Raw genomic sequence first — 72089 nt, forward strand, 5'->3', positions numbered from 1 at the left:
CTGCTCCTCAAAGTGCGTGGACTTTGCTCACATATCCGCCGTTCGCCCGTACACTCCAGCCGTATGCAGACCTATCAGCGTTCTTTGAACCTTCCCCAGCATCGCCTAATCATAGACGTTGCAACAAGGTGGAACTCAACACTGCACATGCTTCAGAGACTGTGTGAACAGAGGCGGGCTGTTATGTTTTTGTGGGAGGATACACATACACGGGCAGGCAGTAGGATGGCAGACATGGAGTTGTCAGGTGTGCAGTGGTCGAAGATTCAAGACATGTGTCAAGTCCTTCAGTGTTTTGAGGAATGTACACGGCTGGTTAGTGCAGACAACGCCATAATAAGCATGAGCATCCCCCTAATGCGTCTGCTGATGCAAAGTTTGACGCACATAAAGGATCAGGCGTCTGCAGCTGAGGAAAAGGAAAGCCTTGATGACAGTCAGCCATTGTCTGGCCAGGGCAGTGTACAGGACGAGGTAGCGGGCGAAGAGGAGGAGGAGGACGAGGAGGATGATGGGGATGATTATATTTTTAATGAGGAAGCTTTTCCGGGGCCACTGGAAATTGGTGGCGCGGCAAGGCCGGGTTCTGGTTTTTTGAGGGACACAAGTGACGTGGATTTGCCTGAAACTGCCCCTCAACCAAGCAGAACCGCAGATTTGAGAACTGGAACTTTGGCCCACATGGCGGATTATGCCTTACGTATCCTCAAAAGGGACACACGCATAACTAAAATGATGAATGATGACGATTACTGGTTGGCCTGCCTCCTTGATCCTCGCTATAAAGGCAAATTGCAAAATATAATGCCACATGAGGACTTGGAACTAATATTAGCAACCAAACAATCAACTCTTGTTGACCGTTTGCTTCTGGCATTCCCTGCACACAGCGCCCGTGATCGTTCTCACACGAGCTGCAGGGGCCAGCAGACCAGAGAAGTTAGAGGGGCAGAAATCAGAAGTGGCGTTGGCCAGAGGGGTTTTCTGACCAGGTTGTGGAGTGATTTTGCTATGACCGCAGACAGGACAGGTACTGCAGCATCAATTCAAAGTGACAGGAGACAACATTTGTCCAGTATGGTTACAAACTATTTTTCATCCCTTATCGATGTTCTCCCTCAACCGTCATTCCCATTTGATTACTGGGCATCAAAATTAGACACCTGGCCAGAATTGGCAGAATATGCATTGCAGGAGCTTGCTTGCCCGGCAGCTAGTGTCCTATCAGAAAGAGTATTCAGTGCTGCAGGTTCAATACTAACAGAAAAAAGGACTCGTCTGGCTACCCAAAATGTAGATGATCTAACCTTCATTAAAATGAACCACAAAACTGGATTTCGAAATCTTTTGCCCCACCTTGCCCGGCTGACACCTAGCTTTCCTATGAAAAGGTCTTGCCTGTGGACTATTCTGAATGCCTTTTCCAATCTCGTAATTTTCTGCACCTGATTGTCCAGCATACGACATGTTTACACCTCACTTAATGGCCAAACTCCCCACACGGGGCCATGGTATCGACACTTGGCGACAGCACCCGTGAGAGTGCACTTTGTCTGAAGAGGTGGGTGAGCCCGCTTTTGGTCGACAGCACTGCCACTGGGTCCCTCCTAGTACAATAAAGTGTCTCTTGTGGTGGTGGTGCGCACCCAACGTCAGACACACCGTTGTAATATGAGGGGCCCTGGGCCTGTACCACCGGCCACAAGACAGTTCCCCCCCCCTCAGCTCAAACAGTGCTCTACCACTTGCAAAATTATCTCACAGCTCCACCAATGTTTAGTCTATGCGCTGACATCCTTCAATGCCTGCCACTGACAATACCATTGTATTGACATTTTTGTTATGTTAGGCCTTCGATGCCTGTCTGCGGTCACTCCTTCCACTAGGCCTCCACTGACCACACCACTGCTGCCCGTGTACCCCTGGAACCAATTTAAAATTGCCTACAGCCATGTGTTATTATTTTAGGCCTTCGATGCCTGTCTGCGGTCACTCCTTCCACTAGGCCTCCACTGACCACACCACTGCTGCCCGTGTACCCCTGGAACCAATTTAAAATTGCCTACAGCCATGTGTTATTATTTTAGGCCTTCGATGCCTGTCTGCGGTCACTCCTTCCACTAGGCCTCCACTGACCACACCACTGCTGCCCGTGTACCCCTGGAACCAATTTAAAATTGCCTACAGCCATGTGTTATTATTTTAGGCCTTCGATGCCTGTCTGCGGTCACTCCTTCCACTAGGCCTCCACTGACCACACCACTGCTGCCCGTGTACCCCTGGAACCAATTTAAAATTGCCTACAGCCATGTGTTATTATTTTAGGCCTTCGATGCCTGTCTGCGGTCACTCCTTCCACTAGGCCTCCACTGACCACACCACTGCTGCCCGTGTACCCCTGGAACCAATTTAAAATTGCCTACAGCCATGTGTTATTATTTTAGGCCTTCGATGCCTGTCTGCGGTCACTCCTTCCACTAGGCCTCCACTGACCACACCACTGCTGCCCGTGTACCCCTGGAACCAATTTAAAATTGCCTACAGCCATGTGTTATTATTTTAGGCCTTCGATGCCTGTCTGCGGTCACTCCTTCCACTAGGCCTCCACTGACCACACCACTGCTGCCCGTGTACCCCTGGAACCAACATCAGAAAATATAAAAATAAGTATTTTGCTTATAAAAAAGAAAATACTGGAGAGATATCAAATGCAGACATTTTAACATTAAAAACAAACACACAACTAAAATCTGGTACAGTACTAAAAATGGCCACCAGCTACAATAACTTTCTCCTGCAAGTAGTTAACTGAAAGGTTTTTTCAATTTTAAACACAGATATGGCATCCGAGTGTTGTCCTGTCGCGTCTTCTTTATATTATTGCCAAGAAGATGCAAAACAATGAAAATAATAAAATCATTATTTACCAAAAAAATAGAGTAAGTCAAAACCACATTGCAAATAAACATTCATTACAAATAAAGAAGCAGGGCGCGTCCGAGGGTGAGTATATACCTAATAAGAATATAATCACCCTCGGACGCGCCCTGCTTCTTTCCGACAGCCTTCCTTCCTAAGAATCAGCCCTTCCGTGGTGTAGAGAGATGGTGTGTTCCACTCCAAGGTGTTCTCCAGGTTGCCTTTCCTGAGCTTCGATCTTCCGGCTCTCGTTTAGTAGTTGTTGGAAACTACGCTGCATTAGGCCTACAAATTGGGTATGGGGTGTAGAGAGATGGTGTGTTCCACTCCAAGGTGTTCTCCAGGTTGCCTTTCCTGAGCTTCGATCTCCCGGCTCTCGTTTAGTAGTTGTTGGAAACTACGCTGCATTAGGCCTACAAATTGGGTATGGGGTGTAGAGAGATGGTGTGTTCCACTCCAAGGTGTTCCCCAGGTTTCCTCGCCAATGCTTCGATCATCATGCTCTCGTTTAGTAGTTGTTGGAAACTACGCTGCATTGGGCCTACAAATTGGGTATGGGGTGTAGAGAGATGGTGTGTTCCACTCCAAGGTGTTCTCCAGGTTGCCTTTCCTGAGCTTCGATCTTCCGGCTCTTGTTTAGTAGTTGTTGGAAATTACGCTGCATTAGGCCTACAAATTGGGTATGGGGTGTAGAGAGATGGTGTGTTCCACTCCAAGGTGTTCTCCAGGTTGCCTTTCCTGAGCTTCGATCTTCCGGCTCTCGTTTAGTAGTTGTTGGAAACTACGCTGCATTAGGCCTACAAATTGGGTATGGGGTGTAGAGAGATGGTGTGTTCCACTGTAGAGAGATGGTGTGTTCCACTCCAAGGTGTTCCCCAGGTTTCCTCGCCAATGCTTCGATCATCATTCTCTCGTTTAGTAGTTGTTGGAAACTCCGCTGCATTGGGCCTACAAATTGGGTATGGGGTGTAGAGAGATGGTGTGTTCCACTCCAAGGTGTTCTCCAGGTTGCCTTTCCTGAGCTTCGATCTTCCGGCTCTCGTTTAGTAGTTGTTGGAAACTACGCTGCATTAGGCCTACAAATTGGGTATGGGGTGTAGAGAGATGGTGTGTTCCACTCCAAGGTGTTCCCCAGGTTTCCTCGCCAATGCTTCGATCATCATGCTCTCGTTTAGTAGTTGTTGGAAACTACGCTGCATTGGGCCTACAAATTGGGTATGGGGTGTAGAGAGATGGTGTGTTCCACTCCAAGGTGTTCTCCAGGTTGCCTTTCCTGAGCTTCGATCTTCCGGCTCTCGTTTAGTAGTTGTTGGAAACTACGCTGCATTAGGCCTACAAATTGGGTATGGGATGTAGAGAGATGGTGTGTTCCACTGTAGAGAGATGGTGTGTTCCACTCCAAGGTGTTCCCCAGGTTTCCTCGCCAATGCTTCGATCATCATGCTCTCGTTTAGTAGTTGTTGGAAACTACGCTGCATTAGGCCTACAAATTGGGTATGGGGTGTAGAGAGATGGTGTGTTCCACTCCAAGGTGTTCCCCAGGTTTCCTCGCCAATGCTTCGATCATCATGCTCTCGTTTAGTAGTTGTTGGAAACTACGCTGCATTGGGCCTACAAATTGGGTATGGGGTGTAGAGAGATGGTGTGTTCGACTCCAAGGTGTTCTCCAGGTTGCCTTTCCTGAGCTTCGATCTTCCGGCTCTCGTTTAGTAGTTGTTGGAAACTACGCTGCATTAGGCCTACAAATTGGGTATGGGATGTAGAGAGATGGTGTGTTCCACTGTAGAGAGATGGTGTGTTCCACTCCAAGGTGTTCCCCAGGTTTCCTCGCCAATGCTTCGATCATCATTCTCTCGTTTAGTAGTTGTTGGAAACTCCGCTGCATTGGGCCTACAAATTGGGTATGGGGTGTAGAGAGATGGTGTGTTCCACTCCAAGGTGTTCTCCAGGTTGCCTTTCCTGAGCTTCGATCTTCCGGCTCTCGTTTAGTAGTTGTTGGAAACTACGCTGCATTGGGCCTACAAATTGGGTATGGGGTGTAGAGAGATGGTGTGTTCCACTCCAAGGTGTTCTCCAGGTTGCCTTTCCTGAGCTTCGATCTTCCGGCTCTCGTTTAGTAGTTGTTGGAAATTACGCTGCATTAGGCCTACAAATTGGGTATGGGGTGTAGAGAGATGGTGTGTTCCACTCCAAGGTGTTCTCCAGGTTGCCTTTCCTGAGCTTCGATCTTCCGGCTCTCGTTTAGTAGTTGTTGGAAACTACGCTGCATTAGGCCTACAAATTGGGTATGGGATGTAGAGAGATGGTGTGTTCCACTGTAGAGAGATGGTGTGTTCCACTCCAAGGTGTTCCCCAGGTTTCCTCGCCAATGCTTCGATCATCATGCTCTCGTTTAGTAGTTGTTGGAAACTACGCTGCATTAGGCCTACAAATTGGGTATGGGGTGTAGAGAGATGGTGTGTTCCACTCCAAGGTGTTCCCCAGGTTTCCTCGCCAATGCTTCGATCATCATGCTCTCGTTTAGTAGTTGTTGGAAACTACGCTGCATTAGACCTACAAATTGGGTATGGGGTGTAGAGAGATGGTGTGTTCCACTCCAAGGTGTTCTCCAGGTTGCCTTTCCTGAACTTCTATCTTCAGGCTCTCATTAAATTGTGGTTAAACGGAACAACTGCATTTGGCGTACTAGTTTGTTTGGGGCCTACTATCGGTGTCTGCCGCTCCTTGCTGTTCTCCTGGTTTCCTGTCCTGAAATTCCGTTTTCAGGCGCTCGTTAAGTAGTTGTTAATGTTAGACTGCATTTGGCCTACTAGTTGGGTTGGGGCCTACTATCGGTGTCTGCCACTCCTTGCTGTTCTCCTCCACTGAACAAAGCTGTGCCGCCTGTTTACTACTGTTGCCAATTTTGAACTGCATTTCGACTACTTACTGATTTGGGCCTACTCTCTGTGTCAGCCTCTCATTCCAGTTGTCCTCCACTGCAATGCCCCCTGGTTATTCCTGTGTTACCAATTTTGAACTGCATTTAGCCCACTTTATTCTTTGGGCCTATATCTGTGTTTCCTCCTCATCCTGCCCATTGCCCAGCCAGTGATAGATGAGTCTGCTGGTACATTGACCCATAACGCAACATTCCCCGTGCACGCTACACAACAACATTGTGACCCTGCTGAAAGTCAGGTTGCTCTTCCCGCATACCATACCACCTTACACGGGGACAAAGAGGAAGGTGCAGATGAAAGTGCAGGTTCCTTCATCAGGTGGGGGGAGGAATACTAGTTGGCGACGTCACTGGCACAGGGCCTCTCATAGTACGCAAAAGTGTTGCTGCTGGTGGGAGGCGCCCCCGCTGTGCAAACACACCGCTGTACTTTGAGGGGCCCTGTGCCAGTGCCAATGCCAACGAGTGGGCCCCCCCTGCTTGCTCAGGATCACAGCACTTGCAAAGTTGAAATACTTACCTCTCCCTGCTCCACTGCCGTGACGTGGTCCAGATTTCCTGGGCCCACTAATTACTTGAACCAGCCCTACCCACCACAACTTTAGCCAAATGACCCCCAATTTCAAATGCCTTCCAATTATTATAAGGTAAATTACGCTTGACAAGCTTCATTAAGAAGAATGGATGGTTTTGACATTAAAATGGGCACTCTAGGTGTTTTCCTGGCCCCCACTCACTGCCGACTATGCTGCCCCATTGACTTGCATTGGGTTTCGTGTTTCGGTCGATCCCGACTTTACGTTATAATCGGCCGATTTCACTCGACCCGACTTTTGAGATAGTCGGGTTTCGCGAAACCCGGCTCGACTCTAAAAAGGTCAAGGTCGCTCAACTCTAGTACTGGCTATTGGGTACGCTACAGTGAGGGCGATATAACTACTCCCACTCAGGCGGGAACAATAATTATCAATGCCGCCGGTCGCTGCAAAGAAGCCCAATCGCACAGGACAAAGTTGCTGCCATCAGTTCCGATTTTCATAAGGATTAACGGGTGCGGAGCCAACCCAAATCAGTAGCATGATTCACTTCAGAGGAAGCAACAATTCGCTCATAGAGCAGGAAAAGACAGCTAGTAAATTATATATTTTACTCCATAAAAAGTTAGGCAATGTTTACAAGGTATAAAAGACATTATAAAGGAGACAATTGGAATGTACATTACAGATTAAAAAATAAAATAGGACTAACATCGATTAGTGGACACTTACGGGTTGTTCGGATCATTTCATATCAGCATGGCGGCCGTGTGCTTAGGAGATACAACATACATAGTAACATAGTTAGTAAGGCCGAAAAAAGACATTTGTCCATCCAGTTCAGCCTATAGCACAGCTTTACCGAGCTGGTGTTGGCTCGCTTCCTGGACCTAGACTAACTCACAACTCAGCAGGCCTAAAGATATGCCCTCTCGTCGTGACATCACTAAGTGGGCTGAGTAATGATATGCACCCTTAGAATTTACGTTTTTGAGTCCATCTAACAAAGGCATTCCTGAGTGAGAAGGGAGGGGGAACGAGTGGCTAGAGGGGATTGGTTGTCTGCATTTTAAAAGCCACAACCTGCTCACACATTAATATCAAGTTGCACAGTGTATCTGCCATAGGGCTTTGTTTGTGGTATTTGCGAGTGCAGAGGGGGAGAGAGAAGGGGGTCGAAGCTGCAGTGTGTGTCTGACATGGTACTCTCTAGAACTATTCTCACAATATGACATTTTACATTATCGTGACAAGAAATATGAGCCTAGAGAAGACAGGAAAGTCTGGAGGAAACATATTAGCCTAGAGAAGACAGGAGAGTCAGGAGGGGACAAAGGATTCTGAAGAAAGGGGTTTGGAGGAGACAGGAGAGTTTGAAAGGGATAAAGGAGTCTGCAGAAGGACAAGGGAATGTGGAGAAGGACTGAGGAGTTTGAAGAGGACAGAAGAGTTCGAAAGGGGGCAAAGAAGTCTGGAAGGGATAGAGGAGTCTGGAGGTGATTAAAGTCTACAGAATGACAAAGGAATCTGGAGGGGACAGAAGAAGTCTTTAGAAGACCATGAAAGTATGGAGGGAACAGAGCATCTGGAGGGATTTGAAGAAGTCTGGAGAGAACATGGGCCTTCCGGGGGAGAAAAGAGGTGTCTTGATAGTACAGATAAGTCTGCAGAAGGACAGAGAAGTCTGGGGAAGACAAAATAAACTAGAGGGGATAGAGGAGTCTGGAGAGGACAGAAGTGTTTGGAGGGGATTGAGGAGTCTGGGGGAGACAGAATAGTCTAGAGGTAACAAGGAAGTCTGAAGGGGAGAGGAGTCTGCAGAAGGACACAAGAGTCTGGTGGAGGGCAAAGAAGTTTGGAGGTGACAGAAGAAGTCTTGAGGGGACAGAGCAGTATGTACAGGACAAAAGAGTTTGGAGGGGACAGAATAGCCTACAAGGGAGAGAGAAGTTTGGATAGGAGAAAGGAGTCTGGACAGGACAGAGGAGCCTGGAGCAGACAGAAGAGTCTGCAGAAGTACAAAGGAGTCTGGAGGGGACAGACAGGCAGGGAGCATGTGTGGCCAGTTCATTGTTGAAGCCTCCTAACCCAAGGGTTCTAGGTCCTGGGCCATTGTTAGCAGTGCTGGCAGGGGACACATCCTGGTTACACAATCAGACATCCTCCATGAGCAGGAAATAATCATAGAGTGAAAACTCTCCTCAGGGAGGGGTAAGAGCAACCTGTAATGCAGCATTAGCTCCGAGCTCTACAACTTCTCAACCGTAAACAGGTCCGTGAGCAGCATCTTCATATGGATCCACATTCAGCAGGTAAGTAGCTATTTCCCTTCACATACCGGGTCACTTGCTACTTACCCAATGAGCATCATTTCCAGCAATGGTCCAGCTAAAATTAGCAGCATGACAATGATGGCTGGAGAATCTGGAAAGAATATGTACCACGCCTTGTTACTAATGATATTAACCCCGTCTACTCCATCACACGGGATCTGCCTTGTATCCCTTAGGGAGTAGACGTGATTTTAACTTTGTAATATAATTTATCAGAATAATCTTCTTTCTCTCCCTGGACTGGTCATTTACACTCTATATAAAATGTGCAGTCATTGCAGACAGATTTTCATCATTAGGGCTCATTCCCACTTGCGATTAAAATTGCATTCGGACCAATGTTATTCTATCATTGTGCGTTCTAATCGAATCATGATTAGACTGGAAAAAACTCCTAGCACGCTGCGATTGTATGTGACAATCGTATCGAAATCAGCAATGGAAGTCAATGGGGGCGAGAAAAAAATCTCACAACAATCGGACCAAGCGAGTGCCATCAGCGATGTCCTTGAAAAACCGTCATTTCATCTGCCGCGTACAGTAGAATCACAGCGATTCCCCCGACAGGATAGATGTATACACATATAATAGATAGATATGAAGATGTCAGTGACACATATAATTAGTGCAGTGTGTGCGCAGCTTACTGTACATGGATTTAATTAATAAATCTGTGAAAAAAAAAATGGCGTGTGATTCCCCCAACATTTTATTAAGCAGCAGAGGGAAAGCCGACAGCTGGGGCAGACGTGTATAGCCTGGGAAGGTGGTAATAGTAATGGGGGTGTCTTATAGACTTGATGTCAGCTGACAATACAAAGGTGACATCAATGCTCCAACCATCACCCCTCTTACCACCTCTACAGGGCAAGTGGGAAGAGTGAGGCTAAGTGACAGATTTGGCGCATCTAATGGATGCGCCATTTCTGGAGCGGCTGAGAGCTGATGTTTTCAGTCTGGAAGGGGGCCAATATCAATGGCCCCTTCATAGCCGATTATCATAAACCCGCTGCTGCCTGCCTAACCTTTGCTGGTTATTAATTATAGGGGGACCCTACGTCAATTTTAACCAGGAAAGGCTAAGTATACATCTGTGAGCTGATCCTAATAACCTGGGAAGCTCCGGGGTATTACCCCCTTCCCAGACATCTGCCCCAAGCTGTCCGCTTTCCCTCTGCTGGTTAAGAAAATTTCTGGGGATCTTATGTATAAATTACTGAGAATAACTATGTAAAAGATCATGTTAAAATCGCATTGCAATCGGATCGCATTTGCATGTAAATCGATGTCAGTCGGGTGTAGGGGGTTAAAAATCGGATTGTACGCGCATGAAAAACACATGACTCTCATCCCACTTTTTCTGGAGCAAAATTGGACTGTATCTAATGAGATAGGACAGTTGGTGCTTTTAAAATTCTATGGCGGAGAAGCTAAAGGCACAGATATTCCACTGTGAGTTCTCATGAAACAGCAGTTACACTTCTCCATAGAACTTTATGAGCACCAACTGCCATCTCCTATCTCAGGAATAGGGAAATCTGTATTCACTGAAGATATGTTTTACCTGAAGAATTTGAGAATGAATGATCAAAGAGGAGTCAAAGAGGAGGACAGATTTCTCTAATAAAATATATTACTTTTTTTTTTTTATTCCAGTGTACTTTTAATTAAAGAAAACAAAAATAGAACGACGGGCGACGGGTCCTCTTTAAAGAGAGTTCTGCTAAAAAAAACACAAAAAAATATGAATAGTAAAGTTATAAATGTTTTTCAAATACTTCATATGTCGTTAGTAAATCTGATGATTTCCCTCAGTCTTACAAGGATGTACATTTTATTGCCACTTTACCAAATGGAGCCCAAAATCTTGTGAGATGCTCATCTCTGGCAAATGCCAGCTGTGAGGGAGGAGAGGATTCACATAATCTGAATGGTAAATGGAGCCTTGAGCCCAGATCATCAGGACTTAGTTGGAGACATTAATTTGCCATTTTGTTAAGTCTCTGGTCCATAGAATATTTCGGAGAATCAACTGACACATCTTTCTCATGAATACAGCCAAAAAAGTAAAAAAATAGTGAATTAGTTCATCTACTGTATGCATCCCAGTGGGCAGCAAATCAGTGCAACACAAACCAGGTGACATTCCCTCATCCCCAGGTGCCTGAACCTTACATCATACAGAAAATAGACATATATAATTTATGTAATAAAATGTCTCTACGTTCTGCATAGAAGGGTGAATCTGAAAGAATAGGACATAGCTGCATAAAAAGGGTGAATCTATAAGAATATGGCATAGCTGCATATAAAGGGTGAATCTATAAGAATAGGGCATAGCTGCATGTAAAGGGTGAATCTATAAGAATAGGACATAGCTGCATATAAAGGGTGAATCTACAGGAATATGACATAGCTGCATATAAAGGGTGAATCTGCAAGAATAGGGCATAGCAGCATAAAAGGGTGAATCTATAAGAATAGGGCATAGCTGCATAAAAAGGTGAATCTATAAGAATAGGGCATAGCTGCATATAAAGGTGAATCTACAGGAATAGAACATAGCTGCATATAAAGGGTGAATCTGCAAGAGTAGGGCATATCTGCATATAAAGGGTGAATCTATAAGAATAGGGCATAGCTGCATATAAAGGGTGAATCTGCAAGAGTAGGGCATATCTGTATATAAAGGGTGACTCTATAAGAATAGAGCATAGCTGCATATAAAGGGTGAATCTACAGTATAAGAATAGGACATAGCTGCATATAAAGGGTGAATCTACAGGAATAGAACATGGCTGCATAAAAAGATGAATTTGTAAGTTTAGAGCATAGCTCCATTTTAAAGAGTTAAGCAGCAAGAGTAGGGGACAGCTGCATGTAAATAGTGAATCTACAGGAATAGGACACAGCAGCATATAAAAGTCTAGAGAAGGAGAAACCGCTGCCTGTACAGAGCTGATATGTGTTTCTCACTACCAGCAGCAGCAAGTACAATGAAGGGAAGGCTGTGACATCATTTGTTAGTCTTTACCAATGTTCAGAAAGCCCTGGCACTCACCAAGACATGTAGGAAATGTCTTTGATTTCATAAACGGCACAAGAACATTTTGCATAAGCGTATGGCTGATTGGCTGCTTTGTGTAATGCAACATCTTAGCAGCGACGGTGCCGTGACATTTTGATCTTTGGTATAGTGTGTGGACTTTACCACCAAGCATTACCATTAAGATGGCAGCAGGTCAAGAAACATGTGAGTGATTTGGGACTTCTAGTTCTTAGAGTGTGTGTGCCAGCCTTCTTTCTTCCGTTCTGTTAGTTATCATCGTCTCTTCTCACCCCCCTCGCCCGTTTCGCCATACTGCCTAGGAATTCATCTTAAATTACATCTTATATAATGCTATCCAGTGTAAATTAAGACCGCAGCTCAGATCTCCTGTGTTTACATGGTTTTACCCCTGTGCACACCTCTGATCAGTGACAACTTATCTACAAACAGCAACTTGAGCTAAGATAGAACTTTTGCCAACAGAGGAGGCATCTCCATCTATTATTTCAATTGTTCAGTAGGTGAATATTGTCCTTAATAGAATAATTTGTCCGGAATGTGGACGTTCTCCTTTACAGAATATTTTGTGTGGGAGGTGGACATTGCCCTTAATAGATTAATTCTTCCTGGATGTGGACATTCCCCTTAACAGAATAATTTGTCCGAGATGTGGACTTTGTTTTCAGTGGATTGTCTTATCAGGTACATCGATGACGTTTTTATGGGCTATACCATTGCTGTCTGATCTGTAGGGGTGGGGGTTCATCCTCATGTCTCCTCTCTTGGGTGGAGGGCATATTTTCAAGGATTATTGTCATATTTTATGGTTATGGGCTTTCTTGCCGGTGACTTGCCCCTGTATTATTACACCACAATGGCAGATCTGTATAAAAGACGGACAAAACCCAAGATAAAATCATAATAAGCAAATACCTTGGAGTAAATAAATAAACTGCAGTAGTGCATGAAAATAATATGGAGTGCTTAGTTAACATGATTTTGATTTAAAAAAATGTAAAAGCCATCCCACCACGTCAAGGTGACCAAATTTGAGATGGTCCTAAACTCTAGTATTAAAATCTTACCATTTGTCAAGTGACAATATATGTGGATAAGGGCTGAGAAGGACTAATGGACGCCCATTCCTGTTTATTTAGTTAGGCTTTTTTTAAATTTCAGTTTCTTTGCAGTCTATGCAAACAAAGGTGTGACCTGCCTTTTCTTTGAGCTGGACATTACATTCATGTTGTTCCCCATGGCTGGTTGTCCATGAGCCAGGTTCAGTCCTTATCCACATGTATGTCACCTGACAAATGGTAAGGTTTTAATACTAGAGGTTAGGACCATCCTGAGTTTGGTCACCTTGACGTGGTGGGATTGCTTTTACATTTTTTTTATCAAAATTATGTTAACTAAATACCGTATGTTATTTTCATGCTCTATTGCTTATTTATTTACTGCAGGGTGTTTGCTTATTATGTTTTTATTTTGGGTTTAGTGGCCAGTGTGAACGTGCGCCTACACATTGCATGCACACCAACTGATAATACACTTAATCTCTTTAGGTTTTCTGTATAAAGGACAGCCGTACAGTTTCCTTATTACCAAATTACTGCTCACATGTGACTCTTGTGCCTCTTTCCATTCTCACACACGTGACATTTCACACAACACAAATGAGGTTTCATAATTAACTGGCATACCACAGCATTTCCGGGGTTAAGCATAGACAAGTGTTGTAATCGTTAAGGTTGTAGAATTTGGTAATAATCATATAATACAGTTGCTTCTCTATTGTTTGAGAATCTGACTATAGGACAATGCATTGTTCTCTGCTTTGAGCATGTTCAGGGCTGGAGGAGCACACTGTAGGCTTGGAGAAGACAGTCTTTTGCTCCTTGGCATCAGCAGTTTTAGGCTGGACAGACGAGGGTTAACTTAAGGACAGATACATTCTATCTATTGTTATCTGTTATCAGCCAGTGTAGGCTGGGGAGAGGCTGATTAGTTGTACTGCTCCTTGGCATCTGCCATTTTAAAACTGTAGAGAAGCTGACAATCGGACAAGTAAATACAATGCATTGTCTTTTGTTGTCGGCCCGACCCAGCCCCTACCGACACATTCCCCAATTACCAACCACCTTTTCCAAAATGACATTAAGTGTGGTGATCAGGGCTGCCACTAGGAATTTCAGGTCCCCATACACCAGTAAGGGTAATGATGCCCTGATGGTGACCTTGGTGGTGATGCCAACAGTCCAAGAGATGGCTGGGGGTCGAGACATCATGCCTTGGCTCTTCCTTCAACTCTATCAGCTCCAGCATTAAAGCTTTCGCTCTCGGGCCTCTCTAGATTGTGTCCAGAGCTTCATATCTTGTGTTTATGACCCGATGTACCTTTCTGTATGTGATGCTTCATGCAGGACAACCTCGGAACAATCACTCTACTCCTGTCCAGACCCAACCTGAATGGCAGGACGCATGCTCCCTCCAGCTGTACAACCCTCGGGCGGTGGTGCCCCCGGGACTCAAGTGTCTTGTAGAGGTAGGAGATCATCCAAATCATTGAAGGCTGTAGGTTAATGGCCTCATATACAATATAATGGTGGAATATGGCCAAGAATATACATTGTCATGTTGGGGTGTGGATTACTTTTCTTCATTAATGGCTTGGCCAATAATTCATCTGTTTCTTTACCTCTAGGTAGAAGAGGTCACCCTGCATAAAAAAGGTGAGAGGTGCAATCATAAGGCCATTATCACTGCCCCTTGAAGGGGTTATCAAGGTATTTTTTTCTTTTTTTGCTATTGGCCACAGAAATTACTGGAAGGTAGTTGGTAACTTCCTGCCTGTCCTGCCCGATGCCCATCTTTTTCCAGCTCAGGCAGTAATTCTCCCGTTTCTGGTGACGTCAATGTTGACAGAGCAGCTCCTTCTTTTCTCGTCTGCTCTGTTGATAGGGCATCACTGCCTAACTGCTGGGAGCTAGCTGTCAAATAGCATGACGTTGGCAGTGATGTCCTCTCAACAGAACGTAAGAGAACAGCATGAGGTCAAAGGAAGCTGGGGAAATCGCCGCCTGAGCCAGAAAAGATCATCGCAGGATAGAACGGGCAGGAACCTGCTGGTAAGTTCTGAGCCCGTAGCAAAAAAATTCCCAAAGTCCCGGAAAAGCTCCTTAAAGTGAATTATTACACATCCTCTACCTAGACACAGCGTCAAGCCCATCACGACCAGAGGTGTTTTCCTTTTTGTTTTTTGCTCCCCTTATTCCCAGAGCTATAACTTTTTTATTTTTTGGTCAATATGGCCATGCGACGGCTTGTTTCTTGTGGGACGAGTTGTACTTTTGAAGAACACCATTCGTTTTAACATATCGTGATCTGGAAAATGGGAAAAAAATTCCTAAATATGCTAAATATGACCTGCCATTATGATTCTCCAGGTCATTACGAGTTCACAGACATCAAACATGTCTAGGTTCTTTTTTAAGTGGTGAAAAAAAAAATCAAAAATTTGTTTAAAAAAAAAAAAAGAAAAAACCTGTAGCGTCTCAATTTTTTGTGATCTGGAGCTGAGTGAGGGCTTTGTTTTTGAGCACTGAACTGATGTTTTTATTGATACAATTTTGGTGCAGATACGATCTTTAAGCCATGTTCACACTTTGCGGTTTTTACCGCGGAACTGCGGCGATTTTGCAGTTGCGGGTCCGCAGCAGTTTCCATAGCGTTTACAGTAACCTGTAAACCCTATGGAAACCGCAAACCGCTGTGCACATGCTGCGGGAAAAACCGTGCGGGAACGCAGCGGTTTACAACCCGCAGCATGTCACTTCTTTGTGCAGGATCGCAGCAATTCTGCACCCATAGGAATACATTGATCTGCTTACTTCCCGCATGGGGCTGTGACACCATGCGGGAAGTAAGCGAATAATGTGCGGGTGGTACCCGGGGTGGAGGAGAGGAGACTCTCCTCCAGGCCCCGGGAACCATATTTGTGGGTAAAAAAAAAGAGAATTAAAATAAAAAATAAGCTATACTCACCTCTCAGCGCTGTACGCGGCCGTCCGGTCTCAGGTTTGCTATGCGACCAGGACCTGTGGTGACATCGCGGTCACATGACCGTGACATCACGAAGGTCCTGGTCGCACAGCATCTTTGGAACCGGACCGCCGCCTGCAGCGCCGAGGAGATCGGGACTTCAGAGGGTGAGTATATCATGATTTTATTATTTTTAACATTACTATTGATGCTGCATATGCAGCATCAATAGTAGGAGTAAAATCCCGCAGTGGAACCCGCAGGACAAAACGTGATAAATCTGCAGGGATAACCGCAGCGGGTTTGCCCTGCAGATTTATCAAATCCGCTGCAGGAAAACCCGCAGGGACCCGACGCTATGTGTGAACATAGCCTTAGAGCGCCCGTTGTTCCATTTTATTGCAATGTAGCAGCGACCAAAAAAACTTAATTTGGGCACTTTGACTTTTTTTCTCGTTACGCCATTTAGTGATTGGGTTAAATTTATTTTTATTGATCGGACAATTCTGAACACTGTGATACCAAATATGTGTATACTTTATTTTTTTATTGGTTTATTTTGAATGGGGCGAAAGGTGGGTGATTTCAACAGTTTTTTAATTTTTTTTAAATATTTTTATAAACTTTTTTTCACTTTTTGCATGCTTCAATAGTGTCCATAGGAGGCTAGAAGCTGCAGCTGTCAGATCACCTCCGTGTAGCAGAAATGCCACGGGTGGCGCTTTTAGCAGTCTGGCAATGACAACCATAGAGGTCTGCTGGAGACCTCTGGTTGTCTTGCTGACCCATAGGTGACGCACGATCTTGTGACGGGGTCACCGATGGGCGGGATTTACAACGCGCTTCTGGTAAGCGGGAGTTTAACCCCTTTACCCCCAAGAGTGGTTTGCATGTTACGATTTTGACAATTCTGACCACTGTCCCTTTATGAGGTTATAACTCTGGAACGCTTCAACGGATCCCGATGATTCTGACATTGTTTTCTCGAGAGATATTGTACTTCATGACAGTGGTAAAATTTATTTGATATTACTTGCATATATTTGTGAAAAAAAAGGAAATTTTGCGAAAATTTTGAAAATTGCGCAATTTTCCAAATTTAAATTTTCAAGCCCTTAAATCACAGAGATAAGTCACACAAAATACTTAATAAGTAACATTTCCCACATGTCTACTTTACATCAGCACAATTTTGGTACCAATTTTTTTTTTGTTATGGAGTTATAAGGGTTAAAATTTGACCAGCGATTTCTCATTTTTACAACACCATTTTTTTACCACATCACATTTGAAGTCACTTTGAGGGGTCTAATAGCAAAAAGTGACACCATTCTAAAAACTGCACCCCTCAAGGTGCTCAAAACCACATTTAAGAAGTTTATTAACCCTTCGGGAGCTTCACAAGAATTTTTGGAATGTTTAAAAAAAATGAGCCTTCAACTTTTTTTCACAAAAAAATTACTTCAGATCCAATTTGTTTTATTTTACCAACGGTAGCAGGAGAAATTGGACCCCAAAAGTTATTCCACAATTTGTCCTGAGTACGCTGATACCCCATATGTGGGGGTAAACCACTGTTTGGTCGCATGGCACAGCTCGGAAGGGAAGGAGCACCATTTGACTTTTCAATGCAAAATTGGCTGGAATTGAGATAGGACACCATGTCACGTTTGGAGAGCCCCTGATGTGCCTAAACAGTGGAAACCCTCCACAAGTGACACCATTTTGGAAAGTAGACCACCTAAGGAACTTATCTAGATGTGTGGTCTGCACTTTGAACCCCCATTTGTTTCACTAAAGTATATAATGTAGAGCCGTGAAAATTAAAAAATATTTTTTTTCCACAAAAATGATCTTTTAGCCCTCAATTTTGTATTTTCCCAAGGGTATCTGGAGAAATTGGACCCCAAAAGTTGTTGTGCAATTTGTTCTGAGTGCGCTGATACCCCATATGTGGGAGAAAACTACTGTTTGGGCACATGGCAAAGCTCTGAAGGGAAGAAGTGGCGTTTTGGAATGCAGACTTTAATGGAATGGTCTGCGGGCTTCACATTGTGTTTGCAGAGCCCCTAATGTACCTAAACAGTAGAAACCCCCCACAAGTGACCCCATATTGGAAACTAGACCCCCCCAAGGAACTTATCTAGATGTGTTGTGAGAACTTTGAACCTCCAAGTGTTTCACAAAAGTTTATAACGCAGAGCCGTGAAAATAAAAAATAATTTTTCCCACAAAAATGATTTTTTAGCCCCCAAATTTTTATTTTCCCAAGGGTAACAGGAGAAATTGGACCACAAACGTTGTTGTCCAATTTGTCCTGAGTATGCTGATACCCCATATGTGGGGGTAAACCACTGTTTGGGCGTACAGCAGAGCTCGGAAGGGAAGGAGCACTGTTTGACTTTTTCAATGCAGAATTGGATGGAATTGAGATCAGACGTCATGTTGCGTTTTCAGAGCCCCTGATGTGCCTAAACAGTGGAAACCCCCCAATTCTATCTCCAACCCTAACCGCAACACACCCCTAACCCCAACACACCCCTAACCACAACACACCCCTAATCCCAACCTTAACCACAACCCTAACCCGAGCACACCCCTAACCCCAATCCCAACCCACCCCTAACCCCAATACTCCCCTAACCCTAATCTCAACCCCAACCATAACCCTAACTACACCCCTAACCCAACCATAAATGTAATCCAAACCCTAACTCCAACTCTAGCCCCAACCCTAACTTTAGCCCTAACCCTAACCTTAACCCTAACTTTAGCCCCAACCCTAACCCTAATGGGAAAATGGAAATAAATACATGCTTTTATTTTATTATTTTTCCCTAACTAAGGCGGTGATAAAGGTTTTTTTTTTATTTACTATTTATAGCGGGTTTTTATGTTTGGCAGCTATCACACACTAAAAGACGCTTTTTATTGCAAAAAATATTTTTTGCATTACCACATTTTGAAAGCTAAATTTTTTCCATATTTTGGTCCACATGTGAGGCCTTGTTTTTTGCAGTACGAGTTGATGTTTTTACTGGTACCATTTTCGGGCACATGACATTTTTTGATCGCTTTTATTCCGATTTTTGTTAGGCAGAATGAACAAAAAACAACAATTCATACATTTCTTTCTATTTTTTTTTTTTTTTGGGGGGGGGGGCATTTATACCGTTCCACGTTTGGTAAAATTGATAAAGCAGTTTTATTCTTTGGGTCAGTACGATTACAGTGATACCTCATTTATATAATTTTTTATATTTTTTGGCGCTTTTCTATATATATAATTGTCTAACGGGTACTTCCGTCTGTCTGTATGTCTGTAACGGAAATCCCGCATTGCTGATTGGTCGCGGCCAGCAGGCCGCGACCAATCAGCGACAGTCTTAGTCTGGCCACAAATTGGCCCCTCCCTACTCTCCTCTAGTCAGTGCCCCATCCCGGACCAACTTTTTACTATTGATGCTGGCTATGCAGTATCAATAGTAAAAAGATATAATGTTAAAAATAATAATAATAATAAAAAAAAAAAGTGCTATTCTCACCTTCCGTCGCCTCACGATGCTCTCAGCAGCTTCTGTTCCCAAAGATGCATTGCGAAATTACCCAGATGACTTAGCGGTCTCGCGAGACCAGTGCGTAATCACGGGTTATGGCGCGGGATTTAAACACCGCTTCACTGATTGGTCGCGCCCGGCCGGCTGCGACCAATCAGCGACCATCCCGGACCAACTTGTTACTATTGATGCTGCCTATGCAGCATCAATATAAAAAAAGAAATAATGTTAACAATAATAATAAAAAAACAAAACATTATATTCTCACCTTCCGAAGTCCGCCGCAGCCTTTCCCGCTCCTCGCGCTCCGGTCCCAAGAATGCATTGCGGCAATGCCCCGAGATCACGTGGTGGTCTCGCGAGACCGCTACATGATCACGGGTTATTGCCGCTAGGCATTTTCTGGGAATGGAGCGTCACGAGGAGCATCGGTAAAGGCCGTGGCTGGATCCGTGGGCTATGTTACATATTACGTGTACGTGGCCTGTGTTATATACTACGTGGCCTGTGGTATATACTGCGTGGGCTGTGTTATATACTACGTGGCTGTGCAATATACTATGTGTCTGTGCAATATACTACGTGGCTGTGCAATATACTACGTGGCTATGCTATATACTATGTGGGCTGTGTTATATACTACGTGGCTGTGTTATATACTATGTGGGCTGTATTATATACTATGTGGCTGTGTTATATACTACGTGGGCTGTGTTATATATTACGTGGGCTGTGTTATATACTACATAGGCTGTGCTATATACTGCGTGGGCTGTGTTATATACTACATGACCTGTGTTATATACTGTGTTGCCTGTGTTATATACTGTGTGGGCTGTGTTATATACTACGTGGCTATGCTATATACTACGTGGGCTGTTATATACGACGTGACTGTGCTATATACTATGTGGGCTGTGTTATCTAGTATGTGGGCTGTGTTATATACTACATGGCTGTGCAATATACAGCGTTGCTATGCTATATACTACGTGGCTATGCTATATACTACGTGGGCTGTGTTATATACTACGTGGGCAGGGCTATATACTATGTGGGCTGTGCTATATACTATGTGGGCTGTGCTATATACTATGTGGGCTGTGTTATATACTACGTGGCTGTGCTATATGCTACATGGGCTGTGTTATACACTACGTGGCTGTGCATTCTAGAATACCCAATGCGTTAGAATCGAGCCACCATCTAGTAAACAATAACATCTATTTTATAGAAAAAATTATTATTTTTGCATCGCTTTATTCTGAGGGCTATAACTTTTTTATTTTTTTGCTGATGATGCTGTATGGTGGCTTGTTTTTTGAGGGACAAGATGACATTTTCAGCGGTACCATGGTTATTTATATATGTCTTTTTGATCGTGTGTCATTCCGCTTTTTGTTCAGCGGTATGATGGTAAAGCATTGTTTTTTGCCTCATTTTTTAAATTTTTTTATGGTGTTTACTGAAGGGGTTAACTAGATTGCAGTTTTATAGGTCGGGTCGTTACAGATGCGGCAATTTTAAGTATGTGTACTTTTATTGTTTTTTTATATATATACATAAATAAATATATTTATTGGAATAATATATATATTTTTTTTATTTAGGAATTTTTATTTTTTTACTTTTTTTTACACATGTTAATTTTTTTTTTTTTTACTTTTTTACTTTGTCCCAGGGTGGGACATCACTGTACAGTGTTAGATCGCTGATCTGACACTTTGCACAGCACTGTCAGATCAGCGATCTGACAGGCACTGCAGGAGGCTTGCCGGCGCCTGCTCTCAGCAGGCGCTTGCAAGCTACCTTCCTGCAGGACCCGGAAGGCCCCCCGAGGCCATCTTGGATCCGGGGCCTACAGGGAGGAGGACAGAGGAGACGCTCTGAACAACGCAATCACATCGTGTTGTTCCGAGGGTCTCAGGGAAACCCCCTCCCTGTGCGATGCATTCCTATGCCGCGGGAACGCTGCTATCATGTTTGATCGCAGTGTTCCGGGGGTTAATGTGTCGGGAGCGGTCCGTGACTGCTCCTGGCACATAGTGCCGGATGTCAGCTGTGATAATCGCTTATGACGTACTATCCTGTCGGTGGTCATGCGGGCCCACCCCACCTCGACAGGAGAGTACGTCTGATGTCATAAAGGGGTTAATGCTGCTGCCAGAGATTGACAGCGGCATATAACTAGTTAACAGCCACGGGTTGATTGCGATTCCACCCACAGCTGTTGTGGGCACATGTCCGCTGTATAGATCAGCAGTTATGTGCCTGGAAAGGTGCGGGCTCAGTGCCGGAGCCCGCTCCAAACAGAGGGAGTCTGACATGGGCGTACTATTATGCTCACCGTTGGAAAGGGGTTAGAGTATACCTTTCATTTCAGGTAATCTTTCAATATAAATTGTCATGTATGTGTACATGAGGAATAAAGCTTGTCCGTACTGATCAGTGAGGTGAAATAAAACACTAGAAAGCAGCAGTCCTGTGCCTTTGCCTCGCTGTCTGACTCTGCCGTTCTCACTCTCAATAGACTTCAATAGGCAGCTGTAATCTGATTCCTCAGGGTGGTAACAGTCCAGATTTAGCACTTTTTTAGAGTAAATTCAGGCCTCCGGGAAAGAGAACAATTGGCTCATAAGTGGCTCTGATAATATATATTGCAAAGTTTTTTATATTTATCTGGATTACAGATTTATGCAAAGTTTGATAAAACGAATGTGACCATTAATAATAATAATAATAATAATAATAATAATTTTAATTATTATTATTATCTTTTATAATAATGTGAGCCCTCGCGGGTGGGCTCCTCCCTCCTTATGTACCTGTATGCCTTGTTTTTCTGCTCATGTTTAATTGTATTTGTCTATATTTGCCCCCTTTTCACATGTAAAGTGCCATGGAATAAATGGCGCTATAAAAATGTATAATAATATGTTAAAAAAGTACTTAAAAAAAGTATTAAGTGCATTTTTTAAAAAACATTTTGCATTGAAAATAAAGTTGTTATCCCATTTCAGAAAACATTCTTCTTTAGGCTTGATTCAACTTTGATCTGTCATCTTAGTGTGATCTGATTCTCTTGGATGGAAGAATCTTAGAACAGGTGAGGAGAAGATGGCGAATGGATTTCATCCGAATGCAGTCTGTTGATTTCCATGCACCTATTGATTTGAATGGGTGTGTGCCATTGGATTGGTGTGGCAAAACAATCGGGTGTCAGCATTGCCCTATTGATTAACTTTGGCGTCACAACCCTTTGTGGGGTGTCCCGGGACCAGGGGCTCCTTCCCTGTCCCTAATGCTAGGGGCACCCTAGCTCGCCCTGTTTCCTGGATTACAGCTGATGGTGAAGACACCGGGGCCACGTATCTTGCCTTTGGTCCTGAATTCACCCTCAGTTTGTACCCTTCCCCCATCCACGGAAGCGGGGAGTAGTAGTCTACCATCGTACACCAACCAGACTAACAAGGTAATATACCAAACATACAAATACACAAGCACATATGAGAGAGAAATGCAACAGGGTGTGGAAGATAGGCTTAAACCATAGCAGGAGAAGGAGGGGAACTAGCACACACCCAAAACCTAGCAACTGTCACAGAAAATCCACCAAACGCCTTCTCCAATAATAACCACCTACAAACTCCAACCATGCAGCATAAAGCTAGCTCTGACAATGAGTGAAAGCTAGGGCCCAGATTATATAGGAGATGGGAATGGCTAACAGTGAACAGCTGAGAGCCTTAATGCAGGAAAGCTTCCAGGAGCGCTCAACTGAGCAGATTAACCCCTGCACTGCTAAAATAATCCTGAACTATTTAATATGAAGGTGAAGTGCTAATCAGCGCAGGAGTAGGATAAATCGAATGCTGCGGTCTTCTGCCTCCTGTTGGTTGCGGTAAACCTGTGACATTTGGTCCGAGTAGTATTTGACACTTTAGGAGTATGCTTGTGTGAGCGAGCCCATGAGCTGACTATTATGTAACTCTGACTTTTATGTCAAATCATCAGAGTTGCAGCTAATCATTGAGCGCAACAGCTCTAAACAAGCGATTGTCTGCAGTGTTGTTGATGTGACATCACTGCTATTGTCAGTCACACTTTGCCAGGGTCGGGAAGGTAGTCGGTCATAAACCAGGATGGGTCTAGCAGGCAGCAATGAGCGAATTTGATGAAATTCGATTTTTTAGATCTGCTCCAATTTGGGAAGAAAATTCGATGCACTTTAAATTTATTCACTGCAAATCAAAAAAATCTCATTAATCTCAGGGGTCTCACCAGAACCAAGAGCATAAAAAAGTAAGAAGAAAAAGAATTATACTCCCCTGTCTCTCACCTGTGCAGCTGCTCAGCCCACACGCCTCTCCAGTCTTTGCTCTCACTACGTCCCGACATCTTCAGCCCCTCCACACAAACGTTGTGACGTCACGATGACGCACCTCATGACACTGCTGGGGGATGACATGACTTTTTGGTGCCTTGTACAGGCAGAGGATGTCAGGATGTGGTGATAAAAGATGCCTGGTGACCGGAGCTTATAGAGGAAACGTGACAGGATGGGAAAAGTGATTACAATTTTTGTAAAGAGGATTAGTCAATACTTGGATTTGCCTTAATACACAAATTTTGGGAAATTCTTTTGATTTGTTTAGCATTAATTTGCTCATCTCTACTGGGGTGGACACATTTAAACCGCAAATTATCTCTATCCCAGAATGAAAAAAAAACACGATAAAGTAGTTGGCCTAGAATTCGTTAGCCATGGCAGATGCCTGTTTCAGGGAGTTTACTCTTCATTAGAGTGGAGTAGAGTTTTGTCTCATAAATCCGATGCCCAGAACTCCACTTTCTGGGGATTGTTGTCTCTGATGGAGTGTCAGGGAACAGCCTAGAGATCACGCACATATCCCACCGCTGCCACCAATTTTTCACGAACAAGTACTCCACTGTCCCCAATCATCATGACAATCACACAATTGACTGATGATTGATGGACGAGGTCACAACTGCTTTCTCTACCAGGTTGGTTATTGATGACTTTCCAGTCAATGTATACACTGCTCAAAAAATAAAGGGAACACTTAAACAACAGAATATAACTCCAAGTAAATCAAACTTCTGTGAAAGCAAACTGTCCACTTTGGAAGCAACACTGATTGACAATCAATTTCACATGCTGTTGTGCAAATGGAATAAACAGATGGAAATTATTGGCAATTATCAAGACACTCTCAACAAAGGAGTGGTTCTGCAGGTGGGGACAACAGACCACATCTCAGTACCAATGCTTTCTGGCTGATGTTTTGGTCACTTTTGAATGTTGGTTGTGATTTCACACTCGTAGCATGAGACGGACTCTACAACCCACACAAGTTGCTCAGGTAGTGCAGCTCATCCATGATGGCACATCAGTGAGAGCTGTGGCAAGAAGGTTTGCTATGTCTGTCAGCATAGTGTCCAGAGGCTGGAGGCGCTACCAGGAGACAGGTGTCATGTCGGACCCTGTTCACACTAGGGCGTCCGACAGACAGCGGTAATTCCGCATTTGTCCACTATACGCTCAGTGGCGCCGGCTAGATTTTATCCAGGTTATCCAGGGTTAATCTGGCTGGTAATCTGGTTGGAGGCTGGGTCACGCCCGTGGCCTTTAAATAGTAATTCTGGACTTTGGGCGTCGCCGATTATAGCTTGTGTCCTGTGCCTGGTGATCTCGGTCTGGAGTGGTGGTCTAGGAGTTGAAGTATCGTATCTGGTGGTGTATTATCCGTTGTCATATTTCTCCTTCCTATATTTGTGTTTATTTTTGCCCTGTGCACATTATAGTGTTTTCCTGTGTGTCTGCGGCGAGGTGCGTGTTTAGTCTTCCCTGTCTGTACTTTCTGTGTAGGTTGGTGTGTGGTCTTATCACTGGGTGGCGGGTGGAGGTTTCAGCATAGGGCTGAAACAGGAGTCAGGGTCAGGCCTGGCAGCCCAGACAAGCACACCATCAGTGTAAATTCTGGGAGAGGGACAGACAGGGTTTTCCCTAGTCTGAGGGATATCGCAGGGGCCCGGGTAATCAGCTTTAGTCTACCCAATACCCCCATGACAACAGGCCAGTACACCAGGAGACGTGGAGGGGGCCTTAGGAGGGCAACAACTCAGCAGCAGGACCGCTACCTCCACCCTTGTGCAAGGAGGAACAGGAGGAGCACTGCCAGAGCCCTGCAAAATGACCTCCAGCAGGCCATAAATGTGCATGTGTCTGCACAAACAGTTAGAAACTGACTCCATGAGGATGGTCTGAGTGCCTGACATCCACAGATGGGGGTTGTGCTCACAGCCCAACACCGTGCAGGATGCTTGGCACTTGCCACAGAACACCAGGATTGGCAAATTTGCCACTGGCACCCTGTGCTCTTCACAGATGAAAGCAGGTTCACACTGAGCACATGTGACAGGCGTGACAGAGTCTGGAGATGCCGTGGAGAGCGATCTGATGCCTGCAACATCCTTCAGCATGAGCGGTTTGGCAGTGGGTCTGTAATGTTCTGGGGTGGCATTTCTTTGGAGGGCCGCACAGCCCTCCATGTGCTCGCCAGAGGTAGCCTGACTGCCATTAGGTACTGAGATGAGATCCCCAGGCCCCTTGTGAGACCATATGCTGGTGTGGTTGGCCCTTGTTCCTCCTAATACAGGACCTCATGTGGCTGGATTGTGTCAGCAGTTCCTGCAAGATGAAGGCATTGAAGCTATGGACTGGCCCGCCCGTTCCCAGACCTAAATCCGATTGAGCACATCTGGGACATCATGTCTCACTCCATCCAATAACATCATGTTGCACCACAGACTGTCCAGGAGTTGGCGGATGCTTTAGTCCAGGTCTGGGAGGAGATCCCTCAGGAGATCCGCCGCCTCATCAGGAGCATGCCCCGGCGTTGTACAGTAGGATGGTCATACAGGCACATGGAGGCCACACACAATACTGAGCATCTTTTCCTTGTCTTGAGGCATTTCCACTGAAGTTGGATCAGCCTGTAGATTTTCCACTTTGATTTTGAGTATCATTCCAAATACAGAACTCCATGGGATATTCATTTTGATTTACATTTATAATTGTTATGTTTTATTGTTCTGAACATATTCCACTATACAATGAATAAAAATTTGCAACTGGAATATTTCATTCAGAGATATCTAGGATGTGGTATTTTAGTGTTCCCTTTATTTTTTTGAGCAGTGTATATATTGTACATACTTCTGTACGGTCACCGTCAAGCTCTGCAAAATTGTCTGCCACAACCAATCGTTTTTACAGCCCCATTGGACACCCATTTCTGGTAACAAACGGCCTGACGAGGCTTCAGGGGTGTGGTTTATAGAGCAAGAGGAACAAAGCTATTAAGTTTTATATATTTAATCTGAAAAGTAGGCAGTGTTGATAAAAATATACAAAAGTGACAAAACATTACAGTATATACAATCACATAAAATAAAAAGGGATAACAACAGAAATATACTAGACCTTATTTCACATGGAAATAGTGCCAAACTTTGCAAATGGGAGCTCTTCATTTTGGAAATGGTAGAAAACTACAGCGAGCTGTATGTCCCAGCACTGAACAATGACAATAATTCAAAATCTGTTTTGATCAGATAAGAGTCACGTCCACATACCTCTCCTTAGTGACCTTAGATGGGGCTGGTCAATGGGATGCGGCTCAGGCAACCCCAAATTATAGGATCCCCAATCTTAAGGATATCTGCCCCTCAGAGATTCTAGGCTGGAGATATGCTGGTTTCATATTTGCTGATGGAGGTGCTGCGGAGGACTGTGTAGTCCTCCGTGAAGCTTCGCCCCATGCCGCTCCTCCTCCGGTCAGATCCGCCTACATCGGCATGCGGCGTGTGTACCCTATCTTTACCATTAGGTACACAGGCCATGCCGATGTATGTGGATGCCTCCGCATGTGTCGTTTTGACAGTGCGGCAACCTTCGCCAAATGCAACGAGTTGCATTTTGGTGCAGTCTCTGTACCATCAAAACAACACATGTGGAGGCATCCGCATACATCGGCATGGCCTGTGTACCTAATGGTAAAGATGGGGTACGCACGCCGCATGTCGACGTAGGCAGAGCTTCACGGAGGATGTACACAGCACCTCCATCCGCAAATGTGAAACCAGCCTTAATGCCATATTTCACATCATGATTTTAGCTTTCTATAGATAGAAGACATGACATATACAACTTTGTCCACCTGCCCAGTATTAATTTGGGGATGATGCACAGACCGCACAGTAATGTAAGTAAATGCGTTATGTTCATCTTTTTGTCACTACTTTGAAAATATGTCTCCCATTACTATAGCATTTAGGCCTGTCACAAAAACACACAATATTCATAAGGCCGGTTTCACACGTCAGTGGCTCCGCTACGTGAGGTGACAGTTTCCTTGCGTACCGGAGCCACTGACACACATAGACACAGTGAAATCAATGCATCTGTGCAGATGTCATTGATTTTTTGCGGACCGTGTCTCCATAAGCCAAACACTGAGACATGTCAGTGTTCGTGGGAGCGCACGGATTACACGGACCCATTAAAGTCAATGGGTCCGTGTAAAACACGTCCGTGTGCCGTGCAGGAGACAGCGCTACTGTAAGCGCTGTCCCCCCCCCACTGGTGCTGAAGCCGCGATTCATATCTTCCCTGCAGCAGCGTTTGCTGTAGAGAAAATAATAAACAAGAAAAGAAAAGCCACTATAATGTATGCACACCACCAAAAGTTATAATAAGTCACACAAGCTTTATTGGTAACATGTAAAAACAATTAAAACCATACACACAAAACTCCCTCCATATACGTGTGCCCAACACACAATACTTCCATATAGTAGTGGAAAACATGCATCAAATATGGCAGATAATGAAATAGTATACACAAATAATTACTGGCAAAGCCGCCCTGTCCCGATCAACAAAAGATATATCTGTCAATAGCAAAACCCTGTCAGGCTTCAGCTTAGTCCTCCTGGTATGTAATGAATAGGGCACATGCAAATATGGCCAAATAATTACCCCAAATAGGAAAAAGGAGCACGGCTGTCACCCTCCGTTGCCCTTCACTTGCTGGCTGCCCAGTTCTTGCTATATTGTCTCTATATTTTGTGAGCCTTCTGTCTGGATCACCTTCTAGCTGCCGCAGCATGTTCCCCTCTTTTGCTCAGGACGGGTGACAGCCGTGCTCCTTTTTCCGATTTGGGGTAATTATTTGGCCATATTTGCATGTGCCCTACTCATTACATACCAGGAGGACTAAGCTGAAGCCTGACAGGGTTTTGCTATTGACAGATATATCTTTTGTTGATCAGGACAGGGCGGCTTTGCCAGTAATTATTTGTGTATACTATTTCATTATCTGCCATATTTGATGCATGTTTTCCACTACTATATGGAAGTATTGTGTGTTGGGCACACGTATATGGAGGGAGTTTTGGGTGTATGGTTTTAATTGTTTTTATATGTTACCAATAAAGCTTGTGTGACTTATTATAACTTTTGGTGGTGTGCATACATTATAGTGGCTTTTCTTTTCTTGTTTATTATCTGTTCTGCGTATTAGCCATTGTTTTGCACCCCCAATATATATTTATTTATTTGATATCATTGTGGTGCACCAACTAATTTTTCTATGATGCATGCTGTAGAGAAGCTGGCTGGCGCTGCTTCCTGTCCTGGCCGCATCTTCTACTGTATGAGCGGTCACGTGAGGCCGCCCATTACAATCATGAATATGCGGCTCCACCTCCCATAGGGGTGGAGCCGCATATTCATTACTGTAAATGAGCGGCCTCACGTGACCGCTCATATAGTAGAAGGTACGGCCAGGACAGGAAGCAGCGCCAGCCAGCGAGGGAGCCAGGTGAGTATTTTAATAACAGCGGGGGGGGGACGCACAGGGGGTGGGGACATGGAGCTTTATTTTAAACACGATTATTCATATCTTCTCTACAGCAAACGCTGCTGCAGAGAAGGTATGAATGGCAGCTTCAGCACCAGATGCAGGGGACAGCGCTAAACTTTAGCGCTGTCTCCTGCACGGTGCATGTGGTACCCAGTGGGCACACGGGCGGCACACGTGTGCCACACTGATGTGCCACAGAAACGCACCGGCACACGGACACGGATAATTCCGGTACCGATTTTTCCGGTACCGGAATTATCTGGACGTGTGAGACTGCCGTAACTAGAACATGGGAAGCCTTTTTTATCCAGGATAAAACAGTCACGCCTCCCACCCTTTGGTACAGACTGAAGGTGACACGTCCCCTCTGAAGAGATGGCTTTATAGATTGGTCCCATTTTACCAATAAATCTATAGCATGGAGCCTTATGGCAATGCGTCACTGGAAAAACTACTCAAATTATCTCTTCCCTGAAATAAAATGTAAGTATCTCTCTAGTGTCACTTATAGGAGGTAACTACACAATAAGTCAATCTCCGACTCTTAACAAGTCTTGCAACATGTCTTGGATTATTAGCTAAACCAGCCACAATCTATATCCATTTGTTAGGGGCGCGAACCCTTATCAGTGTACAGTTCACTTTCACTAATTGAATCAAACTTTGTAATATATCTTATCAGTAATGGCAGTTACTCTCTAACCTGTAAATCTGAGACAATATGAAGCAGTAGAAGAAGATATTGATAAAAGGTTTTTTTAAAAGTTGGTTGAGAAACAAGAGGTGGGCTTTAGTTTTGGCCGGGATGGGAGATCCTTGAGAAAACTAGATCTCTTTTTCTTCTCCCATACTACCGAACCCATCAAATGTCCATCCATTATTGTGCCAACCACTTGAGAAATTGCTCTTCACATTTCCAAGACTTACTGAGAATATCGTTCAGCTTTCTTCACCAGATCGAAGCAAACTCTCTTCACGATTCGTTGGGAGTCAGAGTGTTGTGGACCAGCCTTCCATCTGATCTTGCAAGATCCTAAAAAGAGAGATGTGGTTTCATTACGTACTAACTCCGGGGAAGGATGCTGCGGAGGAGACACTCACGTAAGCTCCAAGTACATCAACCTAGACCACATTAAGCCTACTCCTGGAGGTGATCTGGGTAATACTATACACAAATGCTCTAGCTTGAGAAAGGTGTTTAATTTCTAAAATAATAATCTTAAATCTAGTGAATAGTTGCCATATAAAGCTCGATTTCTCAGGATGCTCTAGGAGCCAGGACCTCAGATTTCAGCTGATCACAAGGGAAAATTTGCAAAAAATTTCTGTAGACAAAATCTCTCTCAAGATGTAAATGTTTGAACAGAATTTCTTCTCATTCTTTAGCTAAATATCATGGTTCTCCCTTCGCACATGATTGGTTTTGTCCAAATATTAAGTTCTTTTCGGAAAATGAGTGTCTCAATCCAGATGCAGTTTGGAGAGCCGGCGTTCACTGCCGAGTTGCCCTTATCTGGCTCAGAAAACACCATTGAGGTGAGACATAAAACCTGAAGGACACATGTAGCATAGAATCGATTTCTTCAGTCAGTAGTGCTGATTCTATTGCTTTTCTTAGTTGCATCATCCATCATGCTGTATAATTCATGTTGAAGTCCATCAAGGCCGAGACATGGGCTATCGTACGGGTATGTGGTTAACTTCTCCTGAATATCCTGGTTCATCAATTGAGTCCATATCGCTTTCCCCAGATACTCAGTGTAAATGGGTCTTGCCCGGTGGCTAAAATAATCAAGAAAGGAAAAAGCAAATCGTCCGAAGTCATCTTCAAGTTCCCAATGGACATGGAGGCTACACTGAAAACTCTCATTTTGTCTGCATTCCTCTACATGGTGAGTCCTAGATTAACATTTGCATCCAGGTTACGCAAAAACTCCCTGCCTAACGGGAAAAAAGATGGGTGCAAGAGACAATGTGTGAGAGACAATGTGTGAGAGACAATGTGTGAGAGACAATGTGTGAGAGACAATGTGCGAGAGACAATGTGCGAGAGACTGTGCAAGAGACAATGTACAAGAGACAATGTGTGAGAGACAATGTGTGAGAGACAATGTGCGAGAGACAATGTGCGAGAGACAATGTGCGAGAGACAATGTGCGAGAGACAATGTGTGAGAGACAATGTGTGAGAGACAATGTGTGAGAGACCATGTGTGAGAGACAATGTGCGAGAGACTGTGCAAGAGACAATGTACAAGAGACAATGTGTGAGAGACAATGTGTGAGAGACAATGTGCGAGAGACAATGTGCGAGAGACAATGTGCGAGAGACAATGTGCGAGAGACTGTGCAAGAGACAATGTACGAGAGACAATGTGTGAGAGACAATGTGCGAGAGACAATGTGCGAGAGACAATGTGCGAGAGACAATGTGCGAGAGACAATGTGCGAGAGACAATGTGCGAGAGACAATGTGCGAGAGACAATGTGTGAGAGACAGTGCAAGAGACAATGTGCAAGAGACAATGTACAAGAGACAATGTACAAGAGACAATGTGTGAGAGACAATGTACGAGAGACAATGTACGAGAGACAATGTACGAGAGACAATGTGTACGAGAGACAATGTGTACGAGAGACAATGTGTGAGAGACAATGTACAAGAGACAATGTACAAGAGACAATGTGCGAGAGACTGTGCAAGAGACAATGTGCAAGAGACAATGTACAAGAGACAATGTACAAGAGACAATGTGTGAGAGACAATGTGTGAGAGACTGTGCAAGAGACAATGTGTGAGAGACAATGTGTGAGAGACTGTGCAAAAGACAATGTACGAGAGACAATGTGTGAGAGAATGTGTGAGAGACAATGTGCGAGAGACTGTGCAAGAGACAATGTACAAGAGACAATGTACAAGAGACAATGTGTGAGAGACAATGTGTGAGAGACAATGTACGAGAGACAATGTGTGAGAGACAATGTGAGAGACTGTGCAAGAGACAATGTGTGAGAGACAATGTACAAGAGACAATGTACGAGAGACAATGTGTACGAGAGACAATGTGCAAGAGACAATGTACAAGAGACAATGTGTGAGAGACAATGTACGAGAGACAATGTATGAGAGACAATGTGAGAGACTGTGCAAGAGACAATGTGTGAGAGACAATGTACGAGAGACAATGTGTACGAGAGACAATGTGCAAGAGACAATGTGCAAGAGACAATGTGCGAGAGGCAATGTACGAGAGACAATGTGCAAGAGACAATGTACAAGAGACAATGTACGAGAGACAATGTGTACGAGAGACAATGTGTGAGAGACAATGTGAGAGACTGTGCAAGAGACAATGTGTGAGAGACAATGTGCAAGAGACAATGTGCGAGAGACAATGTGCGAGAGACAATGTGCGAGAGACTGTGCAAGAGACAATGTGCAAGAGACAATGTGCAAGAGACAATGTGCGAGAGGCAATGTGCGAGAGACTGTGCAAGAGACAATGTACAAGAGACAATGTACAAGAGACAATGTGTGAGAGACAATGTACAAGAGACAATGTACGAGAGACAATGTACGAGAGACAATGTGCAAGAGACAATGTGCGAGAGACAATGTGCGAGAGACAATGTGAGAGACAATGTGCGAGAGACAATGTACAAGAGACAATGTGTGAGAGACAATGTACAAGAGACAATGTACGAGAGACAATGTGCGAGAGACAATATGTGAGGGAAAATGTACGAGAGATATGCGAGAGATAAAGTGAGAGAGACAATGTACGAGAGACTATGTGCGAGAGATAATGTACGAGAGACAATATGTGAGAGAAAATGTGCGAGAGACAATGTACGAGAGACAATATGTGAGAGAAAATGTGCGAGAGATAATGTACGAGAGACTGTGCGAGAGACTATGCGAGAGACAATGTGCGAGAGACTGTGCAAGAGACACAATGTGCAAGAGACAATGTGCAAGAGACAATGTGCAAGAGACAATGTACGAGAGACTGTGCAAGAGACACAATGTGCGAGAGACACAATGTGCGAGAGACAATGTACGAGAGACTATGTGAGAGACAATGTGCGAGAGACTGTGCAAGAGGCACAATGTGCGAGAAACAATGTGCAAGAGACTGCGAGAGACACAATGTGCGAGAGACAATGTACAAGAGACTGTTCGAGAGACAATGTGCGAGAGACTGTGCAAGAGACACAATGTGCGAGAAACAATGTGCAAGAGACTTGTGCGAGAGACAATGTGCGAGAGACTGTGCAAGAGACACAATGTGCGAGAGACTGTGCCAGAGACACAATGTGCGAGAGACTGTGCAAGAGACACAATGTGTGAGAGACTGTGCAAGAGACACAATGTGCGAGAGACTGTGCCAGAGACTGTGCGAGAGACACAATGTGCGAGAGACAACGTGCGAGAGACAATGCACGAGAGACTGTGCGATAGACACAATGTACGAGAGACTTGTGCGAGAGACCATGTGCGAGAGACTGTGCAAGAGAAACAATGTGCGAGAGACAATGTGAGGGACGATGTACGAGAGACAATGCGAGAGACAATGTGCGAGAGACAATGCGTGAGACTATGCAAGAGACACAATGTGCGAGAGACTGTGCCAGAGACACAATGTGCGAGAGACTGTGCAAGAGACACAATGTGCGAGAAACAATGTGCAAGAGACAATGTACGAGAGACTGTGCGATAGACACAATGTGCGAGAGACAATGTACAAGAGACTGTGCGAGAGGCAATGTGTGAGAAACAATGTGCAAGAGACTGTGCGAGAGACACAATGTGTGAGAGACAATGTACGAGAGACTGTGCGATAGACACAATGTGAAAGAGACAATGTACGAGAGACTGTGCGAGAGGCAATGTGCGAGAGACTGGGAGAGACAATGTGCGAGAGACTGTGCAAGAGACACAATGTGCGAGAAACAATGTGCAAGAGACTGTGCGAGAGACACAATGTGCGAGAGACAATGTACAAGAGACTGTTCGAGAGACAATGTGCGAGAGACTGTGCAAGAGACACAATGTGCGAGAAACAATGTGCAAGAGACTGTGCGAGAGACACAATGTGCGAGAGACAATGTGCAAGAGACTTGTGCGAGAGACAATGTGCGAGAGACTGTGCAAGAGACACAATGTGCGAGAGACAATGTGCAAGAGACTTGTGCGAGAGACAATGTGCGAGAGACTGTGCAAGAGACACAATGTGCGAGAAACAATGTGCAAGAGACTGTGCGAGAGACACAATGTGCGAGAGACAATGTACAAGAGACTGTTCGAGAGACAATATGCGAGAGACTGTGCAAGAGACACAATGTGCGAGAAACAATGTGCAAGAGGCTGTGCGAGAGACACAATGTGCGAGAGACAATGTACAAGAGACTGTTCGAGAGACAATGTGCGAGAGACTGTGCAAGAGACACAATGCGAGAAACAATGTGCAAGAGACTGTGCGAGAGACACAATGTGCGAGAGACAATGTGCAAGAGACTTGTGCGAGAGACAATGTGCGAGAGACTGTGCAAGAGACACAATGTGCGAGAGACAATGTGCAAGAGACTTGTGCGAGAGACAATGTGCGAGAGACTGTGCAAGAGACACAATGTGCGAGAGACAATGTATGAGAGATAATATGCGAGAGACAATGCAAGAGACAATGTACGAGAGACAATGTGAGGGACGATGTACGAGAGACTGTGCGATACACACAATGTACGAGAGACTGTGCGAGACGCATTGTGCGAGAGGCTGTGCGAGAGACTGTGCCAGAGACACAATGTGCGAGAGACAAAGTACGAGAGACTGTGCGATAGACACAATGTGCGAGAGACACTGTATGAGAGACTGTGCAAGAGACAATGTGCGAGAGACTGTGCAAGAGACACAATGTGCGAGAGACAATGTACGAGAGGCAATAGAATAGAATAGAACTGACGTTTGGAAGTATTGTTCTTTTAAACTGGGAGATACTCTTCGATATTAACTGTCACTGCTTCTACCAACAACAGCAGTATATGATATTGTCAAGATGGCACGCGGGGTACAGGATCATGTCACTTAGGTTACAGAATCATGACACTGACACTCGGGGTACAGGATAATGACACTGACACACGGGGTACAGGATAATGACACTGACACTCGGGGTACAGGATAATGACACTGACACTCGGGGTACAGGATAATGACACTGACACTTGGGGTACGGGATAATGACACTGACACACGGGGTACAGGATAATGACACTGACACTCGGGGTACAGGATAATGACACTGACACTCGGGGTACAGGATAATGACACTGACACACGGGGTACAGGATAATGACACTGACACACGGGGTACAGGATAATGACACTGACACTCGGGGTACAGGATAATGACACTGACACTTGGGGTACGGGATAATGACACTGACACTCGGGGTACAGGATAATGACACTGACACTTGGGGTACGGGATAATGCCACTGACACCGGATACTTTATGTTCTTGTTTTAATCATATCTTTTTATGTTGTTTTTTTCCTAAACAGAGATGCCAACTGGATAAGGCGTCTGACAGCAGCTCCTCAGATTATGACAGTGGGTGGAGTGATGCAGGTGGAGTTCTCTTGTTTAGCGATGACCATGGTGGATTTTCAGATCATGGAGGCTTCGATGGAGATTGTGGAGGAGGAGGAGACTGGGGAAGTGGTGGAGGAGATTGTGGGGGTGGAGGAGGAGGGGATTGCGGTGGAGGAGGAGGGGATTGTGGTGGAGGAGGTGGGGATTGTGGTGGAGGAGGTGGGGATTGTGGTGGAGGAGGAGGGGATTGCGGTGGAGGAGGAGGGGATTGCGGTGGAGGAGGAGGGGATTGCGGTGGAGGAGGAGGGGATTGCGGTGGAGGAGGAGGGGATTGCGGTGGAGGAGGAGGGGATTGCGGTGGAGGCTGTGACTAGTTGTAGCTCTTTTTTGATCTTCATGATCACAGTTTCTTGAAGCTGTTTTTCTCATGATTTTCGACCAGTCCTAATTTCACTTCACCAAAGTGTGCGTCTTACACCAAGGCTTTCAGAACATTTTCGGTGACTCTTGAATATGATAATATAATGTTCTTAAATTTCAGTATTAGGAGTTATGATCTTAACTAAATCAAGTCTGGCCTAAAAAAAAGCTTTGTCCAGCTCAAAGGATGAAGAGAAAGAAACCTTTTTTGAGTTTTGTAATTTTTTTTTTACTATATGGCTGTTGAGTTGGTTTATTCCAAGGTTTAGCTGCAGGGAATTAGAGATGTCTACATGTTTACAGCTTGTGTAAATGAACGGCTCTGTTTCCAGCCATTTAACCTTTAAATTAAGTTTTTAAAAGTATTCAGTAAAGTTATATTGCATCAAATCCTGCGAGTTGTAAAACGAGCAAAATCAAGCAAGACTCTGAATACATAGACTCTTGTGAGCCAGGACGATAGTTTATGGACTTTCTGTCATAAAGGCAGAAAGTACAGCTCATGACATTGTAATCCTGCCATACCGCTTCTGCCATACCGCTCCTGCCATACTGCTCCTGTCATACTGCTCTTGCCATACCACTCCTGTCATACCGCTCCTGCCATACCACTCCTGTCATACTGCTCTTGCCATACCACTCCTGTCACACCGCTTCTGTCACGCTACTCCTGCCATACCGCTCCTGTCAGACCACTCCTGCCATACCGCTCCTGCCATACCACTCCTGCCACGCCGCTTCTGTCATGCTACTCCTGCCATACCACTCCTGTCATACCGTTTCTGTCATACTACTCCTGTCATACCGCTCCTACCATACCGCTCCTGCCATACCGCTCCTGCCATACAGCTCCTGCAATACAGCTCCTGCCATACCGCTCCTGTCATACCACTCCTGCCATACTGCTCCTGCCATTGTACTCCTGTCATGCCGCTCCTACCATAGTGCTCCTGCCATACCGCTCCTGCCATACCGCTCCTGCCATACAGCTCCTGCCATACTGCTCCTGCCATTGTACTCCTGCCATACTTCTCCTGCTATACTGCTCCTTTCATGTTGCTCCTTCTGTACTGCTCCTGCCATACCGCTTCTGCCATACCATTCCTGCCACACCGCTTCTGTCATACTCCTGCCATACCGCTACTGCCATACCACTCCTGCCATACCACTTCTGTCATACTACACCTGCCATACCGCTCCTGCCATACCGCTCCTGTCATACCGCTCCTGCCATACTATTCCTGCCATACTGCTCCTGCCATACTGCTCCTGTCATACCACTCCTGCCATAGTGCTCATGCCATATCGCTCCTGCCATACTGCACCTGTCATACAGCTCCTGCCATACTGCACCTGCCATACCGCTCCTGCCATACCGCTCCTGCCATACCGCTCCTGTCTTACCGCTCCTGCCATACTATTCCTGCCATACTGCTCCTGCCATACCGCTCCTGTCATACCACTCCTGCCATAGTGCTCATGCCATATCGCTCCTGCCATACTGCACCTGTCATACAGCTCCTGCCATACTGCATCTGTCATACCGCTCCTGCCATACCGCTCCTGCCATACCGCTCCTGCCATACCGCTCCTGTCTTACCGCTCCTGCCATAGTGCTCCTGCCATACCGCTCCTGCCATACTGCACCTGTCATACAGCTCCTGCCATACCGCTCCTGCCATATTGCACCTGTCATACAGCTCCTGCCATACTGCTCCTGCCATACCGCTTCTACCATACCGTTCCTGTCCTAACTCTTGTCATAGTACTCCTGTCATACCGCTCCAGCCATAGTACTCCTGTCATACCGCTCCAGCTATATTACTCCTGCAATACTGCTTCAGTCATACCGCTGTAGCCATAATACTCCTGCCATACTTCTTCTGCCATACTGCTCCTGTCATACTGCACCAGTCCTTCTGCTCCTGCCATAGTGCTTCTACCATATTGCTCTTGCCATACCGCTCCTGCCATACCGCTCCTACCATATTGCTCCTGTCATACCACTCCTGCCATAGTGCTCCTGCCATTGTACTCCTGCCATACTGCTCCTGCCATACTGCACCTGCCATACCGCTCCTGCCATACCGCTCCTACCATACCGCTCTTGCCATACTGCTCCTTTGATATTGCTCCTGCCGTACTGCTCCTGCCACACCGCTCCTACCATACCACTCCTGCCATACCATTTCTGCCACACCGCTTCTGTCATAATTAAAATTAGAGATGTCTACATGTTTAGCACTTGTGTAAATGAACGGCTCTGTTTCCAGCTGTTTAACCTTGGAATTAAGTTTTAAAAAGTATTAAATAAAGTTATATTGCATCAAATCCCACGAGTTGTAAAATGAGCAAAATCACAGTCAAGTTGTGAGCACAGGACTCAGAACACATAGAATCTGCTGAGCCAGGACCATTGTTTATGGACTTTTTGTCATAAAGGCAGAAAGTACAGCTCCTGCCATTGTACTCCTGCCATACCGCTCCTGCCATACTGCTCCTGCCATACCGCTTCTGCCATACCGCTCCTGCCATTGTACTCCTGCCATACCCCTGCTACCATACCACTCCTGTCATACTGCTCCAGTCATATCGCTCCTGCCATACCACTCCTATCATACTATTCCTGCCATAGTTCTCCTGCCATTCTACTCGTGCCATACCGCTCCTGCCATACCCCTCCTGCCATACCCCTCCTGCCATACTGCCCCTGCCATACTGCACCTGCCATACTGCTGCCACACCACTCCTACCATACTGCTCCTGTCATATCGCTCCTGGCATACTGCTCCTGCCATGCCGCTGTTGCCAAACCGCTCTTGCCATACCCCTCCTGCCATATTGCTCCTGCCATACCGCTCCTGTCATACTGCTCCAGTCCTTTAGCTCCTGCCATACCGCTCTTGCCATAGTACTCCTGCCATACTGCTCCAGCCATACTGCTCCTGCCATACAGCTCCTGCATTAGCACTCCTGCCATACTGCTACTCCTCCTGTCATACTGCTCTAGTCCTTTTGCTCCTGCCATACCGCTCTTGCCATAGTACTCCTGCTATACTGCTCCTGTCTTACTGCTCCTGCCATACCACTCCTGCCATACCGCTCCTGCCATACCGCTCCTGCCATACCGCTCCTGCCAAACTGCTCCAGTCATACTGCTCTTGCCATTTTACTCCTGCCATACTGCTCCAGCCATAGTACTCCTGTCATACCGCTCCTTCTATACTGCTTCTGCCATATAGCTCTTGCCATACCACTCCTGCCAAACTGCTCCAGTCATGCAGCTCTTGCCATAGTACTCCTGCCATACCGCTCCTGCCAAACTGCTTTAGTCATACTGCTCTTGCCATTGTACTCCTGTCATACTGCTCCTGCCATACAGCTATTGTCATACCACCCCTGATATACCGCTCTTGCCATTGTTCTCCTGTCATACCTCTGCTACCATACCGCTCCTGTAATATTGCTCCTGCCATAACGTTCCTGTCCTAACTCTTGTCATAGTACACCTGTCATACCATTCCATCCATAGTACTCTTGTCATACCGCTCCAGCTATATTACTCCTGCAATACTGCTTCAGTCACACCGCTGTAGCCATAATACTCCTGCCATACTTCTTCTGCCACACTGCTCCTGTCATACCGGTCCTGTCATACTGCTCCAGCCATAGTGCTCCTGCCATAACTATCATACTGTTCCTGTAATACCAATAATGTTAAGAATCCAATATATATAACCCCCCAAAATAATAATAAAGTCACAAAGTAAAATAAATGATTTATTTTAATAATATTAAAAACATGTATAAATACCACAAACAAAAAACAATAGGTGGGGCATTTCATGCGAAACGTGCGTCGGGTGTGGTGGGTGCCTGGACTGCTATTGCCAATTAGGTAAGGTATGTGACTCTGATAAGTATGGGCTTTATGCCAATGACTTTTGTTGAACACTTGGGACATAATTACTGTATATGTTGCACATATGGTATATACCCCTTTTGTGATTACTGTTGTTCAATTTTTCTACATCAGGCATGTTTTGCCCCTGCTCATACTCTCATATATAGAGTGTTTGTTATCACTCTTGTTACAAATTTGCTCCTCAGACCATGTGGGGTCACCATAACACAGAACCAGACCCCAATCAGAGGACAGTAAAACATTCACACTCCTTATCTATGAACTGTTCCAATATTTATGGACAGATCTGTTTATTAGTGATGAGCGAATATACTCGTTACTCGAGATTTCTCGAGCACGCTCGAGGGTCCTCCAAGTATTTTATAGTGCTTGGAGATTTAGTTTTTATTGCTGCAGCTGAATGATTTACATCTGTTAGCCAGCATAAGTACATGTGGGGGTTGCCGGGTTGCTAGGCAACCCCCACATGTACTTATGCTGGCTAACAGATGTAAATCATCCAGCTGCGGCAATAAAAACTAAATCTCCAAGCACTAAAAAATACTCAGAGGACCCCCGAGCGTGCTCGAGAAATCTCGAGTAACGAGTATATTCGCTCATCACTACTGTTTATCACTCATATAATGGAAGTTCTGCTTCACATCACCTGTTTTATCTATGGCATTTTTCTGTGCTATGTTGTGTATAAATATGTGATTCTTCAGAATTTGTTTTAGTCTTTGCCTGATGAAGAGACCTGTGTAGTCTCGAAAGCTTGCAATTTGTTACCATCTTTTCACTTAGCCATTAAAAGGTATCAACCACTGAGGACTATCATGTCTAAATATTTTTCTAGACAAGGACACAAATATATATGGCCATTCCTTGCTGACATAATGAGAGGCCTGGTTTGATCCTTTCTTTAGGGCTTTCTCACTTCTATATTTGCCTTTGCCTTTAGATTGTCTTTTTATACTACAGTTTTGATAGCCACTGCTGCTTCTTGTTGTCTTAGGGTATGTGTCCACGTGCAGTAAACGCTGCGTGTTTGACGCTGCATAGGGACGCAGCGTCAAACACGCAGAGTCCAGATGTTACAGCATAGTGGAGGGGATTTAATGAAATCCCATCTCCACTATGCGTGGTAACACGCACGCGGCGGCCCTGCGACTCGGGACATGCTGCGCGTCTTTTCAGATGGCAGCATGTCCGTATATCTTGCAGCGACGCTGCGTCGCCGCAAGATATAGCACAGGGCCCTATGGTGGGGAGCGATGATCCCGGATGTGTGCTATGAACACATCTTGCATCATCGCGTCCCAGAAAGGGGGCGGGGCTTACCGCAGAGCGGGTTTGCCGCTCCGACGATACCGCCGGCCATCCTGAAGGTGGACACGCAGCCTTAGTCATGTTTTTACAAGGCAAAGTCTTCATGTATCCAAGTGGCCTTCCACCATGTTAAGCAAAATTTGTGAAAAAAGGGCCGTAGTTATTGTTGAGCGATACCTTCCGATATCGGAAAGTATCGGTATCGGATTGGATCGGCCGATATTCAAAAAATATCGGATATCGCTGATACCCGATCCCAATGCAAGTCAATGGGACCAAAATATCGGAATTAAAATAAACCCTTTCTTTCCTTGTAGGTTCATTCTACATGAAGGAAAACAACTAAGAATAATGCAGGATGTATTTGGGGAGGTGGCGGAGACATTAAAGGCATAGAGGTTTAGCCCAATCAAATAGAGTAGCAGGATTTTTTTTTTTAAAGACGTTCGGAGTTACAAAGATATTGACTATGTAAATGTTTTTTTTATTTTGTCAGATATTGATGTTTCACTATTCCACGCCCTTCCCCTTCTTTTTTTTTACTTTTCCCACACTTTCATCTTCATCATCATCAGCATCTTTGACATCAACTTCTTCTTCACCTTATTCATCTTCTTCTTCATCTTCTACATTTTTTTTTATTACATTATTCAGATTCATTTTCTTCAACTATTATTATTCTTCATATTCTACTTCTTCATCATATTCTCATTTGTGACAGGCATTCCCGTAGTTGTTATCTATAAAAGTTTGAAGATTACATCTTCCGTTCTGCCTGTCACAAAAGTTACATTTGTCCGCGTTCAGTTTGGCCTGCAGCATTAGGCTTTATCCAGGGGCACCACGAGGAGGAACGGACTCACCCCCATACACTGCTTAGTCTTCTTCTGCATATAATTTAGATAATATCTTTTGCTCTGATATTAAGTCTTATGCTTAATGTTCTTCTGCTCTTTGTTCTGCAGCCTCTTGTTCTTCTGCTTCTCGGTCTTCCATGTCGTCGTCTCCAGGGTCGTCGTCTCCGCCGTCGTCGTCTCCGCTGTCGTCGTCATCGGGGTGGTCTTCAGGGTCGTCATCTCCAGGGTCGTCGTCATCTCAGTGGTTGTCGTCTCTGGTGTCGTCGTCATCTTAGGGGTTGTCTTCCGGGTCATCGTCTTTAGCGTCTTGAACTTGGAAATGTAGCAGAAGGTACAAGAAGGCTGAGAAAATGCCGAGAACCAGCTGATGGAACTGGAACTCGGATGGCTACCCGAAGGTCAAAGAGCCAATGGAACTACCGAGGACCAGCTGACGTTACTGGAACCCGGTTACTAAGCAGGAGGTACCCGTGCTAAAAAGCACTACCAAGGACCGCCTGGCGTTGGCGGAATTCGGATACCCAGAAGGAGGCACCTAAGCCAAAGGCTCGGCCCGGAACCAGCTGACAGTGCTGGAACCAGGATGTGGACCAGAAGAGGTCCACAGGAGAGGAGAGAACAGCTAGGCCGCGAGGCTGCCGCAGTTACCGAACACCAACAGTCCTACAGGGGGAGCTTGGCCTACTGGCACTACAGAACCAGCCTTGATTGCCAATTCCCGCAGCCCACATAGGAAGCTCTTAAACTGGAGGCACCTTGGAGTTGGCTAACCCGACCGCAACACGACGGGGCAACGCATAGGCATCTAAGTGACCTTGACACTACCCGGAACCAGCTGACGGTGCTGGACCCAGGCTGGGCATGAGGGAGTACCCGTGACAAAGACACTGCCGAGAACCAGCTGACGGTACTGGAACCCTGATGCGTTGCCCAAGTGTGCAAGAGCCAATGGCACCGAGGACCAGCTGACGGTGCTGGAACCCGGTTACAAAGCTGTAGGTACCCGCGCTTAAAAGCACTACCAAGGACCGCCTGGCGTTGGCGGAACTCGGATACCCAGAAGGAGGCACCTAAGCCAAAGGCTCTGCCCGGAACCAGCTGACAGTGCTGGAACCAGGATGTGGACCACAAGGTCCACAGGAGAGGAGAGAACAGCTAGGCCGCGAGGCTGCCGCAGTTACCGAACACCAACAGTCCTACAGGGGGAGCTTGGCCTACTGGCACTACAGAACCAGCCTTGATTGCCAATTCCCACAGCCCACATAGGAAGCTCCTAAACTGGAGGCACCATGGAGTTGGCTAACCCGACCGCAACACGATGGGGCAACATATAGGCGTCTCAGTGACCTTGACACTACCCGGAACCAGCTGATGGTGCTGGACCCAGGCTGGGCACGAGGGAGTACCCGTGACAAAGACACTGCCGAGAACCAGCTGACGGTGCTGGAACCCGGATGCGTTGCCTATTCAAGATTGTCTTCCTAGAACCCCAACTAGCGGTGTTGGAGCAAAGGGTAAGCACGGGGAGCAGAGTGTAGGCCGAAGCCTGCACTGGAGGCAGCTTTGTGTCTGCGTTGCGTTTGCAGGACACGTTGCCGGCTACACAGCGGGGGAACAGCTGGCGTTGCTGAACCCCACTGACACAATGGCGGGTGTTTTTCTCTGTGCAGCCTGCACTTCCAGGCACCAACTGGCGGTGTTAGAGCCCAGGGTCTGCAGGAGGAGCAGAGTGTAGGCTGAAGCCTAGTAGAACCAATTTCAAAGGTAACCTTTAACCCTCCCTCAGGTGTTAAAATGTAGAAGAGCCACACCTTGTGCAGCAGTAATGCTCCACAAGTGAAAGGTTGCTCTTTAAATTTTGCTCATTGCACACGCTGAATGAAAGACGTACACAATTTTGTCCATTGTACAGTAAAACTGTATTGGAGGCGTGACTTCTCTTTTTAAGGAGACGCAGCACAGGTGTCCAAAAATAACGCCTTGGTGCTGGGGGCAGCCTCCTGAGCGTTATTTGCTGTACAGGAGTCTGCGCTCTTGTTATCCCTTGGCCATGCGCTGTGAGCGCTGCCTGTCTGCTCACCTCATTTCATGTCGGCCAGTGCAGTTAGCGATGGCCATGAATCCCAGACCCGCAGTGTCTTTTCATAAAGTCACACTGCAGAGCTGGGATTCATGGCCTTGCGCAGTAAATATGTTTGCCGCTCACTCATGTCCTTACACCTGCTTCAGACTGGGTGGCCTCAGCTGATCCCTTATCGCATGCCACGGCCATGAGGCCGCACAGTCTGAAGAAGGCGGAAGGAGGGGAGTGAAGACAGGCGAAGATATGCACTGCTCGTGCCCATCAATCACACCCTCGCAGTCAAAATAAGTAAGACAATGAGGAGCGTTGTGTCGGGCAAGGCGGATGCACAGGCACAGGCAGCCAACCAACGATGTCAGAAGACGGCCAGCGTTACCAATGGGGGTGCTGCGTGTCATTAAAAAGGAAAGTCACACCTCAGGGACACTGTAATGGTCTCTAATGAGACACATTTTGTACGTGTTTGTTGAGTTTGACGTGGGCAAGGAGAAAGTCAGCCACCTTGTACAAATGCAGCATTACTGCTGTACAAGGTGGCTGTTATACATAGAAACACCTGGGGGGGGGCAGGGTCCCTTTAATTTCAGTTCAGGTGCCTGCGTGGCGTTTGCAGGACACGTTGCCGGCTACACAGAAGGGGAACAGCTGGCGGTGCTGAACCCCACTAACACATTGGCTGGTGTTTTTCTCTGTGCAGCTAGCACGTCTGGGCAAAAACTGGCGGTGTTAGAGCCCAGGGTCAGCAGGAGGAGGAGGGGAGCAGAGTGTAGGCCGAAGCCTAATTGAACCAATTTCAAAGGTAACCTTTAACCCACCCTCAGGTGTTACAATGTAGAAGAGCCAAACCTTGTGCAGCAGTAATGCTCCACAAGTGAAAGGTTGCTCTTTAAATTTTGCTCATTGCACACGCTGAATAAAAGACGTACACAATTTTGCCCATTATACAGTAAAACTGTATTGGAGGCGTGACTTGTCTTTTTAAGGAGACGCAGCACAGGTGTCCAAAATAACACCTTGGTGCTGGGCGCAGCCTCCTGAACGTTGTTATTTGCTGTACAGGAGTCTGCGCTCTTGTTATCCCTTGGCCATGCCCTGTTAGCGCTGCCTGTCTTATGACCTCATTTCATGTCGGCCAGTGCGGTTAGCGATGGCCATGAATCCCAGACCCGCAGTGTCTTTTCATAAAGTCACACTGCAGAGCTGGGATTCATGGCCTTGCGCAGTAAATATGTTTGCCGCTCACTCATGTCCTTACACCTGCTTCAGACTGGGCGGCCTCCGCTGATCCCTTATCGCATGCCACGGCCATGAGGCCGCACAGTCTGAAGAAGGCGGAAGGAGATGAGTGAAGTCAGGCGAACATATGCACTGCACATGCCCATCAATCACACCCTCGCAGTCAAAATATATCAGACAACGAGGGACGTTGTGTCGGGCAGGGCGGAAGCACAGGCACAGCCAGCCAACCAATGATGTCAGAAGACGGGCAGCGCTACAAAGGGGGGTGCTGCGTGTCATTAAAAAGGAAAGTCACACCTCAGGGACAATGTAATGGTCTGTAATGAGACACATTTTGTAAGTGTTGCGTTCCACGTGGGCAAGGAGAAAAAGTTAGCCACCTTGTACAAATGCAGCATTACTGCTGTACAAGGTGGCTGTTATACATAGAAACACCTGGGGGGGGGGGCAGGTTCCCTTTAATTTCAGTTCAGATGCCTGCATGGCGTTTGCAGGACACGTTGCCGGCTACACAGCAGGGGAACAGCTGGCGTTGCTGAACCCCACTGACACATTGGCGGGTGTTTTTCTCTGTGCAGCTAGCACTTCCGGGCAAAAACTGGCGGTGTTAGAGCCCAGGGTCAGCAAGAGGAGGAGACGAGCAGAGTGTAGGCCGAAGCCTGCACTGGTGGCAGCTTTAGGTCTGTTGTGTCTGCGTGGCGTTTGCAGGACATGTTGCCGGCTACACAGCAGGGGAACAGCTGGCGTTGTGGAACCCCACTGACACATCAGCGAGTGTTTTTTCTGTGTAGACAACACTTCCAGGTGACAACTGACAGTGTTGAAACCCAGGGAATCAAAGAGGAGCAAAGTGTAGGCCGAAGCCTGCACTGGAGGCAGGAAAAAGTCTGTTGTGCCAGCGTGACATGTGCTGGACACGTTGCCGGCTACACAGCAGAGGAACAGCTGGCGTTGCTGAACCCCACTGACACATTGGCGGGTGTTTTTGTCTGTGCAGCTAGCACTTCCGGGCAACAACTGGCGGTGTTAGAGCCCAGGGTCTGCAGTAGGAGCAGAGTGTAAGCCGAAGCCTGCAGTGGAGCAAGTTGAAAGGGAACCTTTAACCCCCCCCCCCAGGCATTTGTTGCTGAAAGAGCCATCTTGTACAGCAGTAATACTGCACATGGAAAATGGTGGCTCTTTAAATTATGCTCCTTGCAAACGCTGAAGTACACACTCATATAATGTGTCCCCTCACACGGTTAAAACGTCCCGGAGGTGGGACTTTCCTTTGTAATGTGACACAGCACAGCCGTCATTCCAACCCCCTTGGTGCCGTGCGCCACCTCCTCAACGTTGTTTGATTCTGTCACGGAGCCCGCGCTGTAATGTTATCCCTTGGCCATGCACACTTAGCGTGCTCGTCTTCTGACATAATTTAGGTGTCAGGCTGGCAGTGCCTGTGCGTCCAAGCTGCCCGAGATCCAACCTCGTAGTGTCATCTAATGTAATCCCACTGCGGGCCTGGGATCCATGGGCATGCGCAGTGCATATCATCGCCTCTCACTCCCCTCCTTCCTGCTTCTTCAGACTGTGCGGCGTCACGGCCGTGGCATGCTATTAGGGATCAGCTGACGCCGCCTAGTCTGAAGAAGCGTGAAGAAGGGGAGTGAGAGGCTAGTATATGCACTGCGCATGGCCATGGATACCAGGCCCACTGTGGGATCACATTAGACGACACTGCGAGGTGGGATTTCGAGCAGCGTGGACGCACAGGCGCAGCCAGGCCGACAACAAATGATGTCAGAGGACGGGCAGTGCAAACTGTGCATGGCCAAGGGATAACATAACAGCGCAGGGTCTGTGACAGAATCAAACAACGCTAAGGAGGTAGCGCACGGAGCCAAGAGGGTAGGATGGCTGTGCTGCGTCACATTACAAAGGAAAGTCCCACCTCCGGGACGGTTTGACGGTGTGAGGGGACACATTACATGAGTGTGTAGTTCAGCGTTTCCAAGGAGTATAATTTAAAGAGCGACCTTTTCCTTGTACAGTATTAGTGCTGCACAAGGTGGCTCTTTCAGTAACAAACGCCTAGGGGGGGGGACAGGTTCCCTTACATTTTAGTTGTGCCAGTGTGGCGGTCGCATGACACGTTGCCGGATACACAGCTGGGGATCAGCTGACGTTACTGAACCCCAATAACAGAGGAGCGACTGTTGACTGTGCAGACAGCACTTCCAGGCACCAACTGGCGGTGTTAGAGCCCAGGGACAGCAGGAGGAGCAGATTGGAGGTATTGCCGCACACACAGCTGGGGATCAGCTGATGTTACTGAACCCCAATAACAGAGGAGCGACTGTTGACTGTGCAGACAGCACTTCCAGGCACCAACTGGCAGTGTTAGAGCCCAGGGACAGCAGGAAGAGCAGATTGGAGGTATTGCCGCACACACAGCTGGGGATCAGCTGACGTTACTGAACCCCAATAACAGAGGAACGACTGTTGACTGTGCAGACAGCACTTCCAGGCACCAACTGGCGGTGTTAGATCCCAGGGACAGCAGGAGGAGCAGATTGGAGGTATTGCCGCACACACAGCTGGGGATCAGCTGACGTTACTGAACCCCAATAACAGAGGAGCGACTGTTGACTGTGTGGACAGCACTTCCAGGCACCAACTGGTGGTGTTAGAGCCCAGGGACAGCACGAGTAACAGAGGAACAGAGTGTAGGCCGAAGCCTGATTGGAGCAAGTTGAAAGGGAACCTTTAACCCCCCCCCAAGACGTTTGTACCTGAAAGAGCCATCTTGTGCAGCACTAAGGATGCAAAAGGAAAAGGTTGCTCTTTTAATTATGCTCCTTGCAAACACAGAAGTAAACACTTAAAATGTGTCCCCTGATACCGTAAAACCGTCCCGGAGGTGGGAATTTCCTTCGTAATGGGACGCAGCACAGCTGTCATTCCTAGCCCCTTGGTGCCGTGCGCTGCCTCATCAGCGTTGTTTTAAGCTGTCACGGAGCCTGCGCTGTTATGTTATCCCTTGGCCATGCACACTTAGCGGTGCCCGTCTTCTGACATCATTTAGGTGTCAGGCTGTCAGTGCCTGTGCGTCCACGCTGCCCGAGATCCCACCTCGCAGTGTCGTCTAATGTAATCCCACTGCGGGCCTTGGATCCATGGGCATGCACAGTGCATATCCTCGACTCTCACTCCCCTCCTTCCCTCTTCTTCAGACTGTGCGGCGTCACGGCCGTGGCATGCTATTAGGGATCAGCTGACGGCGCACAGTCTGAAGAAGGCAGAGGGAGATGAGCGAGAGCCTGAGGGGAAGATATGCACTGCGCATGCCCATGGATCCCAGGCCCGCAGTGTGATTCAATCAGAAGACACTGCGAGGCAGGATCTCGGGTAGCGCGGCCGCACAGTCGCAGCCAGCCTGACACCAAATTATGTCAGAAGACAGGCAGCGCAAATTGGGCATGGCCAAGGGATAACAGAACAGCGCAGGGTCCGTGACAGCTTAAAACAACGCTGAGGAGGCAGCGCACGGCACCAAGGGGGTAGGAATGACGGCTGTGCTGCGTCACATTACGAAGGAAAGTCCCAGCTCCGGGACGGTATAACGGTATCAGTGAACACATTTTATAAGTGTTAAGTTCTGCGTGTGCAAGGAGCTAAACTAAAAGAGCTACCTTTTCCTTGTGCAGCATTACTGCTGCACAAGGTGGCTCTTTCAGTAACAAACGCCGGGGGGACAGGTTCCCTTACATTTAGGTTGTTGTGCCAGCGTGGCGGTCGCAGGACACATTGCCGGCTACACAGCTGGGGATCAGCTGACATTACTGAAACCCAATAACACTGGGTCGATGTTTTGACTGTGCAGCCTGCACTTCTGAGCCGCAACTCACGGTGTTGGAGCCCAGGAATAGCAGTTCAGGTGGTAGAAAGATGAACACATCAGGAGACCTGGATGACACCCAATTACTTAATCAGGCAGAGGAGTGGCAAATTCCTGTGAGAACCAGGCCTGGTTCATTTTCAGGAAAGTAAGCCGGTCAACGTTATCGGAGGATAGTCGCATGCGACGGTCTGTTAGTACACCACCTGCGGCACTAAAGACACGTTCCGATAAGACACTAGCCGCAGGGCAAGCCAGCACCTCCAATGCATACTGGCTTAGCTCTGGCCATGTATCCAGCTTAGAGACCCAAAACTTGAAAGGGGAAGAGCCGTCTGGGAGTACAGTAAGAGGGCAAGACATGTAGTCTGTCACCATCTGACGGAACCGTTGCCTCCTGCTGACTGGAGCCGCCGGTGATGGTGTAGACATTTGTGGCGGGCACACAAAAGTTTGCCACAGTTGTGCCATACTGGTCTTGTCTTGGGCAGAGGCACTGCTTCTGCTCCCTCTTTGTGCAGAGCCTCCTCCACTGCCTCGATGCACTGAGCTGCTTTGTAAAGCACTAGCAGCACTCCTCTCAGTTGGACTGGAGAAGATGATGGAATTCACCAGTGTGTCGTGGTACTCCCGCATTTTACGCTCCCGGGTCAACGCTGGGATGAGGTTTTGGACGTTGTTCCGGTAGTGAGGATCGAGGAGGGTGAACACCCAATAATCAGGCATGTTGAGAATGTGGTCGATGCGGTGGTCGTTTTTTCAGGCACTGCAGCATGAAATCAACCATGTGCTGCAGACTGCCAACTGGCCCAGAAACGCTGTCCCCTGCTTGAGACATGATCTCTGCCCGCTCGTCATCACCCCACCCTCGCTGTACACACTGACCACTGGACAATTGTGTAACTCCCTCCTCTGGACGGAGCTCTTCCTCCTCCATTGACTCCTCCTCATCCTCCTCAGAAAGTGGCCCCTGCCTACCCCTTTGTGAGGAACCACGTGGCGCTGACTCTCCAGAAGCTGATGAAAAAGGTGACTCCTCATCCTCCACCTCTTCCACAACATCAACCCTTAACGCTTGCAGTGTTTGTTGAAGCAGGCAGATAAGGGGGACAGTCATGCTGACTAGTGCATCATCTGCACATGCCATCCGCGTGGAATAATCGAAAGGACGAAAAACCTGGCAGACGTCCTTCATAGTGGCCCACTCTGTGGTTGTGAAGTCTGATCGGCGCTGACTGCGACTTCTTTGCACCTGATGCAGCTGGTACTCCATTACTGCTTGCTGCTGCTCACACAACCGCTCCAACATATGTAACGTGGAATTCCACCTGGTAAGTAGGTCACATATGATGCGATGTTCCGGAAGGCAGAATCGGCGCTGCAGAGCTGCAATGCGGGATTTTACCAAGCTGGAACGCCGCAAGTGAGCACACTCTAGGCGGACCTTGTGCAGCAGTGCATCAAGATCCGGATAGTCCTCAGAAAACTCTGCACAACCAAATTGAGCACATGTGCCAGACATGGGATGTGAGTGAGGTTGCCAATGGCCAAAGCTGCCACCAGATTTCGGCCATTGTCACACACTACCATGCCTGGCTGGAGATTCGCTGGCACAAACCACACATCGCTCTCCTGCTTGATGGCATTCCAGAGCTCCTGCGCTGTGTCGCTTCGATTCCCCAAAGAAACTAGTTTCAAGACGGCCTGTTGACGTTTGGCCACGGCTGTGCTCATGTCGGTCGTAACAGGTAAACGTTCACGGGTCCATGTGGAGGTGGACTCCTGCAGCGATGATTCTCAGGAACTTGTGTATGAGGAGGAGTCAATGCGTACAGACTGGATTCCTGCAATCCTTGGAGTGGGCAGGACACGATCTGCGCCACTCGCACGATCTGTACCCGGCTCAACAACATTAACCCAATGGGCAGTGAGGGAAAGGTATCGCCCCTGTCCATGTTGACTGGTCCACGCATCGGTGGTGAGGTGGACCTTGCTACTGACGGCGTTCAGTAGCGCGTGTTTTATGTGTCCCTCCACATGCTTGTGCAGGGCAGGGACAGCTTGCCCGCTGAAGTAAAAGCGGCTGGGCACCTTGTACTGTGGGACTGCCAATACCATCAAGTCACGGAAGCTGTCAGTCTCCACCAGCCTGAATGAAAGCATTTCCAGTGACAGAAGTTTGGCAATGCCTGCATTCAGAGCCTGTGCTCGGGGGTGGTTGGCCGAGAATGCCCGCCTTTTCTACCATGCCTGTACTACCGATGGCTGTAGACTAGGCTGGGAGTGTGAGGATGACTGGGAATGTGGTGCTGTGGGTGAAATTACACTAGGTCTCTGGACAACAGTGCCAGAGGTTCTTCCATGGCGGTCCTGGGAGGAAGCCGAACCAGCTGTGTGAGAGCTGGAGGAAGAGGCAACACGAGCTGAAGAGGTGGTAGCTGCCGCTGTTGGTTGGCCTAGGTCTTCAGTGTGTTTTTGTAACTCCACTGCGTGCCTGGTCCGCACATGTTTCCACATATTTGTGGTATTGAGGTTGCTGACACTTTTACCTCTTTTGACTTTCTGATGACACAGCTTGCATTTGACAAAACAAATGTCATCTGCAACTGTGTCAAAAAAGGACCAGGCACTGCAAGTCTTGGGAGCACCCTTTTTGGCTTTTGGAAGAGACAGGCTCCTAAAGGGTGCCAAAGTGGAGGCTACAGGCTCCGCAGTGTTGCCCCTCCCTCTCCCTCTTTGGCCCGTTAGGGGAATCTCTTCCTCAGAGCTGCTCCCACCACCTTCCTGTTCCTCACGCCACGATGGGTCAAAGACCTCATCATCTCCACTACCCTCTGCCACCAACTGCTCTTCCTGGGTAGTCTCGGCAGCACAGTACGCACCAGAAAGCGGCACCTGAGTTTCATCATCAGATGCGTACTGTGCTGTGGTCACCGGAGGCACTGGCCCACCCGCCTCTTCAGAGTCAGAGAAACAAAGCTGTTGGGCATCACTGCACACTGCCTCTTCTTCCATTTCTCCAATGCTGCTTGGCTGGCCCCCTGTTTCCAAGCCAAGAGATTCAGAGAACAGAAGTAGAGACGGCTCCTGTCCTGGGTCTCTGACTGCCTGGCCAATTTGGCAGGTGGTGAAGAGACAGATGGCTGGTCCCCAGTGGTCTGTGCCTGAGAGGATGTGGCACTAATTGAAGTCGATGCCGATGCGTTAGCTGCCATCCATCCGACAACGGCTTCAATTTGATCTTCATGCAGCAGCGGTGCACGGCGCTCTCCGACAAAGCTGCGCATGAAGGACTGTTCCCTGCTAAAACTGAGTGATGAGTGCCCGCAGCAGGCACAGAATCACCACGTCCTCTCCCTGCTCCTCTCCCTGCTCCGCTCCCACGCCCACGTGCCTTACTCCCTGCCCTCTTCATCTTGGTTGACAGATAAAGATAAGCAGAAAAGTACTAAGGCCTTAGTGTGCTTATTCCTGAAATGCTCCTCCTAACAGGTGTAAGAAACACTAATTTTGTAAAGTGTGGACTAGACTTTATTATTGATAAAATGTGGCCTACACAAGTGTTAAGTGATGTTTGGTGAACTTTACTTTTTTTTTTTCTGCAGATCGGGCTACAGAGCGAATTTAACTCACACGGGGACCATGCAGACAGCCGTAAACGGCGCTGCAAGGCCCAAAAACTCTCCTCTAGGTTATCATATGTAGTGTTTTTCCACAATTTAGCTGGAGACGGGTGGAAAGACAAAGACACTAATAGGAAATTTTAGAAAAAATTTGCAGCAGGCTGCACTATTTGCAAAAAAAGGACAAGTTATTTAATGGTATGAGGCAGTGACGCACCCTGAGCTGAATACAACCGGCTGTGGCTGCACACAGACTACAGGGCGAGCTGCGCTCACACGGAGACCGTGCAGACAGCCGTAAACGGCGCTGCAAGGCCCAAAAACCCTCCTCTAGGTTATCCTATCTAGTGTTTTTCCACAATTTAGCTAGAGACGGGTGGAAGAACACTAATAGGAAATTTTAGAAAAAATGTGCAGAAGGCTGCACTATGACCAAAAAAGGACAATGGATAGAACAGTATGAGGCAGTGTGAACCCCCCCTGAGCTGAATACAACCGGGTATATGGCTGCACACAGACTACAGAGTGAGCTGCACACAGACACACACACAGAGACCTTGCAGAACGCTGTTAAAACAGCGCTGCAAGGCAAGAGCAAGGTGAACACACAGCGTTTGCTAAATTAGCCTGGGAAAAGCACAAAGAAGCAATACGCTATCTCAACTGGCCCTCAGTTAGAACACAGCGTCCTGTCCCTAACTGAAATCACAGCAGAGTGAGCACAAAATGGCGGCAGCGTTTTATATAGTGCATCGTGACATCATTTCAGCAGCCAATCACAGCCTTGCCAGTAGTTACATGCCCACCATGCTAAACAGGATGTGCCCACACTTCCATTCATTCCTCATTGGCTGCTGCGAGCAGTTTTGAATTCTGGGAACTTCCGATTCCGGTATCCGATACGCGGAAAATATCGGAATTCGATATCGGAATTCCGATACCGCAAATATCGGCTGATACCCGATACTTGCGGTATTGGAATGCTCAACACTAGTTATAAACCAAAAGAAAAGACCGAGAGAAATGCAAATAATAGCAGCGCGCACCGGTGGGTATCATAAAAACATACAATTATTTTATAGTTTCAATGCAAAACACAAAGAAACAACACAAATTTTTAAACAAAAAAAAGTTTTAATAAAGGGCAATTGTGCTATACGCAAAAATCAAACTGCCCCAGCATGATAATCGGCCAGAAATACCCCCGACCTCCTTTAAACAAAGGTTCCTAGATTGTGCAAATTATATAAGTGCCACACAGAATAAATAACAATGATATAGTGTAACAAAATCTATGCACATAATTATACTGATTCACCAATACTGGGAAAATAGAAAATCCAACTTGGTGCAGAAAAGTATATAACAAAAACATCTGGAGTAAATAATCCAAAAACTAAAAATACTTAAAAAGCTTATAACTTTATTTAATTTCAAAAAGGCACAAAGTCAATAAAATAGTATTATGACAACCGTTTCGACAGAGAGAGGGATTAGTAACAACACAGATGTGTGGGTCCTAAATGCATAGTATATGTAATGAGGTGGGTACAGCATAAATTATCATATTATATTATAAGGTGCTAGTAATCCCATACAGTAAATATTTATATGGTTTTATATCTGTATATCAGTCCAAATTGGACAAAAAATACCTAAAGTGCTAAGTGCTATGTGCTAATATGGTACCATGCTACTATCTACCTAATGCTATGTATCCATGCTCTTACCCATTATCCCTCCTTAGGACTCCACACGTGTAGCCCCAACGCGCGTTTCGCGATGGCTTCTTCGGGGGCCATATTTGGGGTATGTCCTGATCATATTTATATAGTGCTCTTTAAATGTGCATCAGCACTATGGGCGTCCTCGGCGCATGTGTCCCATCAGTCGCGCCGGAGGTTGTGTCACACTCTGCAGCCCATGGCGGTGCGGGTCGTGGGGAATTCCCTGATGACGTCACTGACCCGCACACGTCTTTAACAGGCGCCCAGTGCGACGCTCCGGTCAGCAAGAAATGAGTGACATGCACACTTCTCACTTACTATAAAGGGGGGCGCTGGTTACAGAGACCGCCATATAAGGTGTGGGCACATAAAAAGGGCATCATGCTTCTCTATTTAGTTCTGTATTGGAATACAATAGCGCACACAAAAAAGAAAAGTTTTTTCTATAAAGATATAGGGAAAAGAACGGACATATTCAGATGTTACTCCTTGGTGTCTATAACCAAAATTACGTACAACCATATTGATAATATAAAACCACACATATACGGGTGGTATACAGTGCATGATATTCATCTATAATTTAGTAAAATAGTGTGAACATATGAATAACTGTGCACAGTGAAGATCTAAATCAAAATTTGGGAAGCAATGGGAAATGATGGTAATAATAAATATTAAGTGATAAAACTAAAATAATACAAAAGTTAATAGCTATATATAATATAAAATGACCAAAGGTGAAAATAGCATCATGTGCCTTCAAATAAGATGGAGGAACTTGAAATGGAGTCCAATCCAGAAATCATAGGTACTTCTGCACCGCCCATAACCTCTAGGTCCACCGCCTTTCCTCCCTTGTCCTTATGCCCACAGGTAAAGATATTTACACAATTAGTAGCTGAGGATTTTAAAACCACTAGCAACAATAGGAAAAAAGATAATCTCACTCTACAGCAACGGAAGGCGTTAGAAGAGATTAAGATGTTTGATGACGTAGTCATCAGACAAGGGGGGAAACATGGTGATATGGCCGGTGGAAAAGTACGAACGTGAGGTATTCAGGCAATTACGAAATAAAGAGATCGACTCTCAATTACCAGAGAACCCCCTATAAAAATTTAATACAGATTTGTCATTTATATTAGAAATGGCCTTAGAGAGAGGCATCATTCCTAAAAAAAAAACACTAGAAGGACTTCTAGTAAATTACCCAGTGATTCCAACTTTCTAACTTCTGCCCAAGGTCCACAAGGATCCTGTTTCACCCCCGGGATGTACGATTGTCTCTGGCATTGGAGGGCTATGTGATTCCACCTGTAAATTTATAGAACAGGGCTCCCCAACCTGTAGCTCGGGAGCCAAATGTGGCTCGCGGTCCCATGAATTGTGGCTCGCGACTTCCTGCCAACTTGTTGCTTTAGGTCCAGTTCTAGCAAACAGGTATGAAGACCACATCTCAAAATGGTGAATGTTGTGAGCAGCCCTGCACAGAAGAGCAGATCTGGATACACATTTACTGGTCTTTGGGGTTTAGAGATGTTTTAGGTATGGTACGCTGGAGGATGGTACTACATGTTAGAGGAGGTGCTCAAAGCTGCATGTGACAGTGTGTTGGGAGTCCTTGCTGGGAGAATACTGAATGGGGGTATTGTGGGAACCCCTTGATCTCAGTCTACTGCTTTGGAGTAATTTCTGTGGAAAAGCTTCGGTTATCATTATACCCGTAATGGGGGTTATGGTTGACCCTACTTTGAAGGTGGTGGGAGCTGGATGTGGCTCTCAACCCTCTCTCAGAGCTGAATGTGGCTCGCGACCCTCTCTCTTAGCTGAATGTTGCTCTCAAGGTTAGAAAGGTTGGAGACCACTGTTATAGAACATTATCTCAAACTACAGGTGGAGACTCTGCCCTCCTATGTCTGAGACACCACGGACGTTCTGAGGAGGCTGGATGGTCTATACATTGACTCTGACATGCTGTTGGTTATGGCAGATGTTGAATCGTTATATACTAATATTCGCCATTAAGATGGCTTAAAAGCAGCACGATTCTTCTTGAAGGCAAGTAATTTGGAAGCAGATATGAGAGAGCTGGTGTTGGACCTGTGGCAGTTTGTAGTGATACACAACTTTTTCACATTCAATGATCGTTGCTTTCTGCAGAAGCAGGGCACTACAATGGGGGCAGTGTGTGCGCCGTCGTATGCAAATCTCTTTTTAGGTTTATGGGAGAGCGGGATTTTCCTGGATGACGCACACGCCCCCCCCCCCCCCCCAGATCTTAGAATGGTATCTCTATATAGACGATATCTTATTTATATGGCAAGGCTCTGCCAATGATTTAGACACATTTATGTCAGTTCTGAACCGCAACGAGCCCAACATCAGGTTGACGTATGTATACAACAAAAAAATCATCCCATTCTTGGATATTGAGCTCAAAGTACAGGACAAAGGATGAATACATACGGATATGTATCGTAGACAAACATCAGTAAATGTGTTACTACACGCTTCCTCATGCCATTTGAGCTCTACTAGCAAAGCAATTCCGGGGGGCCAATTTCTTCATGCCGGAAGGATTTGTGCATCTGATGAATTGTGTAAGAAGCAGGCTGTGGACCTTGGGCAGAGATTTAGGGATAGAGGATACAGTGAGAGGAGTACCAGACAGGGATACAGGAGGGCATGTCAGTCCTCTAGAGGTGACTTGCTGTCCTTCCAAAACAAAAACAAGACTATCAAAAAAAGATGTGGGAATTCGCTATATCTCTACTTTTAATGATCACTGGAACATTCTGCGCACGATATTAAATAGACATTGGTCCATTATGCGGACTGACCCCTCCCTCTCTAGGCTTCTTCCTGAATGACCACTAATGACCGCACGTAGAAATAGGAATCTAAAAGATATCCTTTGCAAAAGCCACTATGTGACCAAAACAAAAAGTAATTTAATGTGGGCAAACAAGACAGGCTTTTACCCCTGTGGAGATTGTGTGGCATGCAAGAACCATATTTGGGTGGCAAACTTTATGGCCTCAGATCTTCAGAGAGAGTATGGGATCAGAGACTACATCACGTGCAGCACATCCCATGTCATATAATATGCTCGCTGTACATGTAATCTAATTTATATTGGATTGGTGTCCAGAGAACCACGAGTGAGAACGCTCGAGCATGTAGGAGACATCATGGCTACACGTGATGTGGCGGATCCGAGTACTCTAAAGACGATCCCACGCCACTTTAAATTAAAACACAACTGCAACCCCACTGAATTACAAGTGTGGGGCATTGACCGTGTACAATTAGGAATAAGAGGGGCAATTATAAACGTATTCTCGCACAACGTGAATGCAAGCGGATCTCTATTCTTAATACCATGGTTTTGACTGGTCTGAGCGAACAATTGAGCTTTGTTCCTTTTCTTTAAAAATATCGACTATCTGGTTTTATTTTATTAATTGTATGTCTTTTTGTTTTTATCCTTTTCTTTAGTTCGTTTAATATGTTCGTTACCAAGTTCAACCTATTTGGGACTATTATGCACATTGGAATATCTTTGGAGTGTCAGAACTTAATTGAAGGCACATGATGCTATTTTCACCTTTGGTCCTTTTATATTATATATAGCTATTAACTTTTGTATTATTTTAGTTTTATCACTTCCTATTTATTATTACCATCATTTCCCATTGCTTCACAAATTTTGATTTAGATCTTCACTGTGCACAGTTATTCATATGTTCACACTACTTTACTAAATTATAGATGAATATCATGCACTGTATACCACCCGTATATGTGTGGTTTTAAATTATCAATATGGTTGTACATATTTTGGTTATAGACACCAAGGAGTAACATCTGAATATGTCCGTTCTTTTCCCTATATCTTTATAGAAAAAACTTTTATGTCATGTTTGTGTGCGCTATTGTATTCCAATACAGAACTAAATAGAGAAGCATGATGCCCTTTTTATGTGCCCACACCTTATATGGCGGTCTCTGTAACCAGCGCCCCCCTTTATAGTAAGTGGGAAGTGCCTATGTAATTCATTTCTTGCTGACCAGAGCGTCGCACTGGGCACCTTTTAATGACGTGTGCGGGTCAGTGACGTCATCGGGGAATTCCTCGCGACCCGCACCGCCATGGGCTGCAGAGTGTGACACAACCTCCGGCGCGACTAATGGGACACATGTGCCGAGGACGCCCATAGTGCTGATGCACATTTAAAGAACACTATATAAAGATGATCAGGACATACCCCAAATATGGCCCCCGAAGAAGCCATCGCGAAACGCGCTTTGGGGCTACACGTGTGGAGTCCTAAGGAAGGATAGGGGAACAATTTGAAAAACATTTTCTGTTGAGTTAGGTTTTTGAGCTGATTTATACTAAAATTGGCATGCTGATTCCAAAAATGTAGTCAGTTTTTTTCTAGGTCATCAAGTTTTTCCTCCACAACTTACCTGCCAGAGAAGCACAATTGCACTGATATCTGTAATAAGACTTGTTATCTGATTACAATTCGACTCATATAGAGCTACGTGGCAACTTGTAAGAATAGTCACAACTTTGTCATGCCTATTTCTTATATATTTCATTTTTTGTTCATATTTGTACTATTTAAAAAAAAAAAAAAACACTTTTTAGGTACAGTAGTTTACATAGTTTTGAGAAGACAAAAATCCTATAGTTCAAAAACTTGATGTGATAGAGAAAAACTGAGATCATTTCTGGATTCAGCATCCAAAAATTAATTAAGAACAGTTGTCTGACCTAACTCTTAAAAAATTGTGTTCCCCAGTGATGGGTATTTTTTGTCCAATTTGGACTGATATACAGATATAAAACCATATAAATATTTACTGTATGGGATTGATAGCACCTTCTAATATAATATGATAATTTATGCTGTACCCACCTCATTACATATACTATGCATTTAGGATCCACACAGCTCTGTTCTTACTAATCCCTCTCTCTGTAGAAACGGTTGTCATAATACTATTTTATTGACTTTGTGCCTTTTTGTAATTAAATAAAGTTATAACCGTTTTAAGTATTTTTAATTTTTGAATTATTTACTCCAGATGTTTTTGTCATATATATTGAATAAGATTATCCATTGTGGTGTTACCCAAGTCCCATCTATTCAGGCAAGGGACCAGATTAAAGATGTTACAATGATGTATTCTGCTCTGATTTTGTTGTTTCCTTTTGTGCAGAAAAGTGTCTGTTAGTGTAAGGCCGGGGTCACACTTGCGAGTATGCGAGAAACTCGCACGAGTCTCTCACATCAATACCCAGCACTGCCGCTGGCACTCGAGAACGGAGCGTTCAGCTGCATAGAAATACATGCAGCCGCAAGCTTCGTTCTCGAGTACCGGTGGCAGTGCCGGGTATTGAGGCGAGAGACTCGTGCAAGTTTTACGCATTGCACTCACAAGTGTGACCCCGGCATTAGAGATAAAATACCACATAAGACAACAGAGAGCAAGAGCACCCCTGGGGAATCCATATCTGACATAATAATACTTATGGGGACATACAGTATAGACTCCCTACTTCCTGGAGATAAATAGGGGACCTGTTATGATCCGGTGACCTTGGAGCCGCATGAATAACTTTCACTGGAGTAGGTGGTAACTGTACTGACCGCAAATCCTGATCTAACACCGCAACTAGAAGTAGCCGTGGGTTGTGCCTAACAAACCCTAGACACCTCGTCACAGCCGGAGGACTAAATACCCCTATAGATGGAAATAGGAATACTATCTTGCCTCAGAGCAGAACCCCAAAGGATAGGCAGCCCCCCACGAATATTGACTGTGAGTAGGAGAGGAAAGACACACACAGGCAGAAAACAGGATTTAGAATACTGTGTGGTCAGTATTAAAACCCTTCCAAAAATATCCACAGCAGATTATACAAAAAATTCCTCCATCTAACTAAAGACGTGGAACGTATATCTGCAACTCCAGAGAATCCTACACACAGAGCAGAAATACAATAAAAAATCCAGCACACAGCATGTGTGCCATAGAAAATAAACCAGACACTTATCTTTGCTGAATTGGCAGCTAAGCAGGAGAAACCAGACAGAGGTCCAACACCTCCCAAAAACCATTGACAACTGGCAAGGACTAATGAATCCTGCAAACCTAAATACCCCAGTCAGAATTGCAATCAACAGATACACCTGACCAGGACTGCAGCCCAGTGACAACTGCATTACCACCTACAACCACCAGAGGGAGCCCAAAAGCAGAATTCACAACAGTACCCCCCCTTGAGGAGGGGTCACCGAACCCTCACCAGAGCCCCCAGGCCGATCAGGACGAGCCAGATGAAAGGCACGAACCAAATCAGCGGCATGGACATCAGAGGCAAAAACCCAAGAATTATCCTCCTGGCCATAACCCTTCCATTTGACAAGGTACTGAAGCCTCCGCCTCGAAAAACGGGAATCCAAAATCTTCTCAACAACATATTCCAACTCCCCATCAAACAACACAGGGGCTGGAGGATCAACAGAGGGAACAACGGGCTCCACATATTTCTGCAATAAAGATCTATGGAAGACATTATGGATCGCAAAAGAGGCCGGAAGCGCCAGTCGAAAAGACACCGGATTAATAATCTCAGAAATCCTGTAAGGACCAATAAACCGAGGCTTAAACTCAGGAGAAGAAACCTTCATAGGAACATGACGGGAAGACAACCAGACCAGATCCCCAACCCAAAGCCGGGAACCAACACACCGACGACGGTTCGCAAAACGTTGAGCCTCCTCCTGAGACAACACCAAATTGTCCACCACATGAACCCAAATCTGCTGCAACCTGTCAACCACAGAATCCACACCAGGACAGTCAAAAGGCTCAACCTGCCCAGAAGAAAAGCGAGGATGAAAACCAAAATTACAAAAGAAAGTCGAAACCAAAGTAGCTGAACTAGCCCGATTATTAAGGGCAAACTCGGCCAATGGCAAGAAAGCCACCCAATCATCCTGATCAGCAGACACAAAGCATCTCAAATAAGTCTCCAAAGTCTGATTAGTTCGCTCAGTCTGACCATTTGTCTGAGGATGAAACGCAGAAGAAAAAGACAAATCAATGCCCAGCCTAGCACAAAAGGCCCGCCAAAACCTAGAAACAAACTGGGAACCTCTGTCGGACACAATATTCTCCGGAATACCATGCAAACGAACCACATGCTGAAAAAACAACGGAACCAAATCCGAAGAGGAAGGCAATTTAGGCAAAGGCACCAAATGAACCATCTTAGAAAACCGGTCACAAACAACCCAGATAACCGACATCCTCTGGGAAACCGGAAGATCAGAAATAAAATCCATAGAAATATGCGTCCAGGGCCTCTTAGGGACCGGCAATGGCAAAAGCAACCCACTAGCACGGGAACAACCAGGCTTGGCCCGCGCACAAGTCCCACAGGACTGCACAAAAGAACGCACATCACGCGACAAAGAAGGCCACCAAAAGGACCTACCAACCAAGTCTCTGGTACCAAAATGCCAGGATGACCAGCCAACACGGAACAGTGAACCTCAGAAATTACTCTACTAGTCCATCTGTCAGGAACAAACAGTTTCCCCACAGGACAGCAGTCAGGTCTGTCAGCCTGACATTCCTGAAGAACCCGTCGTAAATCAGGGGAAATGGCAGAAAGTACCACCCCTTCTTTCAGAATACCGACCGGTTCCAAAACCTCAGGAGAATCAGGCAAAAAACTCCTAGAGAGGGCATCAGCCTTAATGTTCTTAGAACTCGGAAGGTACGAGACCACAAAATCAAAATGGGAAAAAAACAAGGACCATCAAGCCTGTCTAGGATTCAGCCGTTTGGCAGACTCGAGGTAAATCAAATTCTTATGATCGGTCAAGACCACAATACGATGCTTAGCTCCCTCAAGCCAATGTTGCCACTCCTCAAACGCCCACTTCATAGCCAACAACTCCCGATTGCCGACATCATAATTGCATTCAGCATGCGAAAACTTACGGGAAAAGAAGGCACATGGTTTCATTAGGGAACCAACAGGATCCCTCTGAGACAAAACAGCCCCTGCCCCAATCTCAGAAGCGTCAACCTCAACCTGAAACGGAAGAGAAACATCCGGTTGGCGCAACACCGGAGCAGAAGTAAATCGACGTTTAAGCTCCTGAAAGGCAGAGACAGCCGCAGAGGACCAATTCGCCACATCAGCGTCTTTCTTTGTCAAATCGGTCAAGGGTTTAACCACGCTGGAAAAATTAGCAATGAAACGGCGATAAAAATTTGCAAAACCCCAAAATTTCTGAAGGCTTTTCACGGATGTGGGCTGAATCCAATCATGAATGGCTTGAACCTTAACCGGATCCATCTCTGTTGTGAATTCTGTGGCAGAGCTCCGTCCTGTGGTCACAAGTGGTACTTCGGCTGATTCTCTCTGGGAGCTTCCGTTTGTGGAGGAAACTGGTACTGCTGCTTCTGAGTTTCCTCCCTCAGGTGATCTGGTGAGGTCGTTAGGTGCTTCTCTACTTAACCCCACCTAATGCTTTGATTCATGCTTCCTGTCAATGTTCCAGTGTTGGACTTGTGTTTCTCTGGATCATTCCTGTGGCCTGCTGCTCTGCTTAGCTAAGTGCTTCTTTGCTATTTGTTGCTATTTTTTCTGTCCAGCTTGTCTATTTGTTTTGCTGGAAGCTCTGGGACGCAAAGGGTGTACCTCCGTGCCGTTAGTTCGGTACGGAGGGTCTTTTTGCCCCCTTTGCGTGGTTTTCTTTAGGGTTTTGTGTAGACCGCAAAGTTATCTTTCCTATCCTCGTTCTGTCTAGAATATCGGGCCTCACTTTGCTGAATCTATTTCATCCCTACGTTTGTCTTTTCATCTTATCTCACAGTCATTATATGTGGGGGGCTGCCTTTTCCTTTGGGGTATTTCTCTGAGGCAAGGTAGTCTTATTTTTCTATCTTCAGTTAGTTTCTCAGGCTGTGTCGAGTTGCATAGGTAGCGTTAGGCGCAATCCACGGCTGCCTCTAGTTGTGTTTGGAGAGGATCAGGGATTGCGGTCTGCAGAGTTCCCACGTCTCAGAGCTCGTTCTGTTATTTTGGGTTATTGTCAGATCACTGTGTGTGCTCTGACCTTCATGTCCATTGTGATACTGAATTGCCTTTCACAACACATCTCTATAGACGAGGGAGAAAAAATGAAGCCCAAAAAAGAAACCTTCTGCACCCCAAAGAGACACTTAGACCCTTTCACAAACAGGGCATTGTCACGAAGGATCTGAAATACCATCCTGACCTGTTCCACATGAGACTCCCAATCATCAGAAAAAATCAAAATATCATCCAAATATACAATCAAGAACTTATCAATATAAGTCCGGAAGATATCATGCATGAAGGACTGAAAAACAGATGGAGCATTAGTGAGGCCGAATAGCTTCACAAGTTATTCAAAATGGCCTTTGGGTGTGTTAAACGCAGTTTTCCATTCATCACCCTGCTTAATACGAACAAGATTATATGCCCCCCCGAAGGTCAATCTTCGTAAACCAACTAGCTCCCTTAATCCTAGCAAATAAATCGGTAAGCAAAGGTAAAGGGTATTGAAACTTGACCGTGATATTATTCAAGAGGCGATAATCAATACAGGGTCTCAAGGAGCCATCTTTTTTAGCAACAAAAATGAACCCCGCTCCCAACGGTGAAGAAGATGGCCGAATATGCCCTTTCTCCAAAGACTCCTTAATATAGCTCCGCATGGCGGTATGTTCAGGCACAGACAGGTTGAAAAGTCGACCCTTAGGAAACTTACAGCCTGGAATCAAGTCAATCGCACAATCACAGTCCCTGTGCGGTGGAAGGAAGCTGGACTTGGGCTCATCGAATACATCCTGAAAATCAGACAAAAACTCTGAAATTTCAGAAGAGGAAGAAGAGGAGATTGACATCAAAGGAACATCATTATGAACCCCCTGAGAACCCCAAAAAGTCACAGACATAGACTTCCAATCCAACACAGGATTATGTACCTGCAACCACGGAAAACCCAGCACGATAGCATCATGCAAATTATGCAACACCAGAAATCGACAATCTTCCTGATGGGCTGGCGCCATGCGCATGGTCACCTGTGTCCAAAACTGTGGCTTATTTTTAGCCAAGGGTGTAGCATCAATGCACCTTAAAGGAATAGGGTTCTGCAAAGGCTGCAAGGGAAAACCACAACGCCTGGCAAACTCAAAGTCCATTAAGTTCAAGGTGGCGCCTGAATCCACAAACGCCATGACAGAAAATGATGACAATGAGCAGATCAAGGACACAGATAACAGAAATTTAGGTTGTACAGTGCTGATGGTAAATGAACTAGTGATCCTCTTTGTCCGCTTAGGGCAGACTGATATGAAATGAGAAGCGTCGCCATAATAATAACACAACCTATTCTGACGTCTGAATCCTTGTCGTTCCGTTCTAGACAGAATCCTATCACAATGCATTGGCTCAGGAATCTGCTCTGAGGGCAATGCCACAGCGCGCACAGTTCTGCACTCCCGCAAGCACCGGTCAATCTGAATGGCCAGAGACATAGAATCACTCAGACCGGAAGGCGTGGGAAACTCCACCATAACATCTTTAACGGATTCAGAAAGACCCTTTCTGAAAATTGCCGCCAAAGCATCATTATTCCATTTAGTCAACACAGACCATTTTCTGAATTTCTGACAATACAATTCTGCCGCCTCTTGACCCTGAGACAGGGCCAACAAGGTCTTCTCAGCTTGATCCACAGAATTAGGTTCTACATTAAGCAAAGCCGGATTCCCAGTTTCCAGGGAAAACGCCCAATCCTGCGGATCGCCACGCAGCAGGGAGGTGACGATTTTAACCTGCTGAATGGAATCACCGGAGGATCGAGGTCTCAGAGCAAAAAACAGTTTACAGTTGTTTTTAAAACTCAAAAATTTGGACCTGTCACCATAAAACAAATCTTCGGTTCTAAAACAGGAGCCTGAACAATATAATCAGAAATACCCTGTACCCTAGCAGCAAGCTAGTCTACACAAGAAGCTAATTCCTGAACATCCATGCTAGCACAAGACTCCTCAGCCACCCAGAGATAAAGAGGGAAGAGAAGATGAAGCAGACTGCAGAGAAAAAAAATGGCTCATCACCTTTCTTCCCTTCTTCTGAGATGCATTTAACTCATTATGGGCCAGTTGTACTGTTATGATCCGGTGACCTTGGAGCCACATGAATAACTTTCACTGGAGTAGGTGGTAGCTGTACTGACTGCAAATCCTGATCTAACACCGCAACTAGAAGTAGCCGTGGGGTGTGCCTAACAAACCCTAGACACCTCGTCACAGCCGGAGGACTAAATACCCCTATAGATGGAAATAGAAATACTATCGTGCCTCAGAGCAGAACCCCAAAGGATAGGCAGCCCCCCACGAATATTGACTGTGAGTAGGAGAGGAAAGACACACACAGGCAGAAAACAGGATTTAGCAAAAGAGGCCACTCTAGCTAAAATAGCAAAGGATAGGACTGAATACTGTTCGGTCAGTATTAAAACCCTTCCAAAAATATCCACAGCAGATTATACAAAAAATTCCTCCACCTAACTAAAGACGTGGAACGTATATCTGCAACTCCAGAGAATCCTACACACAGAGCAGAAATACAATAAAAAATCCAGCACACAGCATGTGTGCCATGGAAAAAAAACAGACACTTATCTTTGCTGAATTGGCAGCTAAGCAGGAGAAACCAGACAGAGGTCCAACACCTCCCAAAAACCATTGACAACTGGCAAGGACTAATGAATCCTGCAAACCTAAATACCCCAGTCAGAATTGCAATCAGCAGATACACCTGACCAGGACTGCAGCCCAGGGACAACTGCATTACTACCTACAACCACCGGAGGGAGCCCAAAAGCAGAATTCACAACAGGGACCCCTGGGCAGGGCTGTCACCAGGAATTTCAGGTCACCCGTGAGACTCCAGCCAGGATCCACCTCAGCTCTGCCTCCACCCCTTGAACCTTCCACAGTCCCACTCTTGGAAAACCTCAACTTCTACACCACGTCCTCACCAATCACACATCAACAGTTCCCATCAAACACCAGATCACATACATAGCCAGCAGCTTTTCTTCTGACCAAAAGATTTTTCCAGCTTGCCATCATGACCCAGCCTGTCGGGCCCTACTCTACTCTAACCTATTTCCAATACTCTTTTTAGTTATAATTTTATTTATTTTTCTTTAAGGGAATGTGTCACTTACATTTTTTAAAATAACCAATAACAATAATACCACATACAAGCAACAAATACCATCACACCATGTCAAGACCACATATTACCACCACATAGTGATCAAATAAAGCAACAAACAATTAACAAATACCGCCAGATCTTAATCAAACCATATTTTACCACCACATAGTGACCGAATAATACCACATACAAGGGACAAATACCATAATTTGCTCCCCCCACCCACAATTCATCATCACTTGCTGTCCCCCAGTCTCAATGCATCATCATTTACTCCCCCACCCTCAATTCAACCTTATTTGCTCTCCCCAACCCCACCCTCAATTCATCATAATTTGCTGCCCCCTGTCAGGAATGGTAGCTCTGTACCTGAGCGAGTGCCTCGCACTCCTGGGCCTGCTACAGCTCTCTGACTGGTCACCCTTCACCCATCACTGGCCATGAGGGGCAGTGTGTCATCTCCAGGGGGCAGAGCTTGCTGGGGTACTTGCTCAGTCAGGATATCACATTTTAGGAGATGCACTCCTTGCATCCAGCCCCCTGCCTCCCAGAAATTAAGCTGTACGGGTCCACTACTGTTAGTTGCTGCCAGCGGGTGCAAAACGCCGTACCAGTTGGGGCAGTCAGATGGTGGGAGGTTCCCTCCAGTCTTCTATCCCCTGTTCTGGGGTCTCTGTTGTCAGGGGTTGGAGATTGTGCATTGCCCCACCAAGTTCAAGAGACTGCTGCAGGCAGATGTAAACTTGCCACTTTCTCCTTTGCTCCTGATTATTCTTAGTTCTGGTGGGTGGTTATGGTCAGCATCCTGTGCTTCTTAGGAGGTTCATGTTTTGGTACCTGTGCTTGGTTTTAAATTGTTCACCTTAGTTCATGCAGTGACTCTGCGGTTTCTTGGTTCCGGTGAGTTAGACTTGTCTGCTGTTTGTGTGTCTGGTCACCAATCGCCATGCTGCTCGCCACCTGGGAAGGGCTCTGCTAAAGTTCGTAGTGCTCACTGACCCTAAAAATTTAATCTATTTGGCAAAAACCTAGAGGCTTAATTCCTTTCAGGCCAGGTGGGCCTAGTTTTAATCACAATTTCATTTTTCCATTACCTACATTACTGGGTCTACAAACACCTGGGCTGATGCTCTCTCCAGGAGTTTATGCCCTATTCAGCAGGTGAATGGTGATAACCATTCCCCGTGACTACCTCTTGAAGCTCATCAAGAGAATGCCAAGAGTGTGCAAAGCAGTCATCAAAGGAAAAGGTGGCTACTTTGAAGAACCTAGAATATAAGACATATTTTCAGTTGTTTAACACTTTTTTGTTAAGTATATAATTCCACATGTGTTAATTCATAGTTTTGATGCCTTCAGTGTGAATTTGCAATTTTCATAGTCATGAAAATACAGAAAAATCTTTAAATGAGAAGGTGTGTCCAAACTTTTGGTCTGTACTATATGTTTTTCCCCTGGTATGGTGGTCGTCAGTACCCATGTAGAATGGGAATGAATTGCTAATAATCCATCATGGCATTCTACATCTTTATCGTCAGCTTCCTGGCCCAAACAAGGAGGAGAGATGAGGGTGAGACACCAGGTATAGGAGAAGCAGGGGTACACTGTCAAAGGCCTGGGTCAATTTCATGACACCCTCCCAGCAAACAGGCCCTCATGGCAGGGTATTTTTGAGGGATAAGTTTTAAAAAGCTGGTCAAGCAATACCTGATCGACCAATCCAGCGTACTCGCTAATTCCTTCAGCGACCTTCAGCTATTGGGATTCAAAGCTGGACACCTTGGAGGTGTTGGGCTGCCCTGCTGTTTTTTTTTATTTTTAGAGCCAAAGTGGGGTCATAACAGACAGACGCTTTCGCCTGTCAACAGAAAGGCTCACTCTGATAACAATGAACAAAGCCTGGCTTGGATCCAACTTTTACACAACCCCAGATGATAGTGGCACATAAAGTGTTTTTAATATTCTATATTTGAATGAGTAAATCCTACAAAAAGATTTGGAGTATAATGCCCCGAAATTACATAAATGAAAATTGATATCAATTTATATAAAAATTAAAAAAGTATATTTATCATACAAAAAAACATGAAAAGCAAGAATAAAACTTAACAGATGGGTAAATGGTGAAGAAAAGGGATAAGCGGCACCATGTGTAGATGTTTAGTATCACCATACTGGTTAGCTTGAGGCTCAACAAATTTCAACTAGTTGCGTGTCTTGTTTTACAAACCAGAGATTGCATTGCGGGGCCCTAGAAGTGGGGCAACATGTATACACATAGAAAGTGTGTTAACAAAGGTTTTTTTTATACCTACTTTGTTTCCTGACTTTGCACTATGTGTAAAGCCTTTATGAGTGCAGTAGTACCGCAACTACACTTTGTTCACAATATTTGAATGAGGTAATACAGTTGGTGCCTTCAAGATGTATGGATGGCCCTAAGAATATTAATGCTGCCTGATGCCCCTCTAAAAGTAGGTTTTGTGACTTTAAGAGTCCCTCCTTCATAAATGAAACAAGATGTGTCTGCTTATGTGTCACACACCACATGGCCAGCTAGGGGTGTTAAATGTTACAATGACATTTCCCAGTGAATGCATTTGTAGTGGTTGAAAACAATGTGTCACGGTCACGCCCTGACTGGTGGGCGTGAGCCCGGGGGTTGTGGCCCCACTGTGCCACAAACCAGACTACCCTGGAAGGGGCGAGACTAGGACAGCTGCCTTGGTTTTCACTGGAGCCTCTGATGGTGCCACTCCAGGGTGGTGTCTGGCTGTGGCTGCTGATCCCACTTGGGGAGACGGCACACTAGGACAGGTACGAGTAGTAGAGGAGCTGGTGAGCATGGCTAGTACTCTGGCAGGTGGTCATGGCAGAGACAGGGGTAGGCAGGCACGGCAAAGACATGGGGTAGGCAGGCAAGGCAGAGACATGGGGCAGGCAGGCAAAGCTGATACACGGGGAAGGCAGGTATGGCTGAGACACGGGCAGGCAGGTATGGCTGAGACACGGGGAAGGCAGGTACGGCTGAGACACAGGGCTGGCAGGTACTGGTACTGATAGGAAGGAATGGTGTATGGACAAACAGGTAGAGACCTGTTCACACAGAAGGAGAACCGCAAGGCTGCAGATAAGAGCTGTGGAGCAGCAAGAGGTTCTGCAGCAGCAGAACCAGAATGAAGCAGAACCACAGGAGTATGGAGCCCAGGCAGAGTCACAAGAGTACTGAGCAGGCAGAGCTGCAAGAGTGTGGAGCATAAGCAGAACTGCAAGATTGCAGAGCACAGCCAAACAAAGAGGACACAAGGAAAGACACAGCAGAGAAAGAAGCCACAGACAAGGAGACAGAGGTAGGACAGAGTACAGACAAGGTAATGGTGCGAGACAAGGTACAGGAACAAAGACACAGGGACCAGGATATTCTACCTCCTGGAGGGCGGACAGAAAAGAACAAGGCAAAGCTAAGAGAGAAGCCTCCAGAGAAGGCGAGACACAGACCAAGACCTGGCAGCTCAGTAGTAAGACACTGAGTTAACAATTGTACAAGCAAGTTCCACAGGGTGGAACTGCCCTAAATACTAGAGGCCTCTTGGCAATTGGTCAGGGACACATTAGACAGGTGCACCCTGATTCCACCCAGAGAGTTCTGGCGCTGCTCCCCTATACACACAGCCAGGAAGCATGCAGAGAGCAGGCAGAAAGCAAGAGACACAGAACATGGAGCCGGCAGCAGACAGAAATCACAACATGACCTGGAGCAGTGAGTAAGATGGTGTGTGAGGGATGGGAGGCCATGCAGTGATGCAGGCAGGGTTGTTACACAATGCTATAGTTGAAAAACATGTGAACATAGCCCAAGTGGTGGAGGTACATTTTTTGGGGGGTGTCTTTATTTTGCCTTATCTACAAATTATTACCCTCGCTGTTCCTTAACATATTTCCCAGAAAAATCCATGTTGGTTTCATTTCTGTATGTTTTAGTGTGTGTGCCACTACCAAGGAGCTGGAGCTAGAGTGGACTCTCTGGACCGTAGAAAAGACCTACCCCTGGGCGAGCTGGCATAGTGGGACCAACCCCTATACAGGGACCATCAGGAACAGGCCAAGAGGTCACCAGACCACAGTAGCTAATACCGAGAGGGACGGCTCAGAAGGAGGGATGGGAATGAGAAAAAAAACAAAGAAAGTACTGGGGACGGTAATACTGGAACCAGGACGACTGGAACAACTGCAATGGAAAACACACGCTCAAAGGTACAGGAAAACAGGGAAGCTGGAACGAAGACGGATCTGTAGGGATATTAATTAAACAAAATTAATAAAGGGGATGGGAGAACTACAATACCCAGATAGATTAGCGAAATTAGGATTATTTAGTCTAGAAAAAAGACGACTGAGGGGCGATCTAATAACCATGTATAAGTATATAAGGGGACAATACAAATATCTCGCTGAGGATCTGTTTATACCAAGGAAGGTGATGGGCACAAGGGGGCATTCTTTGCGTCTGGAGGAGAGAAGGTTTTTCCACCAACATAGAAGAGGATTCTTTACTGTTAGGGCAGTGAGAATCTGGAATTGCTTGCCTGAGGAGGTGGTGATGGCGAACTCAGTCGAGGGGTTCAAGAGAGGCCTGGATGTCTTCCTGGAGCAGAACAATATTGTATCATACAATTATTAGGTTCTGTAGAAGGACGTAGATCTGGGGATTTATTATGATGGAATATAGGCTGAACTGGATGGACAAATGTCTTTTTTCGGCCTTACTAACTATGTTACTATGTTACTAGAGAGGGAGAGAGGATT

The 72089-nt window shown here is 46.0% G+C and overlaps 1 protein-coding gene across 1 annotated transcript; it reads left to right on the forward strand.

The window, feature by feature from the left end:
• The first annotated feature begins 8591 nt into the window (after nucleotides 1–8591).
• LOC138674744 (uncharacterized) lies at nucleotides 8592–58580 on the forward strand. The gene is made up of 10 exons (XM_069762560.1): nucleotides 8592–8708; nucleotides 14202–14323; nucleotides 14483–14510; nucleotides 30270–30427; nucleotides 30713–30862; nucleotides 31078–31218; nucleotides 35890–36088; nucleotides 55003–55064; nucleotides 55859–56034; nucleotides 58484–58580. The coding sequence occupies exons 1-10, from the start codon at nucleotides 8690–8692 to the stop codon at nucleotides 58578–58580; spliced, it is 1152 nt and encodes a 383-aa protein (XP_069618661.1). The 5' UTR covers nucleotides 8592–8689.
• The last annotated feature ends 13509 nt before the right edge of the window (nucleotides 58581–72089 follow it).

Source organism: Ranitomeya imitator, chromosome 4, assembly GCF_032444005.1.
Source record: "Ranitomeya imitator isolate aRanImi1 chromosome 4, aRanImi1.pri, whole genome shotgun sequence".
Classification (NCBI taxonomy): Eukaryota; Metazoa; Chordata; class Amphibia; order Anura; family Dendrobatidae; genus Ranitomeya; species Ranitomeya imitator.

Coding starts and splice junctions, on each gene's coding strand:
- LOC138674744 (XM_069762560.1), top strand. Junction 30,428..30,712: donor GCTGCGGAGGAGACACTCAC/GTAAGCTCCAAG, acceptor CTCATTCTTTAG/CTAAATATCATGGTTCTCCC. Junction 55,065..55,858: donor CTTCGGGGGCCATATTTGGG/GTATGTCCTGAT, acceptor TTATGCCCACAG/GTAAAGATATTTACACAATT.